The sequence below is a fragment of the Typha angustifolia genome, chromosome 15 (assembly GCF_048772165.1).
Source record: "Typha angustifolia cultivar Huaian chromosome 15, ASM4877216v1, whole genome shotgun sequence".
Classification (NCBI taxonomy): domain Eukaryota; kingdom Viridiplantae; phylum Streptophyta; class Magnoliopsida; order Poales; family Typhaceae; genus Typha; species Typha angustifolia.
The window spans coordinates 15,068,287-15,140,375 of NC_133253.1; the positions used below are offsets into that span (position 1 = coordinate 15,068,287).

Sequence of the window (72,089 nt, forward strand, 5' to 3'; positions counted from 1 at the left end):
GGTTAGCAAACAAATTGAAGGCAAAAGCTTCAGAAATGTTATGGACATAAGCTGCTCAACCATCTTTCTATAGGATGAGAACAACACACACTGATATGAACATATATTATAATGATCATAAGTATATTATTAAATAATAATGGCAAATTTAAGAGCATCTCTAACTGGACTTCAAATATGGCTTCAAATTTGAAGCCAACTACAGTGGAGTTCCAAATTTGGGGCCCGTACTATTTAACTTCTAAAAATTCTAATTTTGCTCTACAAAAGCTCAATCTGAAAATTTAAATTTCATCTATATCATTTATTAAATAATCTAATTAGTTAAACTGAATATATAATTACTTTTGCTAATCAATTTTTAACAAAAATAGTACCATTAGAAAGGTCTCATCGAAATCTTTAAAATCAGTCTAATATTACATTATTTAAGTTATTTTTATTTTTTATTTTTATTTCATGTAATATAATTTTGATATATTTAATTAAAAAATAGTAATTTAAAATTATTTCTGAAACTATTAAATATTAGTATAAAGATATCGATGAAAGTTTTCTAACCATATATTTTTTATTAAAAAATAATAACATTAAGAGGACTTATTAAGTAATCTAAAATATAATATATAAATACATATATTATATTAATTAAATAATAAATACAGAGCCCAGTGCATTGGAGTGCACCGGACACTTGGCTCCAAATATAGAGCCCTCCCTTGGAGATGCTCTTACAAATTGTATTTAATACTGGTTAGATAAAACCACTTTAGCTATATACATAAATACAATTGCAACTCTGAAATTAAAGATTATATAATTCAGATTGCGAGGACAAACACATTGTTGTATTTGCATAGGGTTGATTGACAATATGGTAAATTACAAATTGTACTCAGGATGTTTTGTCTAAAATCAAGCTACCTTTGAATTTTTATTTGTATCACTTTATCGTTTAGACTAATATAAAATTATTAATTTTTTTATCCAAACTTAATATACAAATTTTTATTCAAAAAACTGATAGAGGAATGATTATCATCATAATGAAAATTAAAATATCATAATATTTTTCTCCTTTCAATAAATTTATTCATGTATTTTGTTACTCAAATTTCAAATATCTAGAAAGCAAGCAGCAAGGCATTCTTTAAATCTAGGGCTTCGACTTCAAGAGATGAGCAACAATCAAGTAGTTAGGTTTTGCAAACAAAAGGGACCTCTTGTTGTCCTTCACGACTCAACCAATGCTAGCCCAACCATTGTTAGGGTCAAAAGTCGAATCCACGTTAATTTGAGCTCCCATTTTTTGGGGTTTTCCCCAACTAACCCGTTTATCCATCTAAGAAATATAGTCCAATCCTGCACATAGCTACTCAAAATATTCCTTAGCAATTATTATGGCATGCCAAGTGATGAACTCAACTTTGTCCTTTGCTCCCTCAAAACAAGTTTTATTCGAGATCTTCCAGATTATCCAATTGGTACTGGCAATATTAGTTTAGATGCAAATAGGTTAGATTAGATCGCATCATGAGAATATTGGGCTCAATGAATCGACACAATTTATTTTTTAATTAATTCATGCTTATGTAAGCCCTTAAGTCAAGTTTAGTTAAGTCATGTAAGCCACTAAGGTAAGTTCAATTAAGTCATTTATGCATTTAAGGCAAGTCCTAGTTTGAATTGTATAAGTCTTTTGGGCTAAGTCCGAGTAAAACTCATTGTAACCGACCTCTATATATGGAGGGGCTGGGCTTTATTAATCCAAGAATTTAAGTATCTAAGCATTAAAAATTAATTAAATTTAGTTATTTTTTACTATCATATTTACCATTTTATTATAGTCGTTAGATTGTCTTTATATTTATAGGATTAAATCATAACTGTAGAAGCCTTTTAAGCATTCAAACCCTAGCCACCACCTTTATCTAGTAGCCACCCTACTATATGGGCATCCACCACCACCTTTGGCCGTCCACCACCCTCCGACGACCACTGCAACGTCAGATATTTACCGTTCTACCCTATTTTGACCTCCATTCACTCTTTTATTTATATTTTTTATTAAGACCTCCAATTTGGGTAAACCGGAGCCATTGGAAGCTTAACTCACGAGGTTACCACCACTTAAATTTTTATAATTTTTTTGTTTGATCCGGATTGGTCCAGATCTAGTCCATAATATTTTTCCCAACTCACCCATTTATCCATCCAAGAAATATAGCCCAATCCCGCACAACGCTAGTCAAAATACTCCTTAGCCATTATCATGGCCTACCAAGTGATGAACTCAACTTTGTCCTTTGCTCCCTCAAAACAAGTTTTATTCCAAATCATCGAGATCATCCAAATGAACATATGTAGACTCTTTATAAGATGATTAGAAAAAGATGAGTCTTTATTTTGGTAATTAATGCAATTTCTTTGCTTCTCATTCAACTCTTATACTCTAATAAATTTGTAGAAAACTATAGTATTTGGTCAGATTGAGTTTAAGTGGACATTGAACGACTATATCCTCATGAATTACATGCTCTTCGCCTCAATTGTGTCATACCACTTCTCCAACTTACAAGTTTATTCTTCACTCTAGCCACCAAATCATGTTGGTTAGCAATCAAAAAGTGGTTGGGCAAAATTTTAGCACCTAGAGAAATGAAAGGAAGCCGACTCAATGTTGAGGGCAACACACATAGCATATTTCGTATACCGCTTAGTATGCATATCAAAATAAATATTTGACTTATCTACATTCATCTTTTGTTGGTAAGGGAGCAAAAAGTGTATAGATAAGCTTTAATAGCATGGGCATACTGAACAGAAGTCTCAGTAGTAATTAGAATTTTATTTGCGTATTGTTAGATTTTTAGTATTGACAATTGTGTACAAAATAATCTAAGTGCATTTGTACATGTACATGAACATTTATACAAGTTTTGAAAGTATTCGGATTAAAAATTTACAAAATTTAGAGACAAGTCATTGCATTTGCATTGCGTTCGAATGCAGTCTCAGGTGTTCGCATCGATAGAGAACGGGTTTCGACCATTCAAACGCGTAATCAGACGTTTACAAATACAAAAAACACGTATTGGCTATTCGAACGCATTGTCGGGCCTTTCAAATGCACCCTGTATACATTCACAACGCGTTCATATATACAAAGGGGTGTATTTGCATATTCGAATGCAATTTGGGATAATTAAGTCAGCGCGTTCAAACGAACTCGGGTTGCGTTCGAACACACCTTGGAGAATTAGTAAGTGCATTTGAATGCATTCGGATCGCGTTTGAACACACCCACGTAATATGCAAACTTCTAGAGTTACGTGAGTTCTAATATGACTTGAATTTGGTTATATCTTGTTAACCTGTATAAGGGTTGGGATGCCCTAATCCTAAGAATGTTGGTGATTGCTTTTGATAAAGAGTTCTTTGAGCTACAACGTATTCTACCGAACAAGGTTCGTCTCTTCCACAATGCATGAAGCTTTCGTCTTAAAGGTTATCTAGACGAACGATCAATCTTGAAAGTTACTAAGATTAGAGATCAATCATGGGAAGTAGTGAATCGCAGGCTTTAACAATCAAGATTAAGGAAAACAAAGTTATGGGGATCGACAGGTTATTGTAAGTCTGTCTTGTAACTGCTACAAGTTGTGATTGATTTTAATAAAGTTTGGATTCATGGTTTTTTTTTCTCGTTTAGATTTTTCGACGTAAAAATCTTGGTGTTCATCTTTGTTTACTCTTTGATATTTATTTCGCATATTTACTTAAGCAAAAGGTTGAAATCATTGCCTAAAGTTATGATACATACGCGTGTCTAAATTTTTTCACGTATAAAATATTTGTAAGATGAGATATTTAGCCCCCCAAAAGGACTCCTCTCGGAGTGCCTAAAGTAGCTCGAGAATTCAATATCATGGTAAGGGTTTAGAAAGCAATGATGAATGGCGAGAGATAGTCCTCCTACCTGATCCCACAGCTAGGATAAATCTAATTGGAAGGGTTCCCATTACTTAGAATGCCATATTTGGGGGATTCAACATAGGCTTTAACCCAACTATACCAAACACTAAGGAAATCTATAGAAACAAGGGTATGGAAAATAGCCATCCAGCTTAATCTATTATAGGCTTTTCTTTCGTATTTATTTTAATTAACATCATCACGAGACCTCTTTACCAATATATTTGTTAACTTAAAATTATTCTTTTCTTTTCAATTGCTCTGTAAACTTGCAAGTGCCAAATTGGTTCCAAATTGAGAAAAATTAGATAAAATAAAATAAAGACTTATTTTAGAATAAATAGAAAAAATTATCAAAATTTTTTATTGGATATTCGGTTGTTAAAAATATAAATAAGTGTTGGAATAAAAATATTAGAAAAATAGTGTTTATTTGTGATAGTTGGGATAAGGAATAAAAATGATTCTCTTTTCATAGTTCAATGTAAATAGATACTTATTGTTATTTTTTCAAAGAAAGATAATTTTATCTTACAACTATTATATTATCTTCTCACGATTATTTTTATATTATTGGCCAAAATATAATTTGACTAAATTCGTCATAATTTACACAATATAAATATCATCACAAATAACTGGACTTCAGGTTAAACTAACCTACAATGCTCAAATTTCTAGTATACCCTTGGATATTCATATCTATTTCCATTAGTAAACCCAACCCATTTATATTTAGTAAAACATCATCCTTTCCCAATCTATCATCTGAAAACCCTATCGTTCTCCTCCGAAAATCATATTTTCCTAATCTTTCTTCTAATCTATCTTCCTCAATCTCTCTTCACCAATCTCTCTTCCCCGATCCCTCTTTCTCTTCTAATCTCAAGATTTACCTACGCATTCTTAAAGAGAAAGACAAGAGTGCTAGTTATTGAGCTCTCTTCCCCAACTCACCAAAATGGAGAAAACAAGTATGCTTCTACTCTATGAATTAAAAACAAGATATTCTCTCCTTAAGTAGTAGTACCTTTGTTTGAGTCTTGTATAATTATAGCTTAATTACATTTTGCTCCCCTGTACTTTGACCTTGTATCATTTTACTCCCATATACTATAAAAGCATACAAATACCCTCTTATACTTTTGAAATACTACAACTAAATCCATCTGTTAGCATTCTATGAGTTAAAACTCGTGTAACAAGAATGTGAATAGTATATTACTTACATAGAGACAAAATTACTCTCATGTTGGTCAAAAGAATATATTTTAGATAATTTTGCCCTTTTCTTCTTTCTTGGATGAACTACAAGATGGCTTCCACTCTTTTCTTCCGGCCCATTTCCTTTCCTAAGCCCTAAATTTCTTCATGTTGTTTTTCTACATCTTCCCAACAACATGACTACTACAAAGCAAAAAAAAAAATCTGCATTTTTTCTTTTCTTTGGATTGCAATAAACTGAATCAACAACTCTTCATTCCTCTTTCTCATCTCTTTGTTGGCTCCTTCCATGGTAGATAATTTCTTTTTAATCTTCATAATTTCTAATTCTAGCTTATCAATCCTCTCTACATTTTGGCCAAAATCCTTGACTCTAAGAGATATAGGAGGATCAATCCAAGAAAATAAACCACAAGAGTTTTCTTTCTGCACCTACAACAAATCTAACATTTGATTAGAAAAAAATGTAATAGGATATGCAATCATCTAGCATCTACCTTGAAGCGTATGCAACCTAGAAATCTCCTCACTGGGTTGTTCTCGGTGTGGGAGGTCTTAATAACAACTCTTACTCTACAATGACAGAAGGCATCTTCAAGAGAGGGGTATTTGGTGTTGCTGCTACTTGTGCTGGAAGCCATATTGTTGAGAAGATGTAGAAAAACAGGATAAAGAAACTTAGGGCTTAGGGAATGAAATAGGTTGGGAAAAAAGAGAATAGGCCATTTTGTAATTCATACAAGAAAGGATGTTATGTGCCTTCTCTGATACTTGAGTGCTTTAACATCCTTGACAGGAAAGAGTTTAAGGGATAAGAATGGCATATTAAAGAGGAAGAAGAGGGGAAGAACAAAGGAACGAAGAAGAGAAGAAGACGAGATGAGAAGGCCTCGTTCCTTTTTCTTTTCTCTTTTAAAACTAACGATGTGAGCAATGTAGGCAATGTGACCGTGCAAGGAAGAGTTGTCTAATCAGTGATAGGTGAGGATAAATATGTAATTTAATTTTTTAGCTTATAAATCATAATAATTCCGTCCAACTATAAAGGGATAGAAAGGTAATTTTACAACTTCTGTGAACAACGTCTAAGGAGTTATAGTATTTTAAAAATATAGAGAGGTATTCGTACACTTTTATAGTACAGGAAAGCAAAGTAATATAGGGTCAAAGTATAAGGGGGCAAAGTGTAATTAAGCCTATAATTATTTTCCATAGGTCTTACCTAATCTCCTTGAGTAGCAAGACTATGCATGCCATATGTTTATAGAAATGCCACAAATAAAGTTGTTAAGTATATCATTCAATTGCTTACCTATTTGCAAGTTATTGAGCTGGTTATTTACTATATTTTGTTAAATTCTTATAATCATATTTATTAACCCTATTAATGTTTAGCATGATATATATAATTTATCATAAATATATCAAGGGAAATTGTACTAATCAAATTGCATTATAGGGGCATATGAAAAGTAAATGAGAGAAATCTACTTAGAAAATATATTAGTGGAAGTCAACATATATTTACAGTAACTCGAGATTATACAAATTTTACTGAACTTTGTCACGACATATTAGTCAAAGCTAATATTGAAGGAAATGTGATCAACCATCTATACTATAAGTCACCTACATTGTGTCAATCTTTTATCACTTTGAAGAATGACAATGATCTTCTAGAAATGTGTAATGATTGCATGTTATTAATGTATATTGATATGTATGCTGATATACGAAAAAATTATTGTAATAATAAGTATGATGATGGTTGTGAAGTAGCACAAGCTTCTTATAATTAAGATGACAATCCACCAATGGAGTTACATGTGCATGATATATTTGGTTATGGTATGGAATTTCTTTAATAGTGTCTCACACACAGTATCTTTCTATAATATAGGACATAATAGTGACAATGATAATAGCTCATCTTTAGATGATGAAAGAGATTTTATAGAGCAAACATATAAGTAGCAAAATGAGGATTCGTCGATAGTTGTTGATGTAACATATGACAATGCTAACAAATTCAAATATGCACCAAGAGACTTTGTAATTGCTCATCATTTTGAGACCATGTACATAAATAATGAGCCTAGTAGAGTTACTATTAGATATGCATGGCAAAGGTGGTGCTTCTACTATGATAGGTGGCATAATAATGCAAGTGAAATCAATAAAAGGAGCACATATCTGTGAGGCAAATTATATTCGTGGTAACAAGATAGCGAAAGCTAGTTGGATAGTTGAAAAAATTATTAATTGGATACGACTTAAGCCAAGTTTAAGAATCAATGTGCTAAAAGGAAGAATGAATGATGCATATCATGTGGAGTTATGATAAATTATGAAGGGGAAGAGAGATTGCTTTAAAAAGAATATTTGATAATGTGGAGAAATAATTTCTAAACATACCAATATTAGATAAATAATTGTCTAAGAAGAACTCAAGAAGTGAAAAGGTTTGATATAAACAGCTCTACTTAATGCAATATTAGTTTTTTATTATAGCATTAGATAATGTGCCAATTCAGAGAAGCTATGATGGTCCACTATTTTATGAATTATGGATTAAATTTTTTAGACCTCTCAAAACATGCAGGAGATGTAGAGGGCGAGAGCATAATTGGAAGTTGCAAAAAGCCTATTAATGTTCAAGAATCTATTGAAGAAACTTCTACCAGGCTACTTTATCAAAGGGAAGATCAACTAGTGGAAGAAGTCATCGTGGTAAAGGTAATTTTAATGAAAGGAGCCATGGAAGAGAAAGTGAGAGAGTTGCTGCTATGGGTCACAGGAGAGTTCTTGGTAGAGCAATTCATACATTTTCAAGTAGCACTCAGTAGCTAAGTTATATTTAACTTGATAATAATAATCAATTTTGTGTTAGTCTATTTGTTGCTAGATTAGTTAAGATATTTTTACATTTTAAATTTTTTTTAACAAAGTAATGGGTTTAGCAGCAATAGAGGTGCAATAACAGCTTAGATGCAACAGCAGCAACTAGCAACTTATTTGAAGATGTATTAATTCTTTTTTGAGCATATGATATGTAACTGAGAGTCATGAGGATGTTTCCTAGTTGAAGGTAGAGAATGTATTAATTTCCGATCGCAATAGTTTTTCTGACTTAATAAGAATGTTAAATTGCTGTTGAACTATATTATAAATGAGCTTACCGAGTGTTGCTTATGAATTGAATATTAATGTTGTCTATTTTATTATCTTCTTGATTGATTTGCTAGAAATGTGCCTGAATGTAAAGTTTCTCTCTGGAATTTATTATCTTTTTATTGATTGATTTGATAGAAATGTGACTAGATGTGAAGTGTTTCTCTAGAGTTTACTATCTTTTCATTGATTGATTTGCTTTGAGTGCTAATGGACTAAGTAGATTCTAGCTTTAGTCTAGTGTTTTAGTCCATTTTAATGTTGGCACTGTGAGATAGAATAGATTCTAGCTGTAGTTTCATATTTGCTGATTTTCTAGCTTGTTGGTTGTTAACTTGCTTCAAATAAGAATCACGGCTGTAGTTTATTGGTTGTTGACTCTATTCAGAATTGAGTTCCCTGTCAATATTCACTTAGAATTTGTTCACCCTTAATATTCTTTAGAGTTCACTGACTTACTTAGTAGCTAGTATTTGTTCAATTTGATGGTTGGGCATAATTTAAGTTGCAAGATCATTCTCAACTCATTCAACTGATCATTCTCATCAGAATGGAATTATAACATAACTGTAAACAATCATTAACATTGCTGAAACTTACTCTAATACAAAGTGATGATACAAATTTACTCTAATAATTCCAATGGTCTACAAAATAGCTAATTGGCCAATCTTCTTCTCCAATAATTTTTTATTAAAGCCTACAAAGTTGATACTTGACGTCAATGGATTTGAAGTTGATATCATCGCATCAAGCAAAAAATATCACAATGATCTTCTTGTATTAATTAACTATGTTATGATTAAGATTATCACAAAAATTTAGATAAACTTAATAGAAAATTTGTACTAACCTTCCTCCTAAGACAATAGTAGAATCTTTTATTATAATTCTTTTTAATTTTTGAAGTTCGTATTTTACATTGCTCTCTGCCATATGGACAATTGACCTTCTCCTCAACAAAATCCTACGGTAAATCTTTTAAGTCTATTGTATTCCTCATATTTTAAGAAAATAACAATGAAATATTACACCATCTTAACTAAAATAAAATTAAAATTAATGTATTCTAGAGAGTTCAAGTATGTTTCTAGAGAAAGCACTTTACACTTGAGTTTACGGTTAACATTTTTTGTTTTTACCAACCTACAACACCATAAATGATATAACCTTCTTCTTCCTTTGCATAGAGAGAAATCCACAGTAGAGAGACCCACAGTAGAGATGATCTTTTTCTTCCTTACCCTAGAGAGAGACTCACGTAGAGATGATCTTCTTTCTTACCCTAGAGATGATCTTCTTTGTTGCCCTAAAGATAGATCTATCGAGACCCAATGAAAAAAATTGGGATCAAATTAGGCAGGTAGAAAAGGACAGGTCGAAACCAAAATAAGGCAAAAAGGAGGGAGCAAAATAAAATTTTCTTTATATCCTACTATATTACCAATTATATTATAGTCACATTATTGTTCAACTTGAATCTAAACCACAATATATCACTATAAATAGTGAATAAATAAGTGATGGCAAATTGATTATTTATATTTTTAGAGTAATTGGGTAAGATATTTCAAAACATTTATCTCAACTAAAATGTTGGATAAAGATCTAGAATAAGGGCTTTTATTTATTTTAATTTGTTAGAACTTTACTCTACGTTCGACTAAAAATTTTAGAATAAAAAGGAAATTAAGGAATAACCGGCTTATTTCACTCAATCAAAGGACCCATAAAAGAAATGAGAATTCAACACAGTACAAATCACAAGTTCAAGATAAAGAGAAAAAATATATATATTTGTATATATTTATTTCAAGTTTTCAACTTGATTCTAACTCTCAAACCACGAAGAACTAAGCACAGCGAGAGAGAAAATTAATATAGTACTTAAGATCTATGTCCTCAATTATCAAAAAAGTATATTGCTAAGAGTCAAACCTGACAACTGCAAGGGATACCAGTTCCCTTAAGAAATCACTACCTGCGATATCACCATCACCATCAAAGGCTCAAAGACTTCCTACTAAAACCAATAACGTTTCCCTCAGAATTTGCATAGAAACTTTCAGGTATTTTGCCAAATATCGGTATTATTAGGAGTCTAAACATCTTTCAACATAATGAGGAAGATGCTGCAGCAATGCACTTAAAGAGATATTATTTGATGGACAAGACATATAATGCTTAAGGAAAGAAACATCTTGGATCTACCTCGGGTGCAAAACTACCATCTCCAAGACCAGAAAATTTGCAAATGAATCTAGAAAACCTTCATCCAAAGCTTTGCTCTCCGATTAATTCTCTCACTAGCATCAACTGGTTATTATCCGCCTGCTACCCCTCGTCGAATGCCATCAGCAGTCAAATTCTTTAGCTAAAGAAGAAGTGACAAACCAATTCACTATTACTGCTCAATACTCTATGGAAACGGAGGCAGTGATCGATGATCCAAGATTGTTCGATCTAATCCGGTGCTAAATCGGAGTTGTTGGAACCATTAATGGGCTTAGACCTCGACTACCCAGCCCACAAAAGATTGAATTCAATTAATTAAACTTAACGTTTTTCTTGCATGTAAACTCATCTTAATTTTCTTTTCTTTTCTGCATTTACACCATTCTTTTACTTTTTTATTATTATAAGTCAAAATCAGAATCATTTAATTAGCGAAAAGAAGGAAAAAAATATTTATTCAAATTTAACCATCAATATATATATGACTCTCAAGCTCATAGCTTCTTAAATAATTAGTAATATATGAAAACAAATCAAAGGGTTGGTAGTGAAGATATGCAACCTCTCTATAAGTGGATCTAGAAAAAGAAGAGTCTTTGTTTTGGTAATTAATGCAGTTTATTTGCTTCTCTTTCAACTCTTAATACTCTAATAAATTTGTAGAAAACTATAGTAATCGGTCAAATGTGAGTATGGAAGTTGCATGACTATATTCTCATGAATTACATATTTTTCGTCTACATTGTGTCATACCACCTCATGACTTTAATATATATATATATATATATATATATATATATATATATATATATAAATTCCTAGAGTTTTTGCTACCAACCATTGGCTTGTGTAATCTAGAAGAGATTGAATTAATATTTTGGGGATCCCTTTGAAGAATCGACTAACTGACAGTTTCTTCTATCCTAAGGACAAGCTTAATTTTCGTCTTTATTCTAGTTGTCGCTTTGCTTCATGATGTAACTGAGCCAAATGAACTTGGTGCCAAATCCAGGAACGGAATATTTCTCCGAAGACTTTTGCTTTAATTCTTGCATCTTTTTCGCCATTCGAGAAAGCCATCTACCATGACCAAACTAGTTTAATTATACTAATTAAATGACTTAATTATAGCTCTATATATGTACACTGTGTCAAGTCTTGTTAAACTAAGAACTTTAGGCTGTAAAGAATCCCAATATGATGTAAGCCTGGATTTATTGGTTGAAGGGTCTATTTCTAATTTAAGATGATGAGAGCCGGATAATATAGGTTCCTAACTTGTTGTCGTTGAAGTACGTACTATGAAAATTATATACGTGCATGCATACATTCCTATAATAAAACCAAGTGCAAAGTACATGTCTCCCTCGTTAATTGATTTGACTCGATTATAACTTACTCTATTTATTTTGAATTTAAGCATTTTTGTCACTCTTGTGATCCACACAGGTTAATTTTTCATCTAATTAAAACTAATAGTGCAGATGCTAATATTTTTCACGATAAAAAAAAATTGCTAAATAACTCAATTATCTTGTCAAATTTATATTATACTATATTCTTTGTGGTATAATTAAATCTTTTCATGTCATATTTAAAGATCAACAAATGGCTTAAGCATTTAAATATGAAATACCTGAAGGTAAGTTGTAGTCGAGCAAAAATCAAAGAAGGGTAAAGTATAATTTATCTTAAAATTAACTTCTATTATAAAAATACGCCTATAGAGAGAAAAGAAAAGGTACTTGTATATATAAAAGAGATTGGATCATAATCTATGGACATGAACTTTTGCATTAAATTAGAGTTTACCCGATCATCAATTTACTTTGTCATGCAAATTCATGGTTAAAAACCATATAGATATGCTGGTTGATTAGGAGATTGTTAATAAAATATAAAAAGGGCTGGGATATATATAACAATGAATATTTAAGTAGAACTGGACTTCATCAGATATACATAGATATTTTAATTTAAATCCTAGGTCTGGTGGGCTTGTCACTTTAATTGGTTTGATTCAGCTCCTGCGTCATAGTCTAATAGATATGGAAGTAGTTTAAAAGATCTTCCCAAGCTTGTTTTACATTAAAAAAAGTCTTGCTCGCACTTAGAAATTAAGCTTGTCATTTCAACATCCAACATCAAATGGGCCCCTGCTGTTTGGCTTCATATCTCTTTATTTTACTTTTGCACTTCTAACATGCGATTAGTTTAAGTGATACGAATTCCTAGGATGATTAATACCGTAACATACTGCCATGTTGGCTCATTAAACGGAGTTAGAAAAGTTTGTTAATTGTTAGTAATCCTATGAAGAAGGTACCGATCACATATATATATATATATATATATATACATAGCTCATCGGCTACGATCTCTAATCTTATTATTTTGAATGCCAAGGGCTCACTCGGATGTAATTGATTGATTCATATATCGCAATAAGATTTCTTTTTTAATAGGAAGGATCGATTCGAAAACAATTGAAATAATAATAGGAACGAACTATATACAAGGATCATCAGAAAGTAATATTAGGGATGCTAGAGGCCTGGAAGTAAAAAAGCCGAGTCGAACCGGAAAAACTTTTTCTCCCGTTCACCGAGTCAGCTCGACTGGCGACCCGGCGGGGGCGAGGCTGAGCTGGAGGTCCAACATGAACGCGTCGTCCGGGTTGGCACCCGACACGGATGAGGGTAACCTCGCGACTCGGTGGCGCTCTTCCTTCCCATAGACGGCGGCGGGAGCCTGCACCACCGTCACCTGCGGGTCCCGCGAAGGGAAGGCGCAACCGTGCGAGACGTGGAACCCCGACGTGGAGGTGTCGGGGGGGCCCGAGAAGTAGACCCACGTGGCCGCTCCGGCGTCGTGGAACAGATGTGGCGGCGGCACGAAGGCGGAGGAGATGGGATTGGGCCGGGAATAGAGTGCGCCGCCGATCGAGCGGTGAGCGGAGCTAGCGGCCTGCATCTGGGCGCGCTTCAGCTGCTGCCGCTCCTTCTTGTGCGCGTTCTGGTGACCGCCCAAAGCCTGCGAGTTCGCGAACTCGCGGTAGCAGTACTGGCACTCGTACCTCCTCCCTTCTCCGACGCCGGAGGCGGCGGCCCCCGCTGCAGCGGTGGAGGTGGAGGTGTCCAGAACCAGCCTGGCCTCCTCGGACACGTGGAAGCCGAATAGCTTAATCGGATGATTGCTCATCATGCTCTTGATCTCGAACAGAGGAAGAGGAGATATATATAGTTTGAGTTCAATCAGCTATGTGAGTTATATATATAGATATATATAATTTACACACACACGATTTAAGGAAAGTACAGTATAAGGGGGAACGAAAGCTAGTCGCAGCTGCAAACTTATGACTGGTCAGTAGTCACATATATATATAATACTCTTATAGACGTCAGTGATATATTTTTAGATTGAGAGAGAGATGATCGAGTGGAAAAGAATTAGCAACCGGTGTACTTTCTATAGATCCAGTATGATGAAAAAGTACAAGTAAAATCAAAAGGAAAGTTACATGGGTACTTAGCTTTTGATATATATATATATATACGTAGTATACTTTAAATAGATGGAGTCATATGTGTGTTGTGTATAGCTTAGGGAGGAGATAGAACAAACAATAGGGGATTGGTAGAGTAGTTGGGGAGAATGATAATTTGTTAGACTAGGTTTGGTGGCATGGGTTTGCATCACCTATAAATTTAAGGTAGTCTCTTTTACGTAAAATACTTAAGGCGTGGCCATGTAAACCTAAACCACATACGTAGGAAAAGGCTTTGACGAACTATGTCCTTCTTCAACATTTTTCCACAGAATAGAAGGAAAGAATATCTGGTGAGTTTATTACCATTTGATTCGAAGCAATTGACAAGCTTAAGTTCTATCACTTTAATTTTGTATAGTTGTGTTACCGTAATTATTTGTAGCTGGCAATTTGTAAATTAAACGCATACTTTCTATATATCTCATTTTAGATAAAGGAATGCTAGAGACATAGCATGTCATAATAAGAGTAGGTGGAAAGCTACATAAAAGTTGGGAAAAAATATTAGAATTTCAAATATCTTTGTTGGAGATGTTCAAACTTCAAAGAGAGTTCAAGCGTGTTCATACGAATCCGTTTGGATGGTGCCTTTGTATGAAAAGGTGAGATGGTAAATGAATTTTCTATAGAGCAGCCAGTATGTGGAATGCCAGCTTTGAATGTCCAATGAATTTTGATAAGTTTTGGAGTAGATTTTGAAAAGATTTGAGAATGACTTAAGGGGAAGAGTTTTTTTTTCAATTTAACTATATTTAATTTTTCGATTAGTAATAATTGACTATGTATACTGTATATATATAAATTATATGCACTCTTTTATTAAACAATATTATCTACTATGAAAAATATATGCACTTAATTTTATATACTTAATTAAAAAATTAAATATAGTTAGAATGAATATGTCTACAGGAACAAAGATTATTTCATTCATGTGCCTTTGAAATCTCTTCTACATTAAAAGTCTTAAAATAGTGAAAGAAGAGAAGCAATCATTATTGTCCAAGACCAATTTCATTTGTAGGGTAGAAGGCATGAAAATCTTGGAGGTTTTATAGTTGTTTTAGTGCAAAATTATATAGTGACAAATTTATGGACATAAAATGTTTAGAAAAGTCATATACAATATAGGATCAAGGCATACGTCTTATGGAGGATTGTAAATGCGAGGAGAATTAAAGAAATAATTAATTTAAGTTAAAACAATCTTATTCCAACATCACTGCATAACTTAGTGTGCACTGGAGTTTATATACTGTGCACACTAAGAATAAATTGTGCATAAATCACTCTTATAGAATTTTAAGTTTGGTGTGAACTCGATTGCGTAGAACTAACAATAGAAAGTTCACAAATGGTTTCTGATTGAGAATATTCTTTTGTAGTTTGTTTAATTCCAACTATAGATTTTCTCACTTATTAGAGGAAAGAAGAAAACTTAGGAGAACTCAAGGGTGACGAAGTTTACACTTAGAAAATTCTAAGTTCTTACATCTATTTTAAGAGGAACTACTATTATATGTTTGTGTATTGAGTCTTCAACAGCTGACCATCAAGAGCACCAAATGAGCTAAAGCGAAAAAATGATATCTACATCAACCAACACGAGAAGTTTGAGGAGCAACATGCAGTGATGTACAACTTATTAGGTTTTTACTTCTTATAGTTAATAATCTTAGTGATCCTCGAGATTGATGCTTTGTTTTAGTGATCTTAGCGATCTGAATCTAATAAAATATTTCACCACTTTTTGTCACGGGCTCTTCTTTTAGCCTTAATCTTAATAGCTCCTAAAATTAAAAGTAAAAAAGCTTGACTAATACCAAAGAAAATTTAAAGATAATACACAAAAAATGTCATAAATGCATCTTTGAAAAACTGTGCAGATTAGTATTGAAAAATCACGAACCGGATGGATGTCATAAAATTCTAGGTCAAATATATTCTAACCACTTTTGAATAGTTAGAACAGCCATACAAAGACTTTTATCTCATTTGCTTTAGGGATAAGGTTAATTTTAGAATAGGTATTCTTCTTTATTAGTACTAAAATAAAGTCTTTATTCTATGAATAATATTCTTGTATTAATTTGTATTCTAAAATAAGAGTGTTAATAATTATATTTAATGTAATATAAAATGAAGGAACATATCGGGAAAATATGTTTTATTTTTTCTAAAATTATTGTAAATCCTTTTTGATTTGATATAAAATAGGTTTATAGGATAGATATCTAAGAGTAATTAGTAATTGAGTGATGTGATCTCGGTCTAATTGGATCAATTCATGGGGATGTCGGACTCGATTGATCGAGTATATCTTTTAATTATTTCATGATGTAAGCCTCTTAGGTAAATTTAATTTAGTTATGTGAGCCATTAAGGCAAATCGAAATAAGTCAGCTCTTACGGCAAGTCGAAATAAGTCATGATAGCCCTTAAGACAAGTTTAGTTAAGTCAAATAAGTATTTTAAGACAAGTCCAATTAAGTTGTATAAACCTTTAAGACAAATCCTAATTCGAGTCGTGTCAACTTTTAAGACTAGTTCTAGTGGGACTCGTTGTAACCTACCTTTATATATAAAGGGGTTCGACTTCTTATTAATTATGCAAGCATTGAGAATTAATTGAGTTTAGTTATTTTTTTATTATCATATTTATTGTTTTATTATAGGTTAGATTGTTTTTACCTTTCTATGAGTAAATTATATTCATAGAACTTTCAAAGTTTCTAAATCCTAGCCACCACCTTCCTCCAGTAGCCACCCTACCTTATGTTCGTCCACCACCACTCTTGGCCGTCTGCCACCCTCCGACTACCATCGCAATGTCGGATATTTACCGTTTTGACCCATTCTGACCTATCTCCACTGTTTTATTTTTAACTTTTCATTCCAACCTCTGATTTAAGTGAAACTAGAGCCATTAGAACCTTAACTCACGAGACTACCACCGTCTAAATTTTCACAATTTTCTTACGTTGTGATTAGTTTAGATTTAGTTCGTATTATTAAATTAGTGTATAATAAAAGATGTAATTAATATTTGTATCCTAAATTGCAGATGTTATGGTGTTTAGTTGTTCTTCTAAAATAAAAATTTATAGTCTATCATACAAAAATAAAAAAAAAGTTTATCCTAAATGAACGGAGGCTTTTGTTTTTTTCTTCGACACTTATAATGATACTTACTCATTCATAAAATCTAGATTCTTTCATTACAAAATTTTCATCAGGTGTTATGAATTATAATAAACTTTAAAGATTGACCTCACAATCATGATATATGTACTCTCTAGCACCAATTTTTCAACATAGCAAGTCACATCTAGTTGTCCTTAGTAATGATGTGATTTAGATTCCGTTCTGGCTCATCTGATGTATGAAGTTCCTGTTGCTTGAGTTTTGGACGTTTGTTGGCTTGTGACTCTTCTAACACTCAAAAGCTTGAAATGACCATCAAACTCATTCTTGTTCCTAATCTACTGCTCCCTAAATTTTGGACTCCTTGAGGCTACTCAAATTCAAATTCTTCACTTATATATATATATATAAATATATATGTAAGCACCAAGCTAAATGATTCAATTATTTTTTTTCTCCAACCAGAAGAAATTATTAATAATAACAATAGATGTCGTTCAGTACTTACGAAATGTGTTAATTTTATTTTAAATTGAGAAAAGGAAAAGAAATTTTTTTTCAAGTATTATAAGTTCTCGTAACACTACACTACTACAAGAGCATTATTATTTTGATTGGATGATTAACTAATTTAATGGACTCTTTATGTGTCATTTATTTATCAACCAGATAACAAATTAATCATCGCTATCAATATTTATCAATAAGTTTATATATTCAAACTCATCCTAATTCAATTCAAATTGATTCGGACATTTAACCGACCCCGAAGTGTCTCTTCTATCATTAGTTAATTCTTTATGTTGGTCTCACTCAATGAAAGAATTTAAATAGCCATTAAATCTGACTACGTTTATCATCATCTATTATCGCTCGCCGTATTTTAGACACCCATATCAGTAATTTTCACCGGAATCAAAGTTTAGAAAATTCATTCTTTTTCTTTGCTTCAAAAACCCTCTCTCTTTGTGATGTCATTTTATGACCCGAGATTTATTTATTTATTCTTGGGAAGGTGCATAGGTGACAAATTATTTATTTCAAATCAGAAGATTACAATTAGCTAATTACTTCCTGTAAGTCTCATATATAAAAAAATATAGAGAAATAATTTAAACGAGCTCTGCAACTCGAAACAATATCAAAATTTTAATAGTAAACATATTATGTCAAATCCAAAGGGTCGAGATGGAGCCGTTGAAAGCTACTATTCCAGTGGGATGATAGCATGATCTTAATTGTTTTATCTTCTTCTCTCTTTTTACTACCAGGAGTTGTAAGACCAATCAATTGGATGAAAACCCTGTGATGGTACAAATAGTCTGCATCTCATTTTGAATGTCCAATGGGTCAAAAGGATGATGCATCTTATCCAACCTTAAAAGTCCATTTGATACATAGACCTCAATTAATTACATCGTACCATTTTTCTCTTAATTGCATGGTCAAATTAGTGAAACAAGTTTGGCAACAGAGAAGATCACCCAAATCACATATAGGTCCCACCAAAATTTTCTGCTAGAAGAAATCCTCTCCTCCTTTTTATCTGATAAGATGTTTGTGAAATAATTAAATCAAGATGATCTCCACCCATTTCCCTCTTAATTATTCTTTAGCATCAACCACATAAAGGACGACCCTAGATAGTGATTAAAAGTGGGCTTTAATAATTGAGTTGATAATCTCTCTTTAGAATAAGTTGAAACCATATCAAACAATCCATCCAGGCAGTGTGACAGGGAAATATAAAATATATGCCCTTGTGTTCCAAGTGGCATTACCTACTCCATATATTATTAACTTGAGATTGGATGGATTTCACTTAAAGTCATGTGAAGTGATTGATTCTGTATGCATATTTTATTGCGCCGTGACAAGGAAACTAAACCTAGAAAACCATAGTCTTAGGCACTAGAATGTCTAAAGTTTCACTAAAACATAATTAATTCCATGATGTGAAATAAATAACACCATAACCTAAGAGACAAGAAAAGATGCAGCTTTGGGCTACGATTGAGACGTTTACGACTGCCTACAAGTATTGACAGAGGATTGGCATGGAAAGAGGGGACTGGGAAAGGAGATTAGGTGTATGACTAGATGCCATATTAGACATGACTTTAGGAAGATGATTAGTTAATTCTTGGGGTTAATTTGAACATAGTGACAAAAGACTTGCTTTGGGCAATCAAATCTTTGAATCTTGAGCCCCATTTGTGATGATAGATTCAAAAGAACGAGTTATGTTGGTTCTAGAGAACCAAGAAGCATCTTGACTTGCTTCTATGTCTTCTTACTTGCTTATTTACTTATTTATTATTCTCTCTTGGTACATAGGAACTACTTGAAGGGCAATCACATTTTTTTCTCTAGGTACAATGGTGCATAGGCCCAATCCCGGCCCAAGGCCCATACCACAATGGAGCCATTTGGGAAGATTAGAGTCTTCTTGACTCTTGACACCCTCAAATGGTCGCTAGTTTGTGGGTAATTTTGGTTAAAGGAAAACAAAATGATAGTTTGGAAACTATACTTATATCCACAAAGAGGGGCGTTTTGGTGTTTAGATGTTTTTATACTTTATTTTGTCTATTTATTTTTGCATCTATACTCTTTGAAAATCTCTTATTTTAAATTTGATATTTGCATATGTATCCCTGAACTTTTAGTGTGGATACCGTTGAGATCTTTTATTTTATATATGAATATCTCGTCAAATCTAGCTAACTTTTAAATCATCAAATTAACTATAAATAGACAATAATACTCTTAATCTTGTTTATTAAATTTTTAATATTTTAGTTTATAATTGGTAAATAGTTAACGGAGTATTCAGGCAAAAACAATAATTTTAAAAAGTATAGATGCAAAACTTTGGAGGGTTAAATACTTATAAAAACACTGCTTATAAATAGACAAGTCCACATTAAATTTATATTAATTTTTGAACCTTTAACTCACTCTTTGTGTACCTTTAGCTATCCCCACTGTCATTTTTTTTTTAAAAAAAAGATAATTTTATAGATAAACCACCTTGGTTACAAAAAGTTCTATTAGAATCGAAGACAAAAAGCTAAACAAGTTCAACAAGGAAATCACTATCCCAAGTACAATTGAGGTCTAGTAATTTACCACTTTTGGCCTACCAATCAACAACTTAATTGGCTTCATAATATACATGACTAATTTCACAATTTTAGTAATTATGAGTTAATTTAATAATATCATCAATAAGATTCTCCACCGTCTAAGATGCTTAGGAATATAGTTAATCGTATTGATAAGGAAAGAAAATCATATTCAATTTAGAGATTAGAAAAAAAATTTATCCTTTAAAAAGAGTAAGGTCTCACGAGTTCTCACGGCCTCGGCATATAGCGCCAAATTGATATATCTACATTTTACACTTGCAATTATAGGTTCATAGCTAGCCTATCAAACTATGAAGCCAACTCTATTTAGTTCATTTGTGCTCACAAAAGAGCCATTCATGTTTACTTTAAATTACCAAGCGGCGGTGGTTCCCAATGGATTGGAGCAATAGGAAATTTTGATTTTATAAAACTAACTAAGTAATTCTCAATATAATCAAAGGCCGATTAAGCTTAAGGATTAAGCCAAACCTTTTCTAGGTCCTCTCCTTGATTATTATAGCAGGCGTTGTTTCAGTATTTTCAGATTTGTCAAAAATTGATAATAATAAGAGTACACAACCAACTTTTTTCTTTATCCTAAAGTTCTTTGCCTTCCTTTAGCTAGATACCATCCTCCAAAAATCCTAAGAAAAGAGACCATAATCTTCAAAATATCCCACAAGGTAGGAACCTTAGACAGTTGTAGTGCCCCTTAATAAGTGGCAAACTTTTGTTAATATGAACTACATGAGCAAATATTAATGTCTATGTCATTCTTGATAACATTAATTAAACTGTCCTTCATTTCTTGTATGGGAGATAAGAAGAGCTACTAGGCCTAAGAGATATTTTTACCTTCCTCTTTGGGAACCAAGGTTGTGAGACGCCATATTTAACCCTAACCAACCTAGCCTAGGGATCATCAAAGTCCATTAAACACCTTAATAATAATTTTTGCCATTAGCAAGAACCGAGTAGAGATTTTGAATACCCAATTATCCTAAAGCTTTTGGAAAGTTGGTTTGATCCTAATTAATAAGGTGCAACCCATTTTTCTCTAAGCTTTTATCCCACAAAAAATTTTGAGCTAGTTTGGCAATATGATCAACCACTATCATAGGAGTCTAAGTATAGAACAAGAGATGAAATGACATAGAATTAGGACTGAATTAATTAAAACAACTTTAATCACCGAGGTCAAAGTGGCTATTTTCCACTCCCAAGTTTCATTCAATTTTAGAGAGAAAATCGTTATGATCTCTAAATAGCAAACGATTAGGAAAATTTTTTGACCCAAAATACTTATATAAAAAAAAACTCCAACATTCATGTGAAGGACTTTGGGAGTGTTCGAACGAATAATGATAGATTTTTAGCATCGAGAGCCACCTCTGAGATATCAAGAAAAAGAACTTTCAATTTTTGCTTGATAATACGAATATTAGTGATATTTTTAAACTTCGTAAAAATAGATAACAAATTTTGCATAGAAGTATACAAATTTCAATAATTAGAAGGTCATTTGCATACATAAGGTAACTAAGTTGCACTTCCTCAAAAATGCATAGGGATATGATATTCCCTGACAAAAATTTTTTTTTAAGAAAGCGAGTTAAAGTTTTAAAAATTAAAGTAAATCGATAAGGGGAAAACGGATCTCCTTAAAGGATACCCCTATCTCTTTTAAACCTGTTTGAGCCATTGCCAAAAATCAATTTGAATGCTATTATATAGTTGTTTATAGTATTTCTTCAATATTTAGTATAACTTAGAAATGACCTTTTTTATTTTGCAAACCTATCAACTTTATATTCAAAATGCCACACAAATAGTACTCAATTAGTTAGTTAAATGGCCTAATGTTGTATGAGATTTTTTAAGTTTGAATTTCAGCTACCGATACTTAGTGAGTTCACTTCTTACAAAATAAAAAAATTCATATTAAAAAAGAAAGAATAATCACAAAATTCTCCTCCGGTGGTTGCTCAACTTCGATTATGCAAAAAATAGAAAAAATATTTACCAGAGGATTTCTAATATAAAGAAACTAATCATATCATAAAAGTAAAACCTTTTTTTCGGATATAGTTAATTAATATCAACAAACACATTTTGTAAGTCAAAATGTCACAACTTATGACCATTATTTCAAAGTTTTAGTGAAGGGGTTGAAACTAATAAATTTTTTGGTGTTGACATTAGTATAAACATATATCGAGCAAAGTAGATTTGTTTTAATTTTTCTTCAAAACTTGAAACTAGACCACATTGGGAGAATACAAACAAGCACCAAGTTTGATATATGATGCATAATAAGCACTAAATTTGATATATGATGCATATGTTGATATGTAATATGCTAATAATTTTAATATCTACTATCACGATTAAGAAATTAAGAATTGTCTAGACTTACATATTGTCAAAGCTCTAAATTTATTTTTCTTTCTTTCTATGATTAGAATGCTATCAGGAAAGAACATAAAAGATTGCAAGCATTAACTACAGCATAGTGTTTGAGGCACTAAAACTTGTAAGTCTTATGATTCATTCTAGATACGTGGCTAAGAGTCCAATGAGGGGTGGGTGCTCATGCACTGCATTTTTTTTTATCTCACTAATCTTTAATCTTTTCTTTTTTACACCATCTCCTCCTCAGCCACTTAAGCATGAGCTTGAGTTTCCTTATAGTTGCTCATTGGCATAGAGAGAGGCGGAAGATGTCATATATCATAAGAGATTAGATGCACCATATGTCATCAATATAATAATGTAAAAAATAAAGCATAGAAAAAAAATTTAAAATACACAAATTTTATCATGAAAAAACTCTAAACCTAGGGTGAAAAACTAAGGATAGTTTCCAAAATCAAATTAATCACCAAATAACTATAATAATTATCAAATAGACTTATCAGCAGCTCGTTGATATCCATGAGTACTTTGTAGGGTCGCTTAAACCTATAATCTATTTTTAACCTCATTGATTATCGGGGTTGATGCTCTCGTCTCAGTAACCCTCGAAATAAAGTCTTTCAAAATTTATAATAGATGATATATATAAAACTATATAGTGTTTTTTGTCATAAATTTTTTCAAAGCCATGATGCAATTTTCAAAAATTGCTCCATGGATAATAAAAGGGAGTTCTATGATTAGATTAAAACTCTCTTATATACCTCTACAAAATAAAGTCCCAATAACCAAAGAAGATTGCCCACAAAATCTGCATAAAAGGAAATTCTTAAGTGTGTTTAAACGTACTATCTACTATATGGCCCTGGTATTATTCATACGAGTTTGAATGTCTTGATGATGATGTTACATTCTCAAATTGGTTAGAATCACTTTTCTATTATTTGACTATCTCAAACTTTTTTGAACCACTTTTAAAATTATTGGAACCACTTCGAGAACATGTCTTTTTTTAATATCTTCGTACACCACTATAAGAATTGTTTATGTTCATACAAAAATTCTAGATATTTTTATATATTTAGAGTATTTTAAAACACATTATCAATTACATAAAACCTAATGTTCTTATTTTTTTAGTAATTTGTCACAAAATAAACTTCACCTAAAATACAATGTTTAAAACATTCATCACAACATCCTAAGAGAGTATGTAACAAGTGTTATGAGATTCAATCTCCTATAAAGCTCAAAAATGCATATACCAAGTGAAAAAAATAAGTGTGGCAAGTAAATATGCATATGTGGTAAATAATTTTATATGTAGCATGTAAAAAATGTATAATCAACGTAACTATATATATGTCAAATTGGTAATTAAGCACATGCATATCAATAATAATAAACTAAGTACACAGCACATACTATGTTAAATGATACCATAGTTTAAGATCTTCATTATTAGTCATTAGTATCACACCAAGTGGTTTGCAAAGTTTTGCCTTTTATTTACAATTTGTGCAAGCCATGTGCTCATAAGATTGGATTGTTCCCTCTTAATATTTACTCCTAAACTTGGTGCTCGAGCCACTTTTGGAATTTTGAATATTTCTTTAGTTATTTTCATAAAATTTCTATCAATATAGAGTCAACATCATTATTTCTCATCTAACTCTAAGAAAATATATATCTAAGTTTTCAAGATAAATAAATATATTTATTTGATAAGGAAGGTCTAATGGATGATTGTATTTCTGTGGAAAAATTTCATCTCCTAGTGACCCTTTCTTTAGAGTAACAATCTTACTTTAATATCAATTAAATTTTGACTTAATTATACTTTGCATTTTATATTTTGACCTAGTATCACTTTATCTCCTTATACTATAAAAATGTACAAATACTTTCATAAAATTTTTAAAAATAACCCCGTAAACATCGTTAACAGATACCCTAAGATTATTTTTTTATTCTTCAATAATTAGAGTAAATATTAGGTTTTATTAGACAATAAAGTAAAATTAAATCTATTATAAGCACGAATGCCACCTCCCTTAAGATTTTTCCTTTACATCTTTCTCTTATCTCATCCACACTATAGAGATACAAAGAGTTATTTCCCTCCTCCCTTTCATTCTCCCTATGTTCCTAACCTTCGTCTTTCATCCCCGCCTCTTTTCTCAAATCCAATTCTTCTTGTTCCTCGATGGCTCATCTCTCTCCATTTTCTCCCACACCAAAATCAATCTTCTCCCCTTCCAATTCCCCTACTTCTTCTCTCTTCATCCAAGCCATGAATAAGTTACAGAGCTGCGTTGTCTACACCACAAGTGACAGGACCATCATCGTGAGGTGGTTCGTGCATAATTGTCCAAAAATTATACACCATCTCAATTTGGCCATTAGTATGTGGGTGGTAGGCCAAATCGAAGTACTTAGTCCAAAAGTCACTAATGAAGACCCAATCTCTATCTGATACTTTAGAACGTGGCATGCCATGGAGCTTGTCGACGTCGCGTACAAACACATTTGGTACAATCTTCATTAAAAATGGGTGTGCTAGAGCTGAGAAGTAAGCATATTTGCTCAGCCAATCTACCACCACAAATATGATAGAATATCCATATACTACTAGTAGACCCTCAATAAAATCTATGAAGATATCCTCCCAAACCTACTATGAAATTCATAAGGACTGTATAGCCTGAGGGAGTCAATCTTTGCCTGCTGGCACACTTTGCATGCCTTAACGTACTCTATCACCACCTTTTTAATCTCTGCCCATATACAGCTTTGTGAAAATTGTTTGTAGGTCCTTAGTGTACCCTCACTCATGACCTCTAGAGTGGAACGGAAGTAGTTCATTGTAGGTGCTTAAGGAAGACCATAGGTAGGCTCGACCCTTCCTTTGACGTGGAGGGTGGACCAAATAATTATTGGCCGGGGGGTGCGTGATAGCAATGACTCACAATAGTCGGTTGTAGCTCATGCAAATGCTGGCTTTGGCGAGTACCCTTCCGAACTAAACAAAGGCAGCTATAGGCCTAGCGGTCTGCTGCCTCCCTAGCTTGACTCACCTTCTTCCAACCCATGAGTGCTAGGGTGGTGTTCTCTTATGCTAGGTGGTCAAGGAAGGAGGGGTTGTGGTCCTTGTGGATGTCCACATTGCTGTTGTAGGAGGTAGCAGCTGTTCTAATAGCCGACATTAGTCTTGCAGCTAGTCGTCGAGCATCAATGATCTTATATCAGCCCGCAACCCTCTCATTTCTTCTTGAGATCTCTCTTACAAGTCTAAAAATCTTTGGAGAAGAAGGGTAACAAGAGATTTTGATGGCAGAGCTTCTCCCGCCGGCAATGTGCTCGATGCACTCGAGAATGCCTTGGCTTTTGAGGGCAAAGTAGTGATGGTGGTGATCAAGGGCTCTTCGTTCGCCAGCACCTTGACAACAGCCCAATTATTTATCGTTGCTCGCATTGTGGTCATGGCTGAGAAAGGAGTGGCTCTAATACCACTATTAAGCTCAGTGTGGGTTTCAACTGAAAGGGGTGAACTCGGTCGTTGCGATTGGAGTTGGGTTCGCTATTGGAATGGTTAGCACGGTTGAGATTGGTCGCGATTGAAGAGTGGTGGGGCTACACCTAGCTCGGTGAACTAGGTGTGGATTAAGGTGAGATAGAGTGAAGGAAGGTGAGTTGGGAATCGGGGAATAAGGAGATAGTGAGAGGTAGGGGGTTAGCCAAGACGAAGAGAGAGAGTGTGAGCCACAACTTCGTAGGTGTGTCACATGCTGTGAGCTGAGATAAGGAAGAGAGAAAAAGAGAGAGAGAAATTATGATAAATCTCATTAGTTTCTTTGGGGTGCTCACCACACCTCATTATAGTGGTTACCCTATTTTAGGTGATTTTTCCTCCAAGCAACCTTAAACTAGACTCAACTCAACTAGACCGACTCACCAAGTGAGTTTGTGACCCGACTAGACTAACTATGATTTGACTAGACCAACCAGCTTTGGGTGGTTCACAACAAAATTTTAGCGTTAGATTTTATCTAAAGTCAGGTGTAGAGGGGTGCATGGGAGATAGAGGGGAACGTGGACATTTTAAGATAGCCTCCAAGAATATGAGAATGGTGTGGTTGAGACTAAGAACATGTGTTTTCGATCCAACATTGATATTTAGTGATGGCAAGCGCTTGTTTAGTGGATTTGGGCTTGTCAATTGTCAGAGCCTACTTGGATTTATAAGAGAAAAATAGACATGTGAGGGATATAATAGGGATTGATAGAGTACAACGGGTTTTTTTTTCTAGTGACACATGAGGCCTTATATAAGGGAGTTGATAATATATGATTTAGCTTATTGAGTGGGAGCTCATCACCATTGATGGGCTAACAAGGGTTATGAGGATTTCACATGTTCGCTCTAGACTTACGATAGGGGAAAGGAGCTAGGCTAGCTAGCTAATGGAGATATTTGTGAGCTAGTTTGTGGCTATTATTGCTTCTCTGGCAGAAATCTGACATGTTAGGAGAATCGTTAAGGTTGAAATACCTAGACCTGAGAAAGTGCATAAGCGAGGCGAGAAGATGGCAGTATAAGTTATTCTAGTTTGGCCTTGACCTCCATATCACCTTTAAAACAACACTCGTTGAACTCATGTCCAATGCGGAGGCCAAAAGTGCAAAGTTAGGGGGGCATGTTAGTACTTTATAAGAATTTCTTTGGATTCTGTATTGAGAGGGGAGATTGAGGAACACTTGTGAGACGTTTTGATATATCAATCTTTACGAGGGCACATATAAACCTTACCCATTTGATTACATCTAATAGATTTGATTACATTCTATTTTGGGCACATGTAATCTAAGGGGAGATCGAGAAACTGTAGCAAAAGTCATTAAGATCAAAATTCCAATCTTTCGAAAATATGTTGGGTTCTAGAGAGATCTATGTCAGATTTTTTACTTCTCAACTTCTTTTTCGAAAAAGATGAGGAAGGACTGTTTATTTACTTCAAGGAATTTTATTGCACCAATTGGGGACCAAGCTTGGACACGAAGGCCCACTAGACTTAATGACCATCAAATATAAGTCTTCCCACAAGACACAAGCTTGGGGACAGACCTTGATGTATAATGTGTTGTGATAAAAGATGAATAGTGTCATCCATAGAGCTATTTTAAAGAAAAATAGAGGGTAGGGAAAGCAAAGGGAGAAGAGATTAGGATTTCAAAGAAAAGGAGAAAGAAAGGGATCAAGGCTCTCCAATAAGAGAAAAATATACTAGACCCATCTAATATTCCTGCTAAATGGGTCAACAAGTTTATTGCTCATACTTATTATGTTATGAACAAACATGTTTAAAACACTCTTGGATTTATGCCACGACAACGTGTTAGGTTGAAAAACAACAACCCTTATAGCTGGAATGCTTTTGTTTGTTTGGTTCCTTTAAATTTGACATGCTCTAGGGAAAAATATAACAAAAATTGAAATTACAAACTATAAAGTTGAAAAGACCTCTTTTTTCTATTACAATTGCAAAATATCTCCTCATCTTTCTGTTTATACTTGAAGAAATTCAGAAAAACATTGTCATAGGTGAGGGCAGTCAAAAGTCAAAACCTCTTAATTGGAAATTAGATATATCAGTCAATGTGATTAAAAAAAATCAAGAGATTATCTTCTTCTTTCTACTTAAAGAAAGAACGGTTCAGAAGTTGGATCATACTGATATCTTTAGTTGATTTGAAGCTACGTAAACGTCAAGAGAAGTTTTCCTAAGACATACGGAGATGTACACAGCAGGCAAAAGTAAGCAAAAGGCTACACTTTCTGTATCCATTTCGAGTAGGACTATTCACTGTCTACCTTCTCTGATGAGAGAGAGAGAGAGAGAGAGTTAGTTGGTGATGTCAGGGAGAGCATTATATCAAATCTCTTTGACAGATCAGATTAAAGAATAATTAATTAAAAGTTCAAAATTTGGATCCATCTCAAGTATGTTGACTAATCAGTAGTCCTTCCCCTGCTAATAAGACAGCAATGGAAGCAGTGCCACTGGGACCACAGTCCACTATTCAGCTTATGCTGCATCCTTTCAAAAACAAGTCAGAATCCCTTATCTTCTGCCAGCATCTTGGACTTTCCCTCCCTACTCCAAAGCCCAAAACCATCTCCAATATATATCACTTTAAACACAGTTTTCGTATTAATATATCTAAAATCTCTTTAAATAATTCTCACATCCAAGAATAACGCTTATTTGTTTTAGAGGAGCATTACAAAAAAAGAGGTACGAGTGAAATAGAATAGTGAGACAGAAGAGGGATGATTGCTTTCCTGTCAAGCGAGAGATAGAATCCCTTCCGACACCGCACGCTTCTTTCCACGCATCTCCATCGTTCTTCTCGCTCACGCTCTCGCTGTTCTCCGTCTTGAGATAGAAGCAGCTACTAGTAATGCTTGCCAGCTAGTTTCGTTCTCTCTCTATCAGACCCACATTCCCTTCTTTGCATTCTGGGTTTCTTCCCCCCACCTAAGCCCAGAAACAAAGAAACGAGCATTTCTTGAGAGATCAATGGAAGCAGCACAGCAACTGTAAGTAAAGATCGGAGATATGAGTCTTGCGATAACAGAGAGGAAGCCGCAGCAGCAGCGGCCATCTGGTTGCGTTGGCATTCTCTTCCAGCTCTTGGACTGGAATCGCCGGCTCACCAAAAAGAAGCTCTTCTCCAAAACCACACTCCTCCCTCCAGGTATGCAACCAAAGTTGTTTTTTTTTTCGGTACATAAAAGAAAAAAATTACTTCCTTTTTTTCCCCTTAATGTGAGTTGTATGCCGTCATCTTTGCTCCAGTTCGTGCCGCGAAAAGGGTGAGCAAGAAGCTTGGCAGTGACGATGACAAGATGCCCATCGGCAAGCTTCTTCTGGTACTTGTTTATTATTATTATTTTTTTTAACTTCCTTTGGTGGCTATTGGTTTGCAAAATCTGTTCCTTTCGTGAATGCCTTTGATTTGGCATGTTTTAGATTGCGGAGGAGAACCGTGGGGGTTTTCCGAGTGCGAGGAAGCCAGTGGAGGATGCCGGTGATGGAATGCGCGCTCCTGGGCTGGTGGCGCGGCTTATGGGTCTTGAGACGATGCCGGTCGAGAAGCCAAGGAGGGCTTTAGATTCAACCAGTAGTTTTGCAAGTAGTAGTGGTGGTAGTACTAGTTCTGATGGATATAGAAGGGTGGACCAAGATCTCTGTTTGCAAAATGGCAGTTTTGGGAAGGCGGAATTGCCACGACCGCAGAAGCTTCAGAAGACTGGGGGGTTCTTGGAGAGTCGCCCAGCGTGTGGCATGGATAGGAATGTGCTATCACCCAGGTTGCGAAGGCAGCAGAACAGGCTTAGTTCACCAGTGAAGAGCCCAAGGTTTCTCTCAGGCAGTTGCCACAGGGCTCGGTTGGCTCAGGTTGCGAGTAAGATTCTGGAGCCGGGGATGCGGCCGAGGAGTCAGGCTAAATGCGCTCTTACCTACATTGGTTCTTCGCAATGTGATCAGGAATTCTTGGGTGATCCCTTAGTCGGGTCTTGCAAGAGCTGTGGTAGTTTAGTTGAGGTTGCGCAGTTGCGGGTCGGTGTCAAAGAGCCTTGGTTGCCTGAGCATAGGTATTCTGCTCCAGATTTCAGTAATAGCTCTTCAAAACATGATGGTTCTTTGGAGACTAAATTGGAGCCAATGTTGATTCCTGGTGAGCATGAGAGAGTTTTGGCTCATCCTGTTCATGATAAGGTGAATGTGGAGAGGAGGGCTAGCGATTTAGTGGAGAGAAATTGTGATATTATGAATGTTCAGGACCAGTGCAAGGTAGTGCAGAATGCTGCATCAAAATCCTTTATTAAAGTTGACAAACTGAGGCAGAATGAAAAATTGGTAGTTAAGGGCAAAGAGGCATGTGGATCCAACAAGGTTGCTAGTCGGACCATGGCCAGAAGAGTCTCAAATGATCTAGTTGGGTCAAGGGACATTGGAGCTTCAAACAGAAATCCAAGAAGTCGTACAAAGATGAGATCCGGCGCTACTGGTGATAGAACTGAAAGCGAGAGGAATGGTTTGGACAAGAGCATGACCCGTAAACGAAGACCTCCTAGCAGCACTCAGATTGAAGGTGGTGTGATTAGTTCAGACTTTGTGAAGCGAAGCATTGGAAGTAACATGATTAACCAAAAAGGAAAAGGGTCCATAAGTAATCCATTGATCCATAATGCTTGTGTTAGAAGAGATTTGAGGAAGAAAGATAATAATCGGACTGTTAGCAGCAGGAAAGAGAATAGTAAAGTTTCTTTCTCAGCTAGTTCACCAATGAAGCAGATAACTAAGTCTTCCACTTACAATCAAATGGCACAGAAGAGCAGCGCTGAACATGAACTACCCTGTATTGCTTCCAATACAAGAAGGTCAGTGTTGGATGCAGAAAGTGGAAGTGGACCAAGTTCATCAGAGAGGATAATGACTTTAACAGGAGATTCCTTAAGCAAACTATTGGAACAGAAAATCAGGGAACTAAATTTCTTGGATAGGGATGAGCTGGCAACAAGTGACGCCCTTTCAGGAAGATCTACTGCTTCAATACTCGAAGGTCTGGTATCTGCATTTACTAAGGAAGCTCCCCTAACTCCCATGACTCAGAAAAGTGTTGACAGCTGCTCTGGTTTATCCACTCCAACAAGCTGCACAAGTCATGGCAGCAGGGATCTATCCGAGAGTACAGTCTTGCCTGATCAGACACCTGACATTCTGAAAAATTATCAGGTATTTTTATTTTATTTGTATTTATTTAGAAAAAGTTATCAGGTTTCTACATTGCTTCTTCTTATCTGCTTTTGGTAGAATATGTTGTGCTCAAGTATCCATCTGATTTTCTTAATAAGTGTAAAGATACAAAGATGTCATGATGGATTCCATTCATCTGATTTTTTTGCATGAGCCTAGTCTCCAAAGAAGTATATTACTCTGATCATCAAGATTGCTTTGGCATTAATTTCTAGATGATTGAGTTTAGGTAGATAGTTGACTTAAAAATTGTGGTGGTTTGTTCTTTTTAGTCATTCCCATATTTGGATTTCACTCTCTCGGAATGTGATGTTGTTGGGAGGAGTATTGGATGACAATGACGGTAACGATGATTTTGATCTTATTCATTCTAAGCAGTGTGCCAATTGCCATTTTGGCTAATATTATGCTAGATATTGAAGCAACTATAAAGCATGTTAATGGGCTCGAGAGATATATTCCATATAATATGGATACTCTTATAGCAAAAATGTCTAGCCAGAAATCAAGCAAAAGACAGTCCTGAATTGTCCTAAATGTCTAGTTAGAGATCAAGCAAGAGGCAAAAACCTAAAATGATGGCAAAAGAGGCCAACATGGAAGCTTAGTGGAATGCAATGTTATTGAGGGCTCATGCAAGGCTGAATAGGTCAAAATATAATGCAACTTTCAACATTGGAAATTGAAGCAGAGAAGGCAACTGTCTTATTGAGACAGTTGAGGCCGATTAGCTTAGTGACATCAAACCTGCAATGGAAGCTGAGGGATCCATGAAGTTATACTTGATAGCAACTTGATCTGGACTTTGTAAATTTGGAGAAGATGATGGCAAAGGATATGAAAGGAAAGTGAAGCCAGCTGACAATGTGCTAGTGCAACAGTGCAACTGTCTTATTGAGAAATGGTGGGAACCGTCTTAGCAACATAATGCATGCTATATGATTGACATGGTTGGGATGGTTCAAGTGTTGGATGTGACTTTTCTTGATGGTGGGTAATTATACTATTTTGGATTCTTCTCACATTATGCTACTTCGGAAAGTGATGATACCCTCTTCCTTTTTGAAACCCACGGGAGTACTTTAGAAAGATGTCCTCAAAAACTATGTTCAAAAGCCGTATCCATGACAATGATGTTTGCCTTTGAGGAAAAGAAAATTCATTCCCCTTCGTTAAGTGGGTAAGGTAGGCTAACCACTTAAGCTTTGCCTTATAATAAAGATAAGAAGTTGGTAGAACGGAAAAGGAAGAGGACAAGGATGGTCATCACTTGGAAGGATCTTTTAATGCCAAAAATGCTAACTACATTTGGAATGGCAATTGGAACGATATTAGCTCTTATTTATTTATTTATTATCTATGTTTTATTAGATGTTCAATAGAAAAGGCCGGTTTGCCTTCATCTCTCATGGTTCGGGTCTGTCCCTTCCAGTCCCCTCCTCTCCTTGAGAGCAAGGTTACTTAAAGGTATATGCAGAAGCATCTTCCCTCTATAGAAGATGCTTCATATTCCTTACCAAAGCCCTTCCTTGAACCTAGCAAAGTCTTCTCTTTCTAGAGATGGCCAGGCCCTTTTACTTGTGATCCTTGCAATGGGTACAATCAGCTGATGATTTGTCTTGCCAGGAAGGGAAAAGTTCTTTTGGATTGGTCTTTATGGTGACAGGTGGGCAAGAGCACTGCTGTCAAAACAAGAGCTCGAAATCACACTATCATGCTGATTGCATTACGTTACGTTTGAAAGGAAAAGGCAAATCCCATTATTATGTAGCTTCCACAATGTATTTAGATTTTTTTTAGAAGAGCCTTTATCCATGGTTGATATGACTAGTTGAGAATTGTACCATACCTAATTAGGCATCTATAATCAATTAATAATGTCATGTACTGGTGGTTCTATTGAGTTCCTCACTATACTGTAGTGGCTTTTAGTAGTTCTTAGAGGTAAACTTTAATTAGCTTTTTTGACATGTGAGAGTTAATCAGACTTTAGAATTGTTTTCAAGGATCCTATCTCAAGATAGAGCAAATTGAAGAGGTTTTGTTCAGTTGGTACATAAAAAGGTTATATAGACCAAGGTTTTGAAACTCGGTATTAGGATCGGGATCAGTCGTCAGAGAAAACGATACGTATCGGCCGTATTGGTTGTATTGGCTGCTCATATTGGATCAGACTATTTTTAATTACGTAAAATTTCAAATATTATTTAAAATGCAAAAATATTTTTAAATTTTTTTAAAAAAATTAACAAAAAAAGATAAGAAATAAAAATTAGTCACATATTAGAAGATGCCTCTTGGTTTCATATACCTTTAAGCAAATTCATGCCATGCAACCTATGGGAAGTTTGGTCTCAAGAATTGAGCAATTCTTATCAATTGTTGATAGTCACATTCTTTACTGCTCATCAGTTAATCTTTGAGGTGAATGCACCTTATAGTTGAATAGTTAAGCAAGAAAGCCAGCAAGAAATAAGTCTTCATAGTGCAGGGTCAACTAACAATTTAGTATTTGAAAAGGATGTTTTCATGCTTACAAGTAGTGCGAGAATTCATCTCTAGCTTGGAAAATAGTTAGCACTAGTATTATCTATTCCAGGTACCTCTGATATATTTGGAACTAACATTATGAGTAACTTGGATGCCCTCTTCTACTATGATTTAGTATATTTGCAACATATTAACTCAATAGTGATCATAACAAGCTTAAAATATAATGAAGCGTTTCAGGGAAACAAGGTAATTATTTTCTTGGTCATGCTTGTGATCATCACATCTTTATGTTTAGGTAATTGAAGATACGATGATAAATGATAGCTGTAAACTTCACCTTTATCTAACCTTATTTCTCTTGACATATGGAACTCCTATGGGTGATAGAGGCTATTTTGCACAGTCCTGCAAAAAACTGTAGTTAATTTTATTTGGTCAGATTGTACGTACATAACTCATATATCTCACGTAGTCACATGTACAGTATATAAGTGCCTTTGATCATCTGAGTTTTGGTAAAAGGACCCTTATGAAAAATATTTTTGAGATAACCATGTTTTCTATTGGTAACTTTTCAGGGTGATGCAAACACTGGTAACTCTGCTGCATATCTAAACTATGATAGCAGCCAGCCCAGCCCAATATCAGTCCTTGAAGCATCTTTTTCCAATGATAGTTGTTCTTTGGGGAGTTCAAATGACAATGTAGTTATGAGAGGTTATTTCTATCTTCAATTCGTATATCATCCTCATTTTCTCTTTTAATTTCTTGTTGTTTAATGGGGATTTATATACCTATATTCTTTTAAGCATTTTTGTTCTCCATATTTTCTACTCCATCTTTCAAAATTTCACATACGGATTGAGAAATAGAAAGTTCATGACAATTCTTAATCAAAAAGATAGATTCTACACGTAAATGAAAAAAAATAAAAGAGAGGACAGTAGGATAATCAATCCTTATTAACTAGATTATTGATTTTTATGCTTAATCATATTTGATCTTGCATTTAAGTGAAATTTTGAAGTTAAGAAGGCAAAACAAGCATGTGTAAAATCAAGTTTTGGTCTTGGCCCATGCCTCAACTATAAGCCTGAAATATTCGACCTAGTCTTGGATCGAACAAGATCAAGTCTTGCTTATATTCCTGTTTATAAGGATTCTATGTGACATTTATGTTTATTATGATGATTAAAAAACACTTTTAGTAATTACCAGCGAGGTCCACATAGACCTGCCTGGGCTTGCATAATTGCTCCTGGCTTTATCTTGTATTTGTTGCTAACTCCGAAACAGATCAGATATGACACCCTATAGGACTGCATATGAGGTTACATCTGCTTCTAGGAACCACATACAGGGCATCCTGATGGTTGGATCCCTATTGGCGTCTGCATGGATTACTTTTTACTTTTTTAGAGTTTAGATCACTTCTACTAAAGCATGCATCTCTACCAGCATGCCATTTAGATACCTTACTGACATGGAATAGAGGATCTAGTATATTGTATTTCTGGATCTCGAAAAACACAAAAAGCATCAGTGGAAGTTACTGGCTTTGCATATCGTATAATTTATGCAACTCTACAGACCCAGCATTTATAATGAGGACTTAGTGGCTTCTGACAAGTATGTTCAAAGAGAGTCCATTCCTAACAAGCTGGTATGCCCCTCTTTGGTACACTGGTTGTTTAGTTATATAGTCCATCTTGCTGAATTATTTTCCTTTTCATCTAACCATCAGAGACATATGGAAGTGGAAAAAGATTATCTTAAATGCCTACCTTTGGCATATAAATGATTAAAATTATTGTTCTCTGACAGTTTAAGCTTTTTAAAAATAATTGTTGATTTCTGACTTCCTTTAACTTTTTTATCTTTGGGAAGATATGCAATCTAAACAAAGATAAGAAATGCATAGCATGTAATGTACTAGATTGCTGCGATCTAATGTCTTATCATGTTCCTTGCTTTTGATTTTCAGGCGGTAAACCACTCTTTGGACTGATGAACAGTTCTGGCAATGCAGAACCACAGGATCTAGACTCTGATCTTTTAGACTCAGCAACTTCAATTAATGCAGCAAACTCTAATATTGGAACAAAGGTCCACTCCATCAAGAAAAAGCTAAGTTTGTGCTGCATAGACTCACTTGATTGTGGCCTTTCAGAAGCTAGAATCTCCAGTGCTGCTGAAACTATTTTAAATGCTCAACTTTTATGTGGCAATATTTCCTTTTGGGAATCAGATGGGGCATTAAAGTTTTCTTTGCATTCTTTCCTCCTTGACATGTTGGGTGCTCTGGTGAATGTCTTCTGCACCAGTTCAAAAGGCAACTCAGGTTTCACACTAGATCAGGAGGGACATCAACTCCAGGAGTTACTATTTGACTGCATCATAGAGTGCTTGGATTCAAAGTATCTTCATATCTGTAAGTCTGGATACAATAAATGGTCCAAGTTGCCTCTCCTGAACAAAGATAGATTAGCAGAAGAGATCTTTGAAAAGATAAGTGATTGGAAGGAAATGGCTGGAAAGTTTCTAGATAATTTAGTTCAGAAGGAATTTGTTCATTCAAACGTTCAGTGGAGCAAGTGCGAGACAGAGGCATTTGAGATGGGAATGGAGATCGAGAGCAACATACTTCAGGCGCTAGTTGATGAATTTGTCTTTGAACTTTGCTGATACTGAAAGGATAGTTGCTGATGACTTATGTAAATCGTTTCCACTGAAGATATTATCATATGAGCAATATTCTTCAAGTTGTGGCTGGATAATTGTGCAACAATTTAACTGCAAGACATATCTGTACAGTTGCTGGGGTATTGTCTGAAAGCATTTTTGCTCTGAAGGCTTTTCAAGAAAAAAAAATGGCCATGAATTGTTGCAACTACCTACATTAATTGTGTGCTCCTGGTGCAAGAATTGTCTTCAATAGTTTGTCTCCCCCAGATGATAGGAATTTTCTCTCTTCCATTTTGCCCTTAGCCAGTTTACATGCATATCCGAGGTGTGCTACATATTAATACCTAGAGCTGTCAAAATAATAGAGTCGTGGCTCGAATAAACCATATAAACAAACTGCGGAGCTAATCAATTTCAACAGTTTGAACTGTCGAAAAGAAGTTATAGTTGATATCCAACGGCATGCTAGAACGAAATTAGACCTAGCAGCTCATATTAAAACCACGTCGTATTTTATTAAATTTTTCTATGAATTGCCTTTTGACTTCAGGTCCTTCTTGGGTGATCGTTGCAACTGATGGTATATAACACAGTACGTTCGGCCCAACGCGGAGAAGCCCTCAGGCATTCTCCTTTTCCTTCTCTTTCATCTTTCATTAGAGCCGGTTAAAAAGTGGCTAATAATGTCACATTGAAATTTTGGTCGAAATTAAAATACCATGACAGTCCAAGAAAAGAAACTAAATAGTGTAATAGTAAAGTTGGACTCGAGAGATACTACGGTAATCAAGTAAGATTTGAGTTTATGCATTGCTGAATTGATAAGGATACGGAATGATAACTCTTAAATCTATCTTTATAGCCTTCTAAATATCTTAGAGGTATCTTAGTAGCTAAGTCTTTTTTGGCTAATATGAAGGCATGTACACTTAGTTGTAAAAGAGATCAAAAGTTTAGTGAATGATTCATTTGGCACCGTATTAAACTAGACCATTAAAAAGAAACGAGTTCTCCCTCAATTAGCAATCTTCTCAGCCCATCTACTGTTGTTCAAGCACTAGCTATGCATATACATATATATATATATAAAGATAACATTATAAAATATTATCTGATTTAAAGTAAATTATCTATACATAAGCAGATCTTAGTAACAATATTTTTGGGAAATCTTTTATGAGAGAAATGCTAACTCGTTTCTCTCTAGTGGAGTAAATAGTTAAAACTACCCTCCTTATTGCCGTCGGTTTCATCCATTTATGATTCTGATGAGTATTCAGATATTTAATATACCAAATGGTCTACTTTACAGGTTTAATAAATAAATATTAAATTTATTAGTGTTTTACACTATAAACTAATTGTAGATAGTTGAGTGCTTCGCTTAGCATATAAAATACTAATCTTATTAAACGTCTTTATATTACTATGACAAGAGTAATAAACTATTGATCTAAGATGTTGATGTGCTCAATATTTAGTTTACTTAGATAAACTATCGATCTTTTCAGTGTATTCAGCTTCAAGATAAGACATACTGAGCTATCCCCACTTTTTTTTTTAACACTATAGGTTAATTATTATTTGGGTAATTATAAATTATGTACCAATGTGGTTATGCCTAAAATTGAACTATTGGTAAAACATTTATTTGTATCACTTTAAAGTTTTGACCCTAAAATTCTATGTTTCTTCTTTAAACACTTTATTTCCCTTATTTTCTTATAATCAAACACGCTCTTTGTGGCATGATAGAGTATATTCAATTATTCAAAAGGAGATTTATATAGAGTTTTTGACTGATTAACTAGGCCTGTGTTTATTAATCCAAAATAGTTCACCTATCAAACTTAATATGTGAAGTGGTTTATTTTAGATACCTTAGCTATCAGCTCATAATACTAGCAGTAAAATGTTAAACTTTTTTGTGTTTATGTAAATTGTATAAGCATTCGAGCCAACTTATATATAATTTTTATTTGGTATATTTTATGTTTGATGTATTTTATATCTGATATATTTTAATATTTAATATTTACATTGAGAAATAATTTTGAGTAATTATATTTTAGGACACATTAATTTTAAATAAAAATAAACATATTTATTTTATAAATACTAAAATATTAGACTCGTTTTATAAATAATAAAAAAATTAAAAATAAATTAACTTAAAAATAATTTAATATTAGACTCATTTTAAGGGTCTCGATGAGACCTTTCTAATGATACTATTTTTATTAAAAATTGATTAATAAAATTAATTATATACTCAGTTTAACTAACTAGATTATTTAATAAAAGATACAAATATAATTAAAATAATTAAATACAATAATTACGGGGTAAATTTAAAATTTTGAAAAAGCTTCAAACAAAATGGAGCCCCACTGTTGCAATGGAGTCCGCTTAGAGTTGCTCTAAAGTGTCGAAAATTTAAGTACTTTTATCCTAAATATAAAATATTAATCTCAAGGACATTTTATTGTTATAGTATGCGTTAGAGAATGAGAAGATTATTAGTAATTATTTAGTATGTTAACCCATTATAGGCAAGAGTAGGAGAGAGCTGAGTTTCTTCTCCCCCAAAACTTTATCTTGTCATGATATAAAAAAAAAAACCTAGTGAAAAATATTAGATTTAGAGATTTCGATCTAGATAAGATAAATGTTAATTAAATCTTCTCACTCTCCGAATATATTTTTATATTTGGATGGAACTTTTAGTTAAATTATCGAATAGATTAACATAAAACAATTGATAACTTCAGTGTTTTTTTACACTGGGCCTACATGTAGGGGTAAAAATAAATTGATAAAATTATATCCATATCCTTTTGTTTTTGTTGATACAAACCTAAATACTAATAATAAACTTAATTACCATCTCTACTAAGTACAGCCACATATACATATGATATATTAAATATGTCTATCTATATCTTCTGAATGTATAAGAACTAATCATATTATAATTACTGCAATCTATATATAAATATATACATATAAGAAAACTAGATTAGGCATTCATATAAATGTACAAAGAATCTTTTTAAAACTATTTCCATAATATTTTAAACTAAATAATATATAAGTTTGTGCGAGTAGGGCTAGTTTGGTCAAATACTCTATTTATATGGACCAGGTGGTGTTTCCGTTGCTCCCGTGGTCTTACTAATTGTGAAATACGATAAAGAACAGCGAATTAATTGTGAATACGATAAAAGGACAGAAGGAAAGCAACAGGCATTAAATGTTAAGTCACTTATTTTATCAGCATTTTTTACTATGGTAAAATAATACATCTTAAATAATTATTAAAGTAGGGGCTTATTTGTATATTGGACTTAGGAATCAAATAAAACACTGTTATGTTAAGCACATTCTGAAAAAGAAAAATGTTGAACATTTTTAGTATTTTTATTTGGTAGTAATACATTGAAGTTATTTATAGTTTATCTTATTATGTAAAATACTGACTCCAATATATTTGGGAAATAAGGTCTGGAGCATTTTAAGAAACTTTTATTAAAATATTTGTTTGGAATATATTATGGATGGATCCAATGCGATTGGTATAGATGGTAGTCTAACTAATCCCACCTATTTGATAACATATACAAGCTCAATCAAATAGAAACTTATGTTTGCTCCCTTTTTTTAATTATTCAGTAATATATTAGTTTGAATTAATTTGAATTTTAGTTAGATTCTAAATTGTGGAAGACAGTCGTTTTTAAAATTATTGAAGATTATTATTATTTTATTTATCTTCCTCCTCATTTAGTCTCCCTCTTTCTACCTTCTCATCTCTCAATTTTCTCATTCAATCTAAGGTAGATATCATTCCCTTCTCAATTGTCGACCCTTCTAATCCAATAAGGCAAGCTAACTTATCTTTTTCTCTCTCAAATCTTAGCCACCGGCTAGCTCCTCCCTCGTTATCCGTCGACCTCCTTTCCCCTTTAGGACCCAACCAACTACTCTCTCAACTTTTTCTCTAAGTTTCAAATCTATCACACGTCATTGTTATCTTTATTATCCATTTTGCTTCCATCTTCTAAATCTCATTATCTCACCACTCAGTCACCCATCACCATCTCAATCAAAATTCACTTTAGCCAAGTACACAACAATTAATATTAGAGCTTCAGTGCATCCTAGGATCAGTCTACAACAATTGCATGAGAATTCTTGTATTTAACTCTTAGCGACATCAATATTTAGTAGAACATTATTAAATTCTCACTTCCCTCTAAAAAAAAATAATTCATCACTTTGTCTTTCCTCCTCAAATATTTATGTGAGGCTTGCATTTGGACGAATAATAATCTCGACGTCGGGCATTTGAACGCTATTAGGTGGCTATGCTCTCGGATTTAGGTGTTTGACCACTGTTAGACAAATACTGTTATTAGATTAGGGCGTTCAAATACCCGTTGCACTAGTGTTCAAATGCTTCAAATTGCTATTAGGTTGGAGAGTTCAAATGCCTCGACATTCTGTTGCTCCTAAAATTGTGGCGTTCAAAAATCGTTAGTTGGTCGTTCGAACGCCTCAATAAAAGTAGCTCTTATATTTCATCATCCGATTGCCGTTGACTAAGCATTCGACTAAACGAATTCGATGCCAGAAGTTCTCTAAAAATAGTAAACAACTAGTACTACAATAAATATATTTGACCTAATAAATTTAATCTTCCTCGAGAGGTGACCCGATTAATTTCGAATCACATTAACAACACAAGTCCTTTTAGCTAATTAAGCACTATCCCATTGAATTACAAAATATAGTCCCACCAAGTATTCAAATATAAACAATTCGGTTCTTATTTATGTCGCACAAAAATTCCTAGTATTGTTTTTATTTTCCTTTTCTTTTAATTTTTATTGCCCAAGCCAGTTTGTTAGCTTATCATTTGAGAGAGCAAAAGGAAATTAAAAAAGAAAATTTCAAATAATACACAGCTTTTATTTAGTGATTTGTGATTAATTCCCTCTTTAAGCTATCCATAATTCAACTCCTTTTTGCTTATAATTAACATATTACAGCCTGATTTAATTTTAAGCTAACCAATCTTTAACAAACTATTTCTAAATCGACATATTCTTGTTAGGGAATCACTTCTTTACCTTTTAAAATAGCAAAGACACGCCATTTTTTAATTTTTAAAATGCATTGGCCTAAAATAGCATGGCAAAATTCAAACTTTTCAAGAGCATTATCAAGGGTATTTTAACAAATGTCATTAATATGGGTTTTGGGGTATCTTTGACTAATTTCATTGGTAAGAGTTAAAAATAATAGTAGGCTGTGAAATAAAATTATAAGCCAAGATAAAATCAGAGTAGAAATGGTTTAAGACAGAATTGTTTAGTATAAATTTGCCTTAAAATTTCTTGACTCTTTTAAAATTATCACTGTAATTAAATTTTACTAAAATATTTCTAACATATTATTATAAATAGTTAACAAATACATGTAACTAACTGAAAATATATTCTTTAGAATGTTCATAAAATATTAGATAGCTTTTATGAAAAGACAAATATAATCTTTTTAATTTAAATTTAGTTTTAATTATGATTATTTTGATTTAGTTAATAGAATAATATTTTTAAAATTGCGGAATAATTTCGATGATAATTATAAAATATTTTAAAGAATGTAATGGCAATTATGTAAAAATCCTAATGGGCGCTGGCAGTATCTACTATTCATCGTGGTAGCCAACAAAATCACCTGTTGCGAGGGACCGTCTCGAGGCTGGACGGCACAACGGAAGTTAACTTCTCCTTCTCCGTTGCTCCTCCGGAGTCGATTTCGGATCCCGTCACCGCCGGTGGTGGCAATGGAGGCGATGGTGGGGGAGGATTACCTGCATCGGTTTGCGGAGGAGACGGACTGGTTCAACGATATGGTGCTCGGGAGTCTCTTACCGGGCGGCGCCTGGAAGCGCCTCCCTCGGCCTATTCGATCGTGGCTCCGGAACTACATAGGCGGAACCCTCGTCTACTTCGTTTCGGGATTCCTATGGTGCTTCTTTATCTACCACTGGAAGCGCAATGTCTATCTCCCAAAAGGTTTTCCTCTTTTTCTTTCCCCCACTTTTATCTTTTCCATAACTTTTTTGAATTTTAATTATATACAGTGATCATTCATCTAAAACTTTTCCTTCTGATATATGGGATGGTTTTCTTTGTTTTTAATCGGCATATCGACCCCATATCCCATACCGACTGACTCTGCTCCATTACCTTTTCTCTTCCATGATTACTGGTGATCACATCACTGCCTAATGATGTTCCATTTTCTTTTGTAGTCCATTCATCAGACATGGTTGTACAAGCAAACTTTTTAGTAAATTACCCGCTAATCTCCTCTACCTCTAGGGACTGGGACTAGGTCAAGATACTGGCGGATTTCATATGCACTAGTAGGATCTAAACCGCTCCTTGACACAGGTGTATGATATTGGTCATAGTGCGATAACTGGGATTATTGGGTATGTTGAAAGAAATTTGTCTATAGAACAGATTTAAGATATAGCCATGCCATTATGATTCTTTGCGTTTTTGTTCTCTCTGAGTGCAGGCTTTATCTTCGTCACTATTGTACTTTTTTGAATCATATATCACAAGCGTGAGATGTACGTTTCTTTCCATGAGACATCCGAGAATGTGTACCTATACTCGTGTCTAGATGACTTCACTTATTGTGATGGTCAAGTTTTTTCCCCACATGATGTGCTGGTAGAGAGAGACGGGTTGCCGAAACAACTCCTTCAGTAACTAGCATTAATTAGCGTATATATGTCCCTTTTGAGATCCAGCATGGGCTGGAACCTTATACTTTGTGATGCTATTTTAACCTGAAGTGGTGTATAATGTATAAATCTGCTTTTCTGGTTTCTACCTTACATAATAAATGCCGTAATCTTAATTAAATAATGCAGTATGGAATCAAGTGGTCACATATTTAAACTAGAAACTTTTAGAAAATTGGTACGATCTTCCCTTAGGCTAAGGTTCGATCTCTTCCAATTCTCTGATCTGGACTAGATCTGGTACGGAACTTTGTAATAAGATCCGAAAGATGTCGCCGTCGGATCGACGTGAAATTTGGATATGTTGTAGTCCCAGAAAAGAGCTTTCCAACAAATCAAGTTTCAAACGAATCGGAGGTGGGGATCTCGAGCTATCGTCCGATTAGTGGACGAACGTCAGGATAGTCTATTTAGGATCCGTGGATGGAGGCACGAGATCCTAGGTGATGGTGGTTGGAGGCGGACTGGCGTTTATGGGGTGGCACCGGTGAAAAATGGTGATGGAAATGTTGTGATTGATAAAAGGGTTAGGGCAAGTGTTGGATAGATTGGAAGAAGGGGGAGGAGAGGGTCGCCCTTAAGGGTCTAGGGTGATTGGTCGGTCGAGGGAGGTTAGAAGCGGCGTCGCCGGGGATTGAGAGAACGAGAGCGAGGAAGACGAAGGAGGCAAGGCAAAACTTAATTATTCAATAATGACCTCTGGTTATCATCCACATCCTTTTTAGAGGCTAACCAAACAACTCAAAATTACCCCTAAACAATACAATTTCGCCGATCGCGTTCGAATGCACCGAGTTCGCTCTTCTCTGGATTTGCGAACACGATGCAGACGTTCAAACACGCTTGTTTTCCACTTCTCTGGATTTGCGAACACGATGCAGGCATTCACAGTGCGTTCGAACGTGGCGTTTGAACGCACAATGTACACTCTCACAACCGCGTTCACAACCGCATTCGAACGCACTCCACCCGCGTTCGAACGCGACTTATAGAAAACTTATTTTCTTAGAAATTAAACATTAAAACAAGAAACAAAAACACTCCTAAAATGTATCCTTGCTCGAGACGACATCGGTGAAGTCCGAATCGTATCAGAAATTCAATTACTTTATTATGGAGGCAATCCAAAATTCGGTCCTTGCCATGAGTTTCACTTCAAAAATCTATTACGAACCAGATCTGGAATGATCTGGTCAAAGGATGATCCTGAGAATTTAATGGGTAGTAACCTTTGAAGTCTCGAATCTAATAATTTTGGAATGAAATCAATCGGAGATCCGGATGAAAATTTATAGTTAAAATAGTGGAGCAGGGTCAGAACAGGATAAAAATAGAAAAAATCGACGTTGCAGAGGTCGTCGGAGGGTGGTGGACGACCATGGGATGGTGATGGTCGGCCGTATGAGTGGGTGGTTCATAGAGATAGATTGTGACTAGAATTTGAAGATAGAGATAGGATTTCTAACTTAGATATACTCCTAAGAAGAATAGACGACTACACTTGAAAGTAATGCAAGGATAAATTTAACTTAACTCAATATTCATTCCAGACATCGACATATTTATAGAAGCTAACCTTAGACTGACTTTCATTAGGATTTGCCCTTATTAGTTTTTCTTATTAAACTAGGACTCTTGCTTTAAGACAACTAGAACTCTCATCTTAAGAGCTTTCCTAACTTAACTAGGACTCTTACTGAGCTAAATTACAAATACATTAAATAAATGCATAAATAAAAGACAATTTGGATTGGAGGAGGGGTTAAGGCTGTGGTTTGGGTTGGCACCTTCCTCTCTCCGGTTTGGATCTTGCTCGTTATGAGTAGTAACCTTGTAAGTCTCGGATCTAATGACTTTAGAATGAAGTCAATCAGAGATCCGGATAGAAAGTTATGATTAAAAAAGTGGAGCAAAGTTAAAATCGGGCAAAAATAGGAAAAACTGAAGTTATGGAGGTTATTGGAGGGTGGCGAACGGCTATGTGATGGTGGTGATTGGTCGTATGAGTGTGTGGCTCTTGGAGGTAAATGGTGCTAGGGTTTGAAAGTGGAGATAATGTTTCTAACTTAGATATACTTTTAGAAAAAAGAGATGGCTACCATTGAAAGTAATGCAAGGTAAATAAACTTAATTTATCTTAACTCAATTTTAATTCCATGCATAAATAATTAGGGCTGCACTCTACATATTTATAGCGGCTAACTCTAGACTGACTTTCATTCAGATTTGCTTTATTAGCGTTCTTAATTCAACTAGGACTCTTTCCTTAAGGGCTTTCCTAACTAAACTAGGACTTTTAACTAAATTAGAAATACATTACGTAAATGCATAAATAAAAGATAACTAGGACTTTAATTCTATTAGTTAAGTTCAAGACGGTCTAATCTAGCCAAGATCGTATGAAGATCTCAAAAGTCACGAAGTTTGATCCTGCAAAAGTGTTTCCTTTAAGAAGTGGCATGGAGTTGATCAATCCAATTACTCATGTAATTCACTCGTTTAAACTTCAATCATTGAGATAATCCAATTACTATGGCATGGAACAATCTCAAGCCCTGTTCTCCTCATGAATTTATTCCAGAGATCTCAGAAACATGCCATATTTTTGAGTTCTGGTAAAAACCCTTTCTTTGAGAAATGATGCCGAGGTAAGAAAATGCTCCATTCTCATCATATATTTACTATATGCTAACAGGGAAAGAACAGTCTCCAGAAGAATAAGATACAGATAATTTTAGAACAAATCACCATTATTTTTAGGAAAAGTCCTCTTTTTTCAGAAATGCAAGAGAGCAATTGTTTCAGAGTTGAATACTTAAACTGAATAAGCGAGGCAAACAATAATGTAAGTGAATTACTTTGTTGTTTTCAGTTAATACTGTAGGCAGAACTAATACTTCGTCCATGGACTTGACTCCTCGGTCAGCACATTTGAAATAGCGCATGGGTTTTTAGCATGAATCGTTGTGCTGATTGGCACAGGTCGATATGTATCATGCCAATAAATTATCAGCACCAACATAAGGGGAATACTTGATATTCTTTCATGGCTGCTTATTGATATGTGTCACTAGAATTGATCACATCTTATTCTAAAGAAATATAATTTGAAGTCTCTTTATTTTTCTTTGTGGTACATCTTTGTAGTTTGGTGCTTGATCTATATAAATTAAAGTTTAAATTTTAGAAATCAAAGAGGATCCTAAAAAAATGTATATTCCCAAGTTATATTCCCCCACAAAGAGGATCCTAAAAAAATGGGAAAAATTCATGAGATTAGAATCTAATTGTATATGTTGCACTAATAGTCTAATATTTAGCATTAAAGGACTTACATTTCAGGCCGTTAGCCTAAAACCTATTTTAAGGCCCTAGAGAGGTTCGAAGATTATTTTTCTTCATGCCAAGTTTATTTAATATGCCAATGGCACACCAGCTTGACTAGGCACATGCCAGTGATATGTACTGTGGAGTCAAGAATGACACCTCAATGCCTGTAATTCTTGGTTTCTAGAGCTAAGGAAGTTATTTGATCTGCAGCTTATGCTTTTATATGGAATAGAATAATGAGAATGCAATGGTTCTTATTGTTAGGGTTTACTCTCTTATTTTCTATGGAAATCATGACCATTATTGTGCTTGTGTGTGAAATGAAACATCAGCTCTGGGAGAATGTTAAACCTTCACAAGTTAATAGAGGTTGTGACTTCATTTAGATAAATTCAGAACCGTCCAGCATGTCAACAAAATTGTTGTTAGCAATTCCTTCCAATGACTGTAATAGAAAGTGGCGTCGCAGAATTAAAGAATCTACCTTTGGCTGTGAAATGAAACATCAGTTCTAAGCAATAGATAACTTAGAAAAATTCTACTAAACTCTGTAAACATTACTCCCCCCTGAACTACCTCTTTGCTGCACATATTTCTGCCAACAAGAGTAGGAAGAATTATTCAGGGAGCCTGCATTTACTTTTTATCTCGCAGTCAGTGCACTGCACAGTAATTAGGTATTAATTGGGTCTAAACTTTTTCCTTACATTTCCCTTTCTACCAAAACTTACCATAAATAAGGAGTGATCTATATGGTATATTATATAAAGATTGGTGTTGACCTGGATGCTCACCAAGTTGATAGGAAAGTTTCAAACATCATAGTTTACTCACATAGTTTGTAGATGCTAGATTGAATTTAAATTCTGCGCATTGACAGCAGGCTTCTTCCCTCTCCTCATTGCCCAGGTGATCTTCCTTATTAATTGCAGCATAAGCTTAAGTGTTCTTTTAGAGAGCATAGAGTGGGGAAAAGTTGTTTAGATCATCTTGGTGTCACAAATAAGGCAGAACTAAACCAAATGCGAATTTTCCATTTATGTGGATTATATTTTATTTATAGGAATATTGAAAATAAGCTGTCATTGTCACATTTCCTCCTGAGAAAAACTTATATAGTTTCAATAAGGGAGAAAATGATGCGAGTGTTAGACTATGGAAGAACTTCTGAATCGCTTTTTTATTCTTTTGATGATAGAGTTATGAACAAAATGGCGCATTTAAACGAGCATGTATATGCCATAAATTCCAAGTCATATGGCTGATAGCTTAATAACATGCTGAACTGCAATCAGCAAGGTAGCTTTTACATATTGCTTAGTATATTTCAGCATTGGCTTTGTCTTGTCAACATATTCTACAATTTTCTAGGGGCTCACTGAAATTCCACACTTGATGCAGATGCCATACCTTCTAACAATGCAATGCTTTTGCAAATAATAGTTGCGATGAAAGCTATGCCTTGGTATTGTGCTCTTCCAACACTTTCTGAGTACATGGTTGAAAGTGGATGGACAAGATGTTTCTCCAGTATCACAGAGATCAGTTGGGCAGCATACATTATCTATTTGGTTTTGTATCTTGTCATTGTTGAGTTTGGAATTTACTGGATGCATAGAGAGCTGCATGACATAAAGCCATTATACAAGCATCTTCATGCGACTCATCATATCTATAATAAGCAAAACACACTCTCACCATTTGCCGGTCAGCTCCCGTCTTCTCTTGCTCATTTTCTAGATCATTTGTAGTATGTGATATATATTTTTTTTTGAATTTTGACCTACTTGTTAACCACCTTATAGAATAATGTACATGATTATCAAGGTTTTTATAGATCTACATGCTACTCTACCACCATTACATTGTTATGATTAGTTATTTTGCCCCTATTAGCTTAAATTTTAGGCCTCGTATGATTCATGCATAAAGTTTTTTAAAGATAATTTTATGCACCTCTTAAATATAAATTTGTTGTTCGGTTGTAAAATATAATTTTTATCTTAAATTAGTTTATGCAAGAATTTGTGTTTAATTACTAACTATGAATATATATATATATATATATATATATATATATATATATATATATTAATTGTACTAAAAATCTTATTTAAAAAATGTGTATAACTTTATCACACATTTTATATGTGATAAGATTTTTTACATAATTTGTCATGTGACTTATCTTATATAAAATTTGACCACAATATACATAAGTGAGTGTTTGGTTGTAAAATATATTTTAAAAGAGTCCTAATTTTTAAATAAATATTTCTTATGCCTGAATCAAACGCCACCTTAGATGATCATCTGTTAGTCTAGATCAAGGTTTCCAGTATCGGGATCAAGATCGGCATCGGCCGTCCAGAAAAACGATACGTATCGGCCGTATCGACCGTATTGGTCGTATCGGCCGTTCGTATCGGATCGGACTATTTTTTAATTATATAAAATTCTAAATATTATTTTAAAATGCAAAAAAATACAGAAAAATTTAAAAAAAATGAAAAAAATAAGAAAATAAAAATTACTCACATATGAAGTCTAAAAACTTAAAAAAATGTATTAACTTACTCAAAATTTAAAACTTTGTTGAATACCGAGCTGGTTCTCATAAATTTCTATAGTCTTCATCATCATAATCACCATAAGTTTGTAAGTATTGATGTCTGGAACCTGATGCTCCAAAAAGTGATTCCATCATACTAGTCATATTGTATGGATCTTGTTGTGTGACTTGCGTTTGAGGAGGATAATAATCAACATTTTGATCTTGTGCCTGAGAATACTGAGGATACTGAGGATAATAACTAGTATATGAATTTTGTGATGGCTCCAAACAATAAATACTCGATGTACCATAATCATAGGAACCAAAATGCATCTCATGACGTCGCTGATATGTATATATATTCTCAGTTTCTCTGTCTTCACTCCTTATGCCTCCTTGACTTTCCTCAACAAATGTAGATGGAATGATCTCACCACCATATGTATCATTAGGACTATGACTAGTACTAATAGGTATACTATCTCTCGCTGTTGAATGACTCGTACCAGCCTCTGCTCTCGTCGTGGTCTCTCCCAATATTTCATCTAACCATGGGTTATCTCTGTTATCTAATACCCTATCCTCTACCTCTCTGATCCATGGAGTCAAGGGGTCTTCTTCATCAAAAACATGATTTAAATCAATCGGTTGTTCATTTTCTGCCTTTCTTCTTAAATTTCTCTCCCTCAATCTCATATTATAATGACAAAAAACTAACTTCTCCAATCTTTCCATTGTCAATCGGTTGCGTGTTTTTGTGTGGATTAAGAAAAAAATAGTCCAATTTCTTTCACTGAGATGAAGACACAGTTTGACTTAAAATCTTTGTTGCTATTGGCGTCAAATTTAGTACCTCCTCCCATCCATAAATAGACCACCATTCAGCTGGAGTGTTATGAGATATAGCTGCAGCAACTTTAGTAGTACTGAATTGCCCAGCTCTCAATCTATATCTCTCTCTGAAATCAGAAATATATTATTAGCTTATTGATTATATTGATTATTGAAAGTTAAAACTTGAAACAAATAATAATAAAATTATTTAATTGAATCATAACTTACTTCTTTATCGCACAGGATTTGTTTATGAATATCAGGCTCAAGCTTGCTGATTACCTTTCTAACCCCCAACAAGACTTTACTATCATTATTGACATTTTTAGAGAATTGAAATCTTGGATTAAGAAAATACCCTGTAAAAATTTAAAAATTGTAAGCATTCAAATTTTTAAATATTCATAAATAAAAGTAAATTAAAACTTAAAACTTAAAAGCATGCTTACCAGCAGCGTGTATATCTCTATGTAGTTGTTTGTTCCATCTAGAATCAATCATCTTCCACCACTTCTTATAACTTTGGCCCATATTTTTTTTATTGATTATTTAGCTATGTCCATTGCCTCATATAAGAAACCCATCTTAGACTTATCATCACTGTCTACAAGTCTTAATACTTTGACAAGAGGCTCAAATACTGCGGTGGTAATTATAATATTATCCCAAAATGTATTTTCAAGAGCCATATTTTTCAAAGTTTCACCTAAAGATTTGTCTTTAGGTTTCATATTCTTAATTTTCATAGACCACTCCTGTGATGTAAGCATCCGTATAATATCATCCTTGTAGCGTATGATGCTCTCCAAGGCTAAAAAGTGAGTGACAAATCTAGTGACGACGGGTCTGATGATCTCCCTACCACCAGTCATCTGCCTGAGTAAACTAAGAACCCAACCATGGTTATATATAAAATTTGTTAACCTCTGACCTTCACATATGACCATGTCAATTTTAGGCTCTTTTACAATATCCTCTATCATCAGATCAATACAATGTGCAGCACATGGCGTCCAATATAAATGAGGTATTTTAATCATCAGTAAATTTCCAGCAGCTTTATAATTTGCCCCATTATCAGTAACCACTTGGACTACTCTTTTTTCACCAATTTCTTGTACTACCTCATCCATCAACTGACAAATATAATCTGCATTTTTAAAATGAGCAGTAGCATCCACAGACTTCAAAAATATTGTCCCCATGCTAGAGTACACTAAGAAATTAATTATATTTCTTCTGTTTTATGTACTCCACCCATCACACATCAGTGTACAACCAAATTCATCGCAATACCGTTTAAATGTCTCAATATAAGTATGAAGTTCATCTACCTCTGAGTCAAGATATTTAGTAGCAATATCATTTGAACTAGGAGGGGGAACACCAGGCCCTACTAATTGTATAGCATCCACCATAGTGTGATAGTAAGGGCTATCAGCTACATTGAAAGGAATATGGTTGTAGAAGAAAAATTTAGAGATAGCTCTACCAATGTGTTTCTTTGCATTTTTAATTCCTTTGAGAGCTGTCTTGATTAAGTCTGTGTACGACCCATTTTTTTCTGAAGATATGTATCCATTGGTCCAATATTTCCAAACTCTGCTGTAACACCAGGAGTCCTATGGGTAGAACTGCTGCCCCCATATTCTCTCTCTCCTCGTATATTAACTGATCTAGATCTCTGAAAGTTACCACCAGTGCTTCTTCTCATTTCTTCCTCTTCTCTATGCATATTTCTGCTTTCTTTCATTGCCCTCCTCATCTGTCTCTCCTCCTCATCCTCCTCACTGCTATCATCATCAATCTGTATAGGATTATGCATCAATTCTTTACGAATCATTGACTCTCTTTGTTGTGCAAATTGTTTATCCTTCTTTTTGCCAATTAAATGAGCCAACATCTGTTTTCTAACTTCCAAAGACACTTGAGTACAAGCTGCTACATTTCCTTGTCTTCCAGCTAAATGTTTTTTCAAATGGCTGACACCACCACTCATTTCCTTTTCACATTAGTTGCATTTAACGCGCCTTTTATCTTGTCCAATAATGCTACAATGTTGCCACCCAATGTCGGTATCATATGACTTCTCTTTTGGAGCCATTGATATTTTAGCTCTGCAAGATTGCAACTAAAAAACATAAACAAAAATCAAAATAAAATATAAAATAATTTAAAATTTATGAGGCATAATTGCATAAGCAGCACCAGGTGCTACTGCAACAGAGAAGCTACTGCTGCCTACTGCTTCTATTGCTGTGCTGAGAAGCAGCAGCAAGCTGCATGCTGCAGCAGGTGCTACATGCCTGCAGCTTGTGCTGCAAGCACTGCTGTAGCAGCAAGCTGCAGTGAGTAGCAAGTGCAGCAGCAGCTTGCTGCTGCAGTGCTGCTATAAAAGGGAAAAAAAAACTGAAAAAAAAAATTTACCGAAGGTCGCCGGAGATCGAGGTCGTCGGAGAACGTCGCCGAAGGTCGAGGTCACCGGAGAGACGGAGATCTACTCACTACTCAGTCGCCGGGGAGAAAGAGAGTAAGAGATCCGTGAGAAAGAGAGAAAGAAAGAAAGAAAGAAAAGAGAGAAAGAGACTAAGAGAGGAAAAAAGAGAGAGAGAGAGAGAAAAGGGAGAGAGGCAGGTGGGGGATGGGGCCCGTTTCGGTCGGGATTGGCCGAAACTGGGAACCTTGGTCTAGATAGTTTCCTTGTATAAATAATTTCTTTTATACAACAGAATGTGTGAAATTGAGTACTCTTAAACTATTTCTAAATTAATTTAGGTTTGATCCAATAGTTAAATCGATCATATCTAGGATTTTCCTCAGTAAATCTGACTGAGGATGGGACTTGATTGACTTTCTTTTGGAAATTCTTCAGTAAGAATCATTCCGAGTGAGCGAAAATGTTTTCATGTTATTGATATTGGAAAGATAAACCTTGGTAATTGAAAGCATAAGTTGTGTACATAATACCAGTTGCAACTAAACTGCCAGTCTGCAGGAGATATTGCTTGGATGGATTACTTTGACACTAAACTGCCAATCTGAAAGAGATATTGCTTGGATGGATTACCTCTTAAGCTATAGTTAGGGGTGAAAACAGATCGGATACGGATCGGATAGTGTTCAATCCATATCCGGATCTATATTTTTAGTTCGGATACGGATTCGGATACGGATATTGGACGGATAGCAAAATTTAAAACCATATCTTAACTAATCGGATACGGATAATTTTCAGATAAAGGATTGGATCTTAAACGGATATTGATTAAATTTAAAATAATTATAATATTTTATTTAAATATAATTAACATAAATTATTAAGAGTGTTACAACAAATAATTTTTTTGTATGTCAAATATATAAAAATTAGAGAAATTAATCTCTATAAATAATATATAATGTATTATTAGTAATAATATTAATATTTACTATTTAAATAAGCAAACTAAAAACTGTAAATCATTTAAAAAAATATGCAGGTAAACGGATATCCGATATCCGTATCCGAATTTTTTTAAAAATTCCATCCGTATCCGAATCCGTATCCGAATCGGATAGAAATTTTTTATCCGAATCCGATCCGAGTCGGGTCGGATAGCGGGTCATGTCGGAGTTAATCCGACCCATTTTCACCCCTAGCTATAGTTGGGTTCAGAACTTAATTAGAGTCTTTATTTACCTATTTTCTGATTTCTGAGTAGTTTTGGATGAGACTAAATTGAGTGACTTCCGTTTACTACATCATGATATCAGTGATAGGATAATAAAGTACAAACAGTTAATTTTATGATCTAGTTTCTTTTACTTCCTACTTAATTGTGTTGTTAGAAATTTTCTTTGAAGTTAATGCAGAATTTGCTCTTGTAACCTAATAGCAGAATGCAGATAAATCATACAAAAGAAAAAAAAGAAAAAGAAATGTTAAGTGTTTTCTCTTTTCCTAAAGAGGTTGCCTCATAAAATAAATATTATCCTCTAAAATTATTGAGCGCTGCAACTTTTTATTAATTTAAACAAAAGTTAAATAATAACTGTTTATTTTTATTTTTTTTTATTTTCATTTTATTCACTGCAACTTGTCGGGTTGTATTACAAAGCCTGGCCTTACCCCCTGTGACAATGCAAGCAAATTTCATTGACACCCTTAACTCAAAGTGGCCTAAACAGGCTGCACCACTTTTCAGTGGAAGAGTGTTTAGGAATTCTAAGTTTCACTTGTCAGCCAGACTAAATATCACTCTGTTTGATATTTTGATTCCTCTCTTTTTAGTTATTTCTTAGGTTCGTTTTTACTGAAGAATTCTTTGTGAATTTAAATTCAAAATATAGGGCTTGAGGGTAGACAGGTTGAACATATAGGGTATAAAATGTAAAGTGTATTATGATTTTTAGACACTTGTTATTCTGTCTTAATTTACTTTTATCTATGCTTCTGTAAAATTTATGGCAGTGTACAGGTCTGTGATCTTGAGTAGGTAAAACAAGAATTCTGCAAACAATCTTCCTGGTTGATTTGTCGGTGGAGTGGTTCATAATTTATTACAGTCAAATTCAGCTAAAGATTAATCCCTTTGGATTGGCTTTCACCTATTAATTATCTTAATGAATCTAGAATTATAAAAATAGCATTTGGTAAGCGGACCATTCTGGCAAACTAGGGATGACGTCTTTCAATCTATTTCCCGCCTCTTTTATAGAGTATTGGAAAAGAAGTCCAGAAGGTTTTCAAATTAGAAAGAATGATGTCACATAAGCATGTAAATTATGTCAATTAACAGTATTGTTTGGAAACTAGATGACCTTGTGATTTAGTCATGACATCGGGATTTCCAATTGGACAGTAAAGTAGGGTTATGCTTAACAGATAGTGATGGTTTACTATGTTGGAATATAACCTCATAATAATTTATTTTATAAAACATGAAAGATATTACCAAAGAAATCATCTATAAGTTTGACAGTCAGAGTTACTTATAGCTTTTAGTATAATGACTTTGTCTGTTTGATTTGCATGAAATTAAAAAAATTCTGCTTTTATTGTCTAATACATTTTGACATGCATGTTAGTAGGATTCTCCATGAGAGGAAATACTTTTTGGAAAACTATGTTAGCACTCTGAAAATTCTGTTTTTTAAGTACTTGATGCATTCCCAATTAGGTCTATCCTAAAGAGGGTACAAATTGAGATGCAGATGGCAGCTGATATTACATTGTTAGTATTGTCTACTATGTCTCATGTTAAGAGATTGTTTTCTATACTGTCCATCATGCATGAAATGGCTTGTGATATTAGTGATGCTATAAGCATGAACATGCATGTACTTGTAAATAGTCTGTAAATTAGGGATAGCAGTTATCTTGAGTTTTACTTAATAGTCAATCCTGTATAGTTGGTAGATGGCTTGTTGTTGATGATGATGCTGTTGAGCTTTACTTAATTGAGAGCAACTGCTTACAAGTACATATCGTAGAAGAAACTTTATCAGGTGTCTTCTATTTATATTGCAACAGGTTGAACAATATCAAAATTATGGTCCTTCATATAACAAGATTATATCATGAGGTTTCAAAATTATATTATCAAGTTTTAGATATCGATGTTCTTCATGTGTGAGTATTGATTGACTATTATTGCATTGTTTGATGGCTCTTATGATTAAGAATCATGAGACTTCCTCTTATCTATATGTCTACATGACAGGTTATACTTTATAGTGGCTGATTTTTTTTTTTTTAAAATGTGAAATGTAGCTGATACTGAACCAACATTCAGCATCAAATGCTGGCAAATAAGAGCAAATGCGCATTTTAATCTTATTACTCTGATTCTAGTGACTTCTGTTTTTGACCTAAATGACATGATATTTGGAAGTTGTAGAGTTTGTTATTTTTGCTTGTCATTTTGATTGTATTGACCTGCAATAGCTGTTAGATAGCAATTTCTTATTTCAGAGATGAAATCAAATTATTAAATGTTCTACTGGGGACAAAGCTGAGGCCTTGCCTTGAATTGTTATGCCGCTCTTCTGTCTTCAATTTCCAACCATCTTGGATTAGGGTTGACACTGTTAGGAAATTTATTCTTGATTGGAAAGATTGATGAGAAAAGTATGTCGTGGACTAGATCTATATTCCAATAAGAAAGTGCACATGATCATTTGTTCTCTTCCAGGATTAGCTTTCCATCCATTGGACGGGATACTGCAGGCGGTGCCACATGTGATAGCCCTCTTCCTTGTTCCGACGCACTTCATGACTCACATACTTCTCCTGTTCTGTGAGGCTGTATGGACAGCCAATATTCATGACTGCATCCATGGAAAATTGTGGCCTGTTATGGGTGCAGGTTACCATACTATCCACCATACAACGTACCGTCATAACTATGGTCACTATACTGTATGGATGGACTGGATTTTTGGAACTCTTCGCGATCCTGAGGAGGACATCAAGAAGGCATAATTGTGGAGCTGTCTGTGTGAATCCTTTGCTGCCTTGGTTTCGTTATAGATTAATGAGATGATGACACATAAGGATCCCTGTCTACTGTTCTTCTAGATTGTCAGTGTGATTTGAATCTTTAATTAATGTTATAATACTATTAGCAGGAGTTCCCCATATTTGTATCTAGAATCATTGCGTCAGTTGTGCTCTCAGCGAAGTATAAAAAACAGTTGTTGTTTGTGTATCTGAGGACCATACTTTTTTTTAAAAAAATTCATTGAGAAAAAAGAGTTGCACCTAATTATATTATGAGAAAGAATGCACAAACGAAAGAAGAATACAAAGGCAAAGCAAGATAAAGATTTCAAACGAAGTGGAGATGAGAGAAGTCTAGGAGGAATCCAGATAGTGTCAGCACCGAGAAATTGAAAATTTTGTTGTTCTTTTCCTTCAAGACCTTTCCTTATGAGTGATGGAATAAAGTTAGTCTCCCATTTATGATAGTGCTTATATGATATCGGCCATCCTCTTAGATGCAATATAGTTAGAAAGATGGTTGTAGATTCTTTTCATGTATTCGCATTCGAAGATGTGAGTGACTTATGATGGATGCTCATTACAGAAGGTGCATATCATCATACCTGAAAACCCTTCTTGGCCAGTTTGTTTGGTGTGTGAAGTCTATTAAGATGAGCTAGCATATCTATCTAAGAAGTTGGGAGGTCATATGCAGGCCTACTAACAGCGGTGATTAGACAGCCAGATTTGGTTAATCAAGCTCTGATGCTCAAGCTAGCATGGAGACTAATCTTGGACAAGAGTAGCATTTGGGCTACAATTATCAAAGCAAGGTACTTTCCTAACAACAGTTTCTAGGATGCTACCCTTTACCGAGGAGCATCTTAGACTTGGCGCTCTATTCTTCAAGTACGCAGCTCACTCAGGTGCAACTCAAGATGGTTGGTCAGCAATGGGCTAGATATGCACATCACAAAGAACAATTGGATCTCAATGTATGACCTATCCAACCTTTCTCTACCTATAGGAATATCTCGTGTTAATGATCTTATCAAGAATGGCCAGTGGGATGTCCTGCTGATAACTAGTATCTTCTCCAATTAAGTTGTCGATACCATCCTCAACACGTATGTAGGGATGGAAGTTCCACCTCAACTAGATAGGCTAATCTAGATATTTTTCAAGAACGGGGACTTCTCAACAAAGGCAGCCTTCAAAATCATCTCTGCAAGCAGCTGGACAGCTTCGACCTCGAAATCGGTAGACAGATCACTATGGAATTTTATCTTGAAAAATAAAATGATCATCCCAAAGGTTAAAACCTTCTTATAGCGTTGCCTTGTAGGGGCTCTTCCTGTGAAAGAGGTTCTCGCTCGGCGAATTCCAACCTTTAGTGATGAGGTTTGCATGCTTTGCAAGCAAGAGGCAGAATCGATGGACTATCTCTTCCTGAAGAGCAACTTTGCTAGAGCAGCATGGTTCAAGGTGCTAGGTTTGCCTCAATCAGGCTTGTCAGACCCTACAAGGATGGATTATGGACTCAAGTGCCACCTTTTCCCCAGAGAACATGGTGATCCTTCTCACCTCTCTTTGGGCATCTGGAAAATTAGAAACAATTTATTATTCACGAACTCTCCTGCCCTCCCGGAAGATGTAGCTTCCATCGCGGCAAAGGCAATGGCTAAACCTCTTGAGACGGAAGATGATGAGCAGCTGAACTCTTCAATAGTGATCTCTGGGTTTGGCAACTACACTGATATGTGCAATAGTGGGGATCTTCTCTGCTGGTTAGACACAGCGTGGATGGGTGACTTGTGTGGCAGTCTCGAACTTCTGCTCAACTCGAGCGTGGTGGTCAAAGCAGTCAACATGCCACAACTCAAGGTTGATTGAACGATCTCAAATGTGATCCAAGATTGCATCAACATCCTCTCAACTCACCCTAATTTCATAGTCTCCCACACTAGTAGGGTTAATAACTATTCCGCGCACAATCTTGCTAATATAGCATACTGTGATATATTTTGTCATGTTTGATTTGATATGCCTCAGGATCTTGATGTAACACCGAGTTTTTAATGCATTCGATCTATAGACCTTTTTCAAAAGAAAAAAAAAAGATGAGCTACCCAAGCGAACACTTTGACTTTGGTGGGAACATGAGATTATTCCATATGCTTATAAGGTTGTCAAATTTCAAGCCCAAGAAGTTAATGATATTATAGAGGGATTTGACAATGTACATTCCACTGGGTGTAAATCTCTCTCCCTACAATTCGATCATATTCATTCGTTAATTGCTTTCCTGCAAGAAAATTCCAAATCTTTTGAAAATTCTTAGAAATTCTTACTTCAAGGGGTTCTGAAGGATAAATATATGTCTTCAGGGTTGGATCTTCTTACAATAGAAGTTAAGCTTTCCTCTATTAAGGGCCTATAGGCTAAGTAATAAAGTGAGAAATGAGATATTTGTAATCCATCCATTTGTTAAAGGATTAATTCATTCTCAATTGCCAAAAATGTAGTTGATTCCAATTGGAAAAGGATTCCAGGTTTTGTAAATAACTTTCTAAATGTAGGAGCAAAGAAAAGGTCTTAGTTTTATAGGGAAATTCTCCTTCGGTATTAGGAATTGAGGATAAAGCCATGCCAAGGTCGAGTTAATTATCACTTCCTAAAAGTTTCTACCACTATTTAGCTAGTATGGCAATATGCTAAGATTGGAGATTGAAGATGGCAAGACTCCCTTGATCTTTGCTTTTATAAATACATCCCCAACTTACCAAGCATTAGAAGTCATTTGATTTTGACTTAAACTATCATAAGAACTCTTATGATGGAATAAATTTTGTGTATGATTTTGGTCGGAATTCAAAAGACAAAGGAAATAGAAAGAAATGGTTAAAATAATTGTACTAGTTAATAGTATCAATCAATTGACCCTCAATTAAAAGATTTTTTGTTGTTTGACAACCGAACCTTCGGTTGAGATGACGGGATATCAGTCTTCCATTGAGAGTGCTTCAAATTTTAAAGGTAGGTCCAAATATTTGATAAAGAAGTAGCTCATTGAACATCCTAGAATTTTTATCTATTTTGTTAGATCATTTTCAACTATGTCTAAAATGCAAAATCTGTTGAAATTCATTTCGAGCCCTAAATTGTAGAATAGAAGAAGGCTATGCTTTAGGTTGGTGATGGAGGCTTCATTTGCTTTAGAAAAGAAAATAATATTATTTGTAAATTGAAGAATTGTCATATTCTCTTTGTGGTATTGCAAGGTTGATCTATATTGGTAGAATATCTATAATTAGAATGAAAAGAAACAAAGAGAGGGGTTCTCCAATCCCCGCTCATGGGAAAGGAGTTAAAATGTGTTCAATTTATAAGCAACGAGCATGAAGCTGATAGGAACTAGTTTTCATCTAGCAAATCTACTTCAGAGGGAAACACTTAGCTTTGAGAAAGCTTAGGAAAAGATTGTGATTCATTGAATCAAATGCTTTGCTAAAGTCCAGTTTAATTAATAGATTATCTATCTTTTGTCTAGCCATCCAATGGACCACGAAGAAATTGAGAATATATCTTCCTTTAATAAATCTTGATTAAGAATAAAGGATAAGTTTATCAATAAAATGTGTTAATCAAATACCAAGTACTTTTGCAAAGATCTTGAAAGAGCAATTAATTAGATTGATGGACATAAATTCATTAATGTATTTTTCTACCAGATTTGGGAATGGAACAACTTGGCCCACTCTCGTAAGGATACGACTCTAAGGTGAATGCCCTTGAAGGCCCTAACAAGATCATCTTTGATAATGAAGTTAATATCTTTGGAAGAAGAGGGGCATATATCCATCTAGATTATGTGTCTTTTCGATGCCCATAATAAATATAGCCAATTTTGCTTCCTTTTCAATAATGACCTATCTAGGACTTGTAGATTAATATTGGCTAGCCCAAAAAGCTTAGCCTAGCCTATCTTAAAGAAGAGGGTATTATTAGGGTTGAATAAGCTTTTGTAGTGAGCTAAGAAAATTCAAAGAATATTATTTTGATAGATAAATTTAGAGTACTGGTTTTCAATAATAAAAATGAACTTTTATCTTCTCCTTTTATTGGCAAAATGGTGAAAAAAAAACTGAATATTTGTCTCCTTCCTTGATCTAGGGTTGTCTCATTCTGTCTCTATATGATTTCTTCCATTGTTCTTTCTAATAGCATAGCAACACGACTCTTCTAAGATTGGGTCCACCCATCTCGACGTCCGCAAGGCTTCCCAAGGTGGACCAAGAAAAGGGGCGGCGATGAGCAAAAACACTATTGCAATGTGGTTGCCGCTCCTATGCATAAGGCTTTGTATAGAGGAAAAGGAGGCATCATGAGCATACCATGCCGCACTAGAAGGATTCTTTTCATATGGCAGGGAGGGAGTTCTAGGGCGCGATCTTAGCATTCCAGAGGTTCATGGCACACTTACACTCCAACTTCTTTATTAACTTTGTTCTCTAAGTATTTTCCTAGGACATCATACCAACAATAGTGGATCAAACATCTTTTTTGGGGCACAATAGATGGAAGTAGAGATCCTCAAACCCACAAGTTAATTTGAATATCTACAGGGTTGGAGTAACCATTGGCCACCACTTAAATGCACTTAGGTTTTTATAGGAAATGATTGCTTTGAAGTGAGTTATCTCCTTGAGCTAGCAAAAGTCAAAATTCAAGATTTTTGGGATTCTAAATTTCAAAGTTGGAGACTATTTCTTTTACTATTTTGACTTTTTGGTAATCCAAAGAGAGATTATAGACGGTAATCCACAAGCAATAGGAGAGAGATACTATATGGTGCTCTCGTCGAACGCTATGATTTAAGTATAAAGTCACTTCCAAGTGCTAGAATTCGACCTTGAAGGGCAATCCACCATGGGAGGTCCCTTAAGGGAAAGGAGACAATGAAACATCCATTTCTAGTAGAAGGGCGAGTTTGATACCTCTAAGCGGTAATTAGATGGTTCACAAGAATAATGACATAAAAGAAGAGGTTGCCACAAGTTTGCTTGATTGAGGGAGGGGGATAATAGGTAGACTGTAACTTCCTCTGTCTTATTCTAAATTTCCATTAAATAGAGAGAACAATAGGAAAAACTTTTGTATCCAAGTTTCTCACACTTGAAGCAATGGATAAGGTTTCTGCAAGAGTGCTTTGTGATCCTTGTTCCCATAGTATAAGTAAAAGTTTTGAAGGAGAAAATAAGAGAGGAGAATGTGGAGAAATTGGTGAGAAGCGGAAGAGGGTATTTTGTCACTTTTTTGTGCTGCCTTAACATGGAAAAAGAGGGCCACATAGAGGTGAAAAGAGATGAAAAGTTGGGGAGGAACGTCTTTTGCTTAGGAGCGCGTCTTTATAGAGATAGGTGAAATGCCAATTGATATTAGGTCAGTTGTCTTATCAAAAATTTTAGATCTCCTCCGTTGAGAGTTTGAGTGTTGTTACAATCTAGCTATGATGTTTTTTCTACCGTCGTTTTCTGTGAGAAACAATCAGTCACCCATCTCCATCTCCATTAATGTAAAGAATCACATTTAAGAGGCATGATTAACTTCTCTCATAGTGATATAGTCATTTCGAGAGTGTCGTGCAATCGTCTTGGATGCAACTAGCTTGGCTTGAGTTCTCTCCTTGAGAATCATCTGCTCTAACTATTTTTTTTTCTGTAAAATGAAGAGTTGTATTAAGCTTTGCTCAACCAACTAAGTTGGTGGGGAGTCGAAAAGAAGAATTTTACATAGATCAGGGTGGATTGGGCCATCAGGTCCAATGAAAGTAAAATTTGTTCCAAGCGTCCCTTAGTTGACTACCTAATAAGCCGTCTGATTTGCCTCTCGGAACACATGCAGAATACGGACATTCAGGAGACCCATATAGTCCTCCACAATGTTCCTAATTTTCCAAGAATAAGTTTCTTCCTCCCGGAGAATCTGCGCCAAGCTTACGGAGTCCATTTCTAGGATGACATTCGTATTCAGATCCATGGTCCAGAGACCCATTCTAGTAGCCCAGATTTTTGAAAAGATGGCGGACACCTTTGGATAAGATCTGCTCTGACTAGTTCTGCCACTATTTTGTTGCCTGAGTCGAGAGTGGTGTCATTCTCCACCTTTGATACATTACCTCTCACCCTCTCTTGAGAAATTAGTTACTTAACAATCGCATGGAAAGCAGTCAACTACTCTGAGGATCATATTTTAAACTTAAATCAGAATGATGCAACTATCCAGCAACTTATTTCACGGTCTTTTAGTTTTAATGCTTGGCCACACCATGACATGGTATTTATGTCAATGATAACTACAAGTATTGATTTCAATGAGTTTAAACTAAATAAGTTCCTTCCCTAAGATAGTGACTATTTTCATCTCATAAATATATATATATATATATGGTGCCATTGTGCCACTGCCACAGCATTATTCTTTCATTTCTCATTGCTAGTTTCATCTGAACATTAGCTAATTCACATTTTGCATCCTTTCGGTTCCAAAGGAGATAATTAGCATTGTTGTTGAATATATTATGCAAAAGAAAATGAGCTTTAGGAACAGAATAAATATAAGAGAAATATTTTGCTTACAATCTTTCTTCGTCTTTTCTATATCTTGAGACAGAGAATTTAAATTTGAATGGTATTCTAGTTAAGCTGTGTTATTCGGGATTCAAACTTGAGAATACTCACACAACACAATTCTCTTTAATCATCTAAGCATAATCTCGTCGGGAATAATTTGATTGCAATCCTTTATAGCCCCCTTTTACAACTATCATGGGAAAAGAAAGGCAAAATATAAACAGATGAGATAAAGAAAAACTATCATGCACTAAGATGCTGCAATGTCACCTTAGTTGCACCAAGCTGACATTCTTCTATTACAAAATCTACAGCTTGGAAAAACAAGACAACCATCCTCAACAAGACTTAAAGGTCAATAAGAATGGACCACGGACATAGAATGACAACCAGAAATAAGAAGAGAAACAGCAAAATTATAAGCAGTGGTGGAAAATTCTCAACAGAGACCGCTTGAGAATCTCGTGTTGGAAATGTACTACTTCCATTGGAAGAATATGGAATAAATTCTCAATAGGGACTTCTCCTTTTTATCTCCTGGTACCGACTACATATGTAGGAAATGAACATGAAATGAACATGAATGTAGTTCTGATCTGCATATTGTTTGGATGTTTATTCTGTGGAATCCCTTTGAGCTGAATCGTTAGCAAATTGAATAATGTTATATGTTTTGCAGATTGTATTTGTTTATTATGTACTTGATAATTTCTTTATATTGATATTATCCCCTTAAGTGTTATTATGCTCATCACACTACTAGCTATTCCTGTCTAAAACTTCTGTTTTTCTTTAAATTTGAAAGAAGTGGGAAAGTCCAGTTAAACCGGTGCTGTTAGGATTTTGTGTCGAGATTTTGAACTCAAGTATACCTATACAATATGAATCTCTTTAACCATTTGAACACAATCCTACTAGCCTATTCTTATCTAAACTTTACCAATGAACTAATCCACAATAGTTTGAAACAGTAGTACTAAAATGCTCCTTTTGGCTGCACACAATGAACTGAGCTGAATGGATGTGAAGTCTATTACAATATTTGCATTGAAAATAGCACTTGAACCACTATTACTGCTATAACATATAATCAAAAACCTCCAGCTCTCATACATCAACCTGTACAATTACCATAACATGAAGAACATCACAGCTTTAGGTGAGTGGAGAACAATAAAAGCACCTCATCCACTAGTGTTAGGTGATGTCGATCTGCTTGTCCACATATCTGTGACAGTGTCAGGAGAACAAAATGGATCACTTTTCACCAAGTTTTCATCCTCCATAGTAGAAGCATCCTCGTCAACACTTTCCACCTTATCTGGGCCATTCTTTATCCCTCTCAAAACCTCCAGAACCTCCCTCATAGGAGGCCTCATATACCTCTCTGGTTGCAAGCAACTAAATGCCAGTTCGGCCACCTGACCGATCATCCTCTTTATCTTGATGCATGATTGATAACCAAGTCCAGGATCCACCAACTGATCTAGTTGGCTGTTCTGGAGTTTGTTGATGGCCATGTTAGATAAATTGATCTCATGGCTGCTCCTGTTCATATCAACAGCTGGTTTGGATGATATTAGCTCCATTAAAACCACCCCAAAACTGTACACATCACTTTTATCAGTGAGCTGGTAGCATTGATGATACTCAGGGTCAACATAACCAGGTGTGCCTTGAGGAACTGTAGAGACATGAGTAACGTCGACTGGGCAAAATCTTGAGAGTCCAAAATCGCCAACTTTTACATGGAAGTTGTTATCGAGCAATATGTTACTTGTTTTAACATCACGGTGTACTATTTGAGGTTCAACAGAATGGAGGTAGGTTAATGCATCAGCTGTTTCAATGGCAATGTTCATCCGTATGGGCCATGTTAAGGTGTGTTCACCTGAACGGGCCCCGTGGAGATGATCTGCAACAGTGCCATTTGGCACCAACTCATATACTAGGAGCAGCTCATGACTGTTGCAGGAGGTACAACCATAGAGAGTTAAAAGGTTCTGGTGGCGCAAGCAGGATAGGATGTCCACCTCATTCATGAACTGCTCTACTCTTCTATAGTTGTTCCTGTATAGATGCTTGACTGCGACTGTCCGTCCATCTCGGAGCTTTCCTGCAAGGAAACAATTAGCAATGTGCCAATTAAGTCAAGCAAATAAACCAGAGAAAGAAAGAAAATTCGAATTGGTTGAATATGCAAAGCTCATTGACAAGGTTCGGTGATAAGAAAGCACATATTACCTTTATAAACAGTGCCAAAGCCTCCGTCACCAAGTTCGTTGGAGACATTGAAGCCATTGGTGGCTTCCTTAAGTTCATCATATGAAAAAATTTGGGTATTGAAAGTTGGCCCAGAAGAGGACATTTGGAGCTGTTCTGAAGATGAAGAATACCGTTTTCTCTTCTTGTGCTTGTACCACAGAAGGCAGAGGATGCTTAGTGCAAGGATACCTCCTACAGCTGAACCAATTCCTGCTCATGAAAAAAATTAAAATATAAGTTAGCAAGACGACATACAAATAATCTGTCATTCAGAATGTAAGATGCTTTAGTTTCTTTTCTTAAACACAAAAACTAGTATCTACATTCCTACTAAGTGGAAAGGACTAGCATGCTGTTTGTTGAATGACATATTCGTGAACAAAAAAACATTTATTTAAGTTGCACAGACCTTAGATTTTATTTGCATGTTGCAAGGCACATATAACTTAGGATTAAATATTCAGTAGACTATTTTCAGGTTTAGCTCATAACTTTCTCAGACAGTGTAAACCATTTCAATGGCAGCACAAGGTCCTGGTATTGGCTGAAGGCTGTGGGCATTGTTCAAAGAGCTTATGAATCACTATTGAATGACTTTTATCTTGAATAGTACCATTCAAGAGCCAGAACGATGAAATGTATGGCAGCATTCAAACGGGAGTGCAGACGTTTGAACACCGACACAAAAATTAGATAGTTGAGGACTTGGAAGTCATTTTCAAATATTTTCCTGAAACTACGCAGAGTTAGATTTAGCGAATTAAATAAAATCCTAACCTACTAAGGTTTTTACTAAACTAAATAAGCAAATAAGATAACCTAGACTCAATCCATTGAGTCCAATATCTCCATGATGTGATCCAATCTGATCCAGATCGCATCAGAAATCATCTTCACCACTAGAGCTTGATCGAGATCTCAGAGGCACTTTTTCTTCATCATCTATAGTGGTGATCTCAGTGTCTCAACGAAGTGAGACATAGGTGATCCATGTTGGAGGATGTCAACTAGAGTCAGTCAATTGCAATAGTAGTTATTGCCATGTGTAACAAGTAAGGTTGACTTTAACCGATAGCCATGAGTGTCTAGTGATGGGAATTGTAAGTGAGTTGTATCTACGTTTTGATTGCAATAGATTAATCTATGTTTAGGGGAGGCAAAAATTGATCTGACAAGATAACCTAATATCTAATCGGGTTTGAGTTTAATTTAATCGAATTCAAGTCATAAATAGGTCAGCATATAACCTGATTAATAATCGGGTCATGTTTAGGTTTATATCATTGACCCGTTTTTGACTTATTTGATCCATTAAATACACGAGTTGGGTTGAGTCAACATATATATATGTGTGTGTGTGTGTTTTCGAAATATGCCTAACTCTAACTGACAAACTATTCCTCCCCCCTGTTTCCTCCTCCCTTACCCTCACCCCCAACCCAAACCCTCTTTCTCTTTCTGTCCCAAAAGACCTTTGTATCCCCAAACCCCCTCTTCCTCCAAGCTCCCCTTCCACCCTAAAAAGATCCGCAAGCTGCCATCCTCCTCCGATCCCTCCTCCAAGAAGTGCTCGAGTCAGCCGCCATGGATGACTCCTCCGAACTAGGCAGGAAAAAGAAAGGAAGAAGACGATGAGTGGAAGCATGTAGTGTGTGTGACTAGTGCTTTTGACTAAATTGCCTCTTGGTTGATGAAGCTCCTCCTCCAACATGATTCCCAATGCTTTCAATATACTCTCCATTCTTGTCAATTTTAAGCTTGATTTGACAAGTAGATCTCATTATGTGATGCTTCTCTTTTGTAAATAATTAATCTATTTGAAATATGGTTGAAGATTAAAATTCTAAATTTCAATACATATATCATTCATTCATGTTATCTTTTAGCTGATACGAAGTAAACAGAGCACTTGCAAACCCTCGATAGAGCTAATGAGATTACAGTTATTCTAAGCAGATTGGTTAAAAGAGGAATCTTTTGATGATGTAGTTGAGAGTTGTCAAGGTGTTTTCCACATAGCATCTCTTATCCATTTCATAATTCGGGTGGTGATGGATCCGGCGCTGGTGGTGAACAACGTCAATCTTGTTCATAAATTGTTTTGTTATTTTGTATCAAGAATTATTTGGTTTGACTTCATCTCATGTTATTTTGTATTTTGAAAAAGGAAGGTTGATCCATTGCAAATATTTTTTGTAAAAATTATTTATCAGGTTAATCGTGTAGTGTTATCTTACTTTCGTCATGTTAATGTGTCACATATACCCAACCCATTTATTAAACGGGTTACATGCGTCGTGTTGTTTAATAATCGGGTCATGTTCATATTAGAGTGAATCTAACCCGATCTGATTGCCACCTCTGTCCGTGTTTGATCAAATCTATTGCTATTTTACTCTCTAAAAAATGAGACTTTTTTATGTAAAGATCATTATTGTTTGCATGCGATTGTGTATGATCTAATTGCTCTATATTGCCTACTATGGTTTAAATCATACTTGATGATTTAGATCTCCAGATGTGCATACATATTGGATGTTTGTGTGATTATTCCACATTGAGATCCATATCTTATTGGGAATTGCTGTAAAGCCCTTCAGTCTCACATGTTTGATTGAGTTGCTTTACATTGCTTACTATGTCTTAGATCTTACTTACTTGTTGATATAGATCTCTAGGTGTTATTGCATGCAGACCAAATATGCGCTGTAATTTCATATTCAGAAAATTATCACCCTCACTTTTACTAGAACTCACAACTTGCATAAGAAGCCTAGAAGTTCTCAATTAGTATCAGACCTTAGTGCTTCATAATCTTGCATTATAACAAAGGTTTGCCAGCTTCTTATGTCCTAGAAGATAATATTATGAAGAAAATATGTGATGTCTACTTGTGAATCACTACAATTACGGTACAACATTTCTTCTAAAAATATCAATTGTCGCATTATATCTTAATGCTGCAGCTACAAGCATGATATTCTATAACACATGGAAGAATCAGAACTAATCAAAGCTAGTAACAGGTGGCTTGGAGAGATAAGGATTACCTATTTGAATTTTCCTTTCAAAACCTCTTTTTTCTGCACATCAAAATACCACCGATCAGCACAGATTTATAATAAAATCATACTGTAAGTCAAAGTTATCCATATGCAGCACTTAAAAGCATTAGATTAATTCCTGTCCTGTATGGCTTTTCAACTAGCCAAATTGGAAAAGATTATGCAATAATGATCTTTTGGATAAAACATCAAGGAACAACACAAACCACAATACTTCATAAAGTAATTTAATAGATTGTAGTTTTGTTTTACAAGAAGCACTCATTCTAGAAAGCAACTCATGGTAAGATTAATAAAGGGGCATGGAACAGAAAGAGAAAAAGAAAATTTGGAAACTTGTCAACCTCTAGTAGGTGATTTCAGGATAGTGCAACACTGAATCACCTGCATTGCTTCACTAAGGCAGGTAGATTTAAAGGATAATGTGGGGAATCAACAGATAATAGAGAAAGGACAACATTGTCTTTCAGTTAATCACATCACTCATTTAAATAACTGGAGATAAGAAACATATTAGAATATAAAATATAAAAATCACAATTCTCAACCAGCTTAAGCTATTAGAATAGTTGGTGAGTTATCATGGTATCAGAGCCAAAAGCACGAGTTCAAATCCCATAATGTCAATTTTTGTCTGAAAATATAAAACTCCACATATTTAAATTAAATTTACTTCTTGGACCTATCCAAACAGTTGGTGAGTTAACAGAACCAAAATTATGAGCATGAGGATGTGATAAAGTGACTTGATTAGTGAATTTACTTAGGTGTAAACACATTACAATCTTTTCAAAAAGTAAAATTTTACAGATGTCAAAACATTAATGTGAAATTCATTATCCCTATGTTCATAATTGAAGAAAGATTAATTCTTGCTTCAGGTTGCACATGAATACTTGAAAAATAATCAATAGTCACAAAATCTAAAGTAATGACATGTCCTTGATATGAATCAAGTGAGCATTATTAGCATATGTGATGCTCTTCATATGGATTATTAGCTTGGAATTGTGAAATTTGATCATAATTTCACACATTCAAATTCATCAGTCCTTATAAAGGAGGTGTCTATTTCAAGACTGATTACACAAAGCTTGAGAGGGAGATGGGTAGGAAAAGTTTCAAAAAAGAACTGCAGGATGAGGTAAGCCGGTTAAGCAGATATTTGCACTAGACTCATAAATTCCACATGAGACCATATAATTAGCTAAGAAGACCCCTTCTTCACAAATGTGAAGAAGAAATATTCAAATAATTTTGATTGAAAATACTGACAAACTAACTATCGAATAGATTTCTTGCAAGACCAACTTGTGGCATAGACTTTGACTAGGCAACAGAGAACCCAAAAAGTTAAGTCTCCCATTATCTTGTAAAGCATTATATCCATGGTAAGCAAGATCGACCAATCCGGATCGGGATCTGCCAACCTCAATCTCTAATTGATTGGGATCGAGCAAGATCGATTAGGATCAGCCGATCTGGATCGTTGGGATTGGGTAAAGTAGTGCATGCATGAGTTAGGTTAATACTTAATAGAGTACTTAAAGCATGGAAGATGGTGAGCATGAGTTGGTTAATTAGTTCAAGTGTAATAACTAATCTCTTGTGCTGACTCCAGGATAATGCAAATTAATAGTTATTCTTGGTATATGTAGTGAAGGTGGCAATAAATTAATTAAAGTGACAACACCACATTGAGTTTGCTAATTAATTAGACTATATATGATCTCTTAATTATACTCTCTTATATATAACTAATTGGGTCTAAATCTCTCTTAATATATATAGAATGGTTGATTATAAGATAAATTCCTAATATAGAATGCTTCTTATTTTTATTTTCTCTTATGTAAGTATTACAGAAGAAAAGAACATAAGAGAATAGTACAAAATATACACACGTAAGAGAATAGTCTGCCAAAGTGTCCATATTTACTAAGCTTCCTCACATCATTTTCCAAGGAGAAAAGATACATCATAGTAATCTGGCAGGTCTCTGTCTCTCTCAGATAATTGTGACCATACATTAAGTCCTCTTCCTAGAAAATGAGAATATTGTGTCTTGAACTCATGAACTTACAAATTACAACAAAATTATCACGTGATAAACCTACAATATTTTAGAGGAGTTATGGATGATGCCAAGAGAAAGTTAATATCAGGGATGCATCCTTTCTGCGCGAAAGGTAGCATAAAGGATCCAATCATCCAATTACATGAAACCTCCAAGTAGATAAAAATCACTTGATCTTGTAAAGAATATAGAAGTAGAATATATTCTGACAAGAACACATAGCTATATATTATTTCACCTTCTGACCTTATCTAAATTGAATAAATGAATTTTCATCTGATCCCCCACCCACCACCACGCATAAAAAATGCTCAAGAGAATTGACAAACATTTGCTACTGCCTGCCAAGCCGACATCAAATTTCTACGAATCGTTTTCAAAGCAAGATCAAATTATAGAGAGACTAGAAATAAAACTACTAGAAACCGAATTAGTCCAGCAATGGAAATAGATGAAATGGCATAAATAAGATGCAGATATATACAAGATCTAGCACTACTACAACTTAAAAGTAGAAGATACAGATTTAATGGAAGTACGTCTAGGAACTTACCGCAAACTTTCGAGTGCGTGCGATCGGAGCAAAGGCACATGAAAGAGCTAGTCGAATTATTATACCCACATTGACCCTTGCTTTTTAAGCAGGCAGGGCAACCATCATCCGTCCATTCCAGTGAAAATCCCTCTCGCACCAGCCTCTTGTAATCACTCCCATCTGCCCCCTTATACCCCAAAACCGGCACAAAGGAATATTTGCAATCGCTCGACAAATTGGAAGGCTTATCGTCCGTATAACTTCCTTCAAGGTAGGTATAGGTGCCATTAGAACAAGTTGGATAGTAATGGGGATTGACTGGTGGACTCAAGCAATTATAAAAGAAGAAGAGTTTCTGGTTAGTTGTCCTAATTCGGAAGGGTGTGAGATTGAAATTGAGTCCGTAATGGATAACTGGGCAATCCCGTAAGAATTTGGAATAGAAAACCTGAAGGGAGTTATCATCGTAAAAGATCTTGACGATTTGGTAGTTGCTAAGAAATGGGGAGGTGTTATTCTTGCAGGTGACCTCAAAGGCTGGATAACCACAGTAATTTGGCTGCTCTCCCTGAAGCCAAAATGGGTATTTAATTTGGTGATTACCACAATACTTGTCCACGCAATCCCCGAGCTTTGGTTCGGTGGATTTAGCTA

At 34.8% G+C, this 72,089-nt stretch overlaps 4 protein-coding genes across 4 annotated transcripts in view; 2 read left to right on the top strand and 2 right to left on the bottom strand.

The window, feature by feature from the left end:
- Positions 1 to 13,206: 13,206 nt before the first annotated feature.
- On the bottom strand, positions 13,207 to 13,806 carry LOC140776997 (zinc finger protein GIS3-like). Its single transcript, XM_073120897.1, has one exon. The coding sequence runs from the start codon at positions 13,804 to 13,806 to the stop codon at positions 13,207 to 13,209; it is 600 nt and encodes a 199-aa protein (XP_072976998.1).
- A 15,347-nt stretch (positions 13,807 to 29,153) lies between these two features.
- LOC140779920 (uncharacterized) lies at positions 29,154 to 37,104 on the top strand. Its single transcript, XM_073125260.1, has 5 exons — positions 29,154 to 29,610; positions 29,712 to 29,785; positions 29,886 to 31,655; positions 34,748 to 34,886; positions 36,154 to 37,104. Exons 1-5 carry the CDS (start codon positions 29,472 to 29,474, stop codon positions 36,852 to 36,854), a joined length of 2,823 nt encoding a protein of 940 aa, XP_072981361.1. The 5' UTR covers positions 29,154 to 29,471; the 3' UTR covers positions 36,855 to 37,104.
- A 5,479-nt stretch (positions 37,105 to 42,583) lies between these two features.
- On the top strand, positions 42,584 to 57,087 carry LOC140779639 (delta(7)-sterol-C5(6)-desaturase-like). The gene is made up of 3 exons (XM_073124811.1): positions 42,584 to 42,937; positions 48,412 to 48,717; positions 56,572 to 57,087. Exons 1-3 carry the CDS (start codon positions 42,706 to 42,708, stop codon positions 56,859 to 56,861), a joined length of 828 nt encoding a protein of 275 aa, XP_072980912.1. The 5' UTR covers positions 42,584 to 42,705; the 3' UTR covers positions 56,862 to 57,087.
- Positions 57,088 to 64,481: 7,394 nt separating this feature from the next.
- Positions 64,482 to 72,089, bottom strand: part of LOC140779938 (LEAF RUST 10 DISEASE-RESISTANCE LOCUS RECEPTOR-LIKE PROTEIN KINASE-like 1.2) — a 7,793-nt gene continuing 185 nt past the window's right edge. The window contains exons 1-4 of the mRNA XM_073125283.1: positions 71,454 to 72,089; positions 68,809 to 68,841; positions 65,738 to 65,968; positions 64,482 to 65,609 (exon numbers count right to left, since the gene is read on the bottom strand). The exon at positions 71,454 to 72,089 is cut by the window's right edge and continues 185 nt beyond it. Of these exons, the coding sequence (XP_072981384.1) occupies positions 64,678 to 65,609; positions 65,738 to 65,968; positions 68,809 to 68,841; positions 71,454 to 72,089 (1,832 nt within the window). The 3' untranslated portion in view covers positions 64,482 to 64,677. The remainder of the gene's footprint in view (positions 65,610 to 65,737; positions 65,969 to 68,808; positions 68,842 to 71,453) is intronic.

Coding starts and splice junctions, on each gene's coding strand:
- LOC140779920 (XM_073125260.1), top strand. CDS start 29,472: ATGAGTCTTGCGATAACAGAGAGGAAGCCGCAGCAGCAGCGGCCATCT. Junction 29,786..29,885: donor CCATCGGCAAGCTTCTTCTG/GTACTTGTTTAT, acceptor GGCATGTTTTAG/ATTGCGGAGGAGAACCGTGG. Junction 34,887..36,153: donor TGACAATGTAGTTATGAGAG/GTTATTTCTATC, acceptor TTTGATTTTCAG/GCGGTAAACCACTCTTTGGA.
- LOC140779639 (XM_073124811.1), top strand. CDS start 42,706: ATGGAGGCGATGGTGGGGGAGGATTACCTGCATCGGTTTGCGGAGGAG. Junction 42,938..48,411: donor CAATGTCTATCTCCCAAAAG/GTTTTCCTCTTT, acceptor CACTTGATGCAG/ATGCCATACCTTCTAACAAT. Junction 48,718..56,571: donor CACACTCTCACCATTTGCCG/GTCAGCTCCCGT, acceptor GTTCTCTTCCAG/GATTAGCTTTCCATCCATTG.
- LOC140776997 (XM_073120897.1), bottom strand. CDS start 13,806: ATGAGCAATCATCCGATTAAGCTATTCGGCTTCCACGTGTCCGAGGAG.